This window comes from Lacerta agilis, chromosome 4, assembly GCF_009819535.1.
Source record: "Lacerta agilis isolate rLacAgi1 chromosome 4, rLacAgi1.pri, whole genome shotgun sequence".
Lineage (NCBI taxonomy): Eukaryota > Metazoa > Chordata > Lepidosauria > Squamata > Lacertidae > Lacerta > Lacerta agilis.
Genome location: NC_046315.1, coordinates 24,795,093 through 24,855,680, shown reverse-complemented (window position 1 = coordinate 24,855,680; position 60,588 = coordinate 24,795,093). Strand labels below are relative to the sequence as shown.

The window sequence follows — 60,588 nt, the reverse complement described above, 5'->3', positions numbered from 1 at the left end:
AGGCCTGGAAAAAACCGAGAAAAATTGGGGAGGGGGGGGGACAGGTTTTTTCCCCCCAAAGCCATTTTTCTGGAAAAATGGGGGGGGGGGAATGGGGGGGAAAAATGGGGGGAAAACTGGTGTCCCGCCCCACCTTTTCTGGGTTTTCCCCTAAGCCTTTCCATCTCTAATCTTATGGGAGTGATACAGCGACAGCCACTGACTTGGATGCCTGTAGAAGAGAATTAGGAAAATTCATGGAGGATGTGGTTTGCCGTGGTTGCTAGCCATTGTGGCTCTGCCCTACCTCTGCTCAGAGGAACAGTCGCTGGGAATCACAGGTGGGGAAAGTGCTGTTGTACTTGAGTCCTATTTGTAGGCTTCCCACAGGCATCTGGTTATTTTTTTTATTATTATTAGATTTCTATACCGCCCTTCATCCGAAGATCACAGGGCGGCTTGCATTATTACAGCCAAAGATTTCATGGCTCCAGTATTCTCGAAAGGCCGTTTGCCGACGGTAGCTTAGCCCTCTCTGACTGGCTAAGGTGCCCTGTGGCTTTCTGGTTTTTATAGCAGTGATTGGCCATGGTGAGAACAGAACAGGCAGCCGCCTGCTAGCCTGATCCAACAGGCTGCCCTTTTGTGGTTCCTCTTAGCCCATCTGCATGTCTGATGGGCGGAAGCCTACGTGTGTAGAGGTCTGCCTGCCTGTTCCCATAGATCCTGGAACTCTGCACAAACAGCCGTCCACTCGGGTCCAGGGTCTGCAAAAACCTATGTGTGTGCAGTTCCCCCACCTCAGCATCCGCACTAATTCTTTCAGATTTGTTCCAATGGATCAGTCAGTTCTTCTCTGTGCCTTTTTAAAAGGGTCATTCTTCTACTACATGCTGTCGTGGAACTTCTAGCTTATCTAATTAGGACATCCACAGTCCCATGTTACAGAAATCAGTGGCTTAGTTGCAGCCTGAGCCCAGGTCCCCAGTTATCAGTTGCTCCCCATTTGTCTGTTGCATACTCCCACATAGAAATCGCTTCTATTTAGGCTTTGTCCATGTTGAATTCCATTTCCTTGGTTCACCTTTGCCAACCTAGCACCTTCCAGATGTTTTGGACCACAACTTCCATCAGCTGCAGTTTGAGGGTGCCCGATTGGCGAAGACTGTTCTGTAGCCCCTTGGATCAGTTTGTAAAATGTGCCCTAATGTGAAGCTGCCCTTAGAACGCTCTGAAACTGTTCTCAAGGCTAACAGTCTGACTTTGCTGGAAGTTAGGTTTCTAGTTCAAATCAAGGTTCTGGTCACCATCTCTGAAGACCTATGTGACTGGGACCCCAACTTAACCTTAGGAGGCGTTTTCTCTCTAGCAAACTTCCCGCTTAGCCTTGCTGCATATTCCCCATGAGCTGGATATGAAGTTAGTACCTGTGGCTGGTACTGGGCCCTTAACTCTGGGAAGTGGCTTCCTGTGTTCTGAGCGCCAAAGTCTGTAGACATTGATAACAGTTCTAATGCAGCAAATTTTTAGCAGCAAACCTTTATGATCTAGCGTAGCTGTAGTTTTGTCATTCAGTAGCTTATTTTAGAACTGATTTTATGTATTTATTTCTCCGAACAGGAGGGAAAAACAGGGTAAACATCTCACAAAAGGAGCATTAAGTTTTGTACTGTATATGAGCAAATCGTGTGCGTGTCTAACATGGGATTCATGCAGATCCACCCACCCCAGGAAAATGATTAGAGGTCGGAATCCTGGTCATGCTTAAAGGAGCGCTGAGAATATGTGTGATGTCATATGCTACTTCCTTTAAAACAATAAAATTCAATTTTCTAGGCTAGTGGCTCTCCTCCTCATCTGCTTGCTTCAATTCAGGTGGTGGGATGCTGTTGGACTCCAACTCCCATCAACCCCAGCCAATGATGGGAATTGTGTACCTCCAGGTGTTGCAGGACTACAGATCCCCCACCCTTGTTCTCAGTAGTGCTGAAACTGGAACCAGGTAGGCTGCACTTGCATAAATACTGGCACTAGGTGAGCTTATTCTCTGTCCCTCTTCCTATGGTGTGTAACAGCTCAGAGAGGAGATGTAGTGCCTGGACAATTCCACCTATTCCTGTTTTACAATTTCACTAGTACCAACAGGGATCGCTAAATCTCTCTGCTGTGCTTACCCCTGTACTGTTGCCACTGCCAGGTCCTTGCATGGTTGAAGATGGGGTGTGTGTGTGTGTGTGTGTGTGTGTGTGTGTGTGTGTGCTCAGGACGTGGAATGTAAACTTCTGCTTATTGGTGTAGGATTTTGCCACTTGGGGTGGGGATGGAAGACTAGATAGGCTGTGTTGCCCTCACCCCTGAAGCCTAAATGTAAATACATGCAAAGCTTGAGTTTGGTGAAAACCTGATTGCTGCTGCTGCTGTAGGTTTGCTATTGTAAAGAACAGGCCAGCATTTACTGGAGCTCGTCTTTGTAAATAAGTGGGAAACTTTTTATTTTTATTATGTTTAAATAAGAAGGTGGTTTTGTATAGCTGCTGGGACACTTTGTTGTATATAAAGCCATATTCTGAAGCATTGCCTTCAGTGTTACGCTCAAAAGAAAAAGACCGAACAGGTATCTTACTTCGTATGAGGTCTTTCACTTCATTGCAGGAGGTTGGGCAAAATGACCCTCAGGGTCCCTTCCAACTCTACAATTCTGTATGGTTCTATAACAGAGGAGCCTGTCCAAAGTAGCCTCTTGAATCAGTGGAAGCCACCACCACTTCCTTCAGGAATTGTCTCATTTTCACTGTCTCCTTTAGATTATTTTTCTCCCTTAATAGCACAAGCCCAGTATGGAAGGGGACGTGTGTGCAAACCCTTAAGTCAGCAAGGGTGAATATGCCTAATGTGTACCCTGACCTGATGCATGTTTCACTTGGACGATGGTTTTAAGTGAGTTCAGCAGGACTTCCTTCTAGTTGGGTGTGCATAGAATTTGAAACCTTAGGCTAGGATCACACAGCTGGGAATTTGGTTAAATTCACCCATATAGAAGGAACTTTGGAAGAGCACGGCACTACGTTTAGACCTGTGGCTTCATTCCAGCTGTAAAAGGACAGTTCACATGGTGGTTACTCACAATGGGCAATGTCTCTCTCTCTGTCTCTCTCTCGCTCGGTGTCTCTCTCTCTCTCTCTCACCCATATACTGTATGTATAAACTAGTGGCCAGAATTGTGGAAACCTTTAGGAAAAAGTGTATTTCTGAGGTTTGATGGTTCATAACACCACTTTTTTATTAACACCATAAAATTATATATCAGTGGAAGGATAATTTAATGAAGAATGTAATGCAACAAAGTTTGTTCAGTTATCTGTATTCTATCAAAAGGTATAGCCAAACAACTAGAAAAAGAAGAGGAAGAGGAGTTTGGATTTGATATCCTGCTTTATCACTACCTGAAGGAATCTCAAAGTGGCTAACATTCTCCTTTCCCTTCCTCCCCTACAACAAACACTTTGTGAGGCTGAGAGACTTCAGAGAAGTGTGACTAGCCCAAGGTCACCCAGCAGCTGCATGTGGAGGAGCGGAGACGCAAACCTGGTTCACCAGATTACGAGTCTACCACTCTTAACCACTACACCACACTGGCTCTCGCAGTAGCTTTCCTTCATTTGAATGTAGCCAATGAGCACGAGTGTTTAGAGAGCTAGTCAGGTGTTATGAGCCATCAAACCTTGGAAATACACTTTTTCCAAAAGGTTTCCACAATTTTGGCCACTAGTTTATATAATGGTTGGGGGAGCGAGAGAGAGAGAGAGAGAGAGAGAGAGAGAGAGAGAGAGAGAAATTGCCCATTCCATAAATGATTGAAGCTGCAAAGGATCAGAAAAATGGGCAATTAGTGATTGTATGTAAAGCATGGTAACATGAATCTACCCAATGTCTATGTTTTTCTAATGTTGCTGATTATTTGGGGGGGGGAACCAACTTGCTGGGCAAAAGGTGATCAATTTACTGGAAAACCAACTTTCATTACTTTTGTTGGATCTTTGGTCTCCATGATCCTCTCATTCACAGCTTGATGTTCCTTGGCCTACAGCCTACATTGTAGTCCTAGCACCTGTTCAGTGTTGATTTGCCCTGCAGTCTTGTATCATTTCAGTGTTACATTTAAATTAAGAGGTGGTGACCTATGGTGAAGTGTTCTCAAGTACTTCAGCTGATGGGCTATGAGATGTGATGTCCAATCAAACCTAACATTTGTATAGCAGAGGCTCACAGTTTATAGACCTGAAACATCAGGGGTTCGTGTTACTAGATAAGTAAAATTGACACCGAGGAAGGGAGCTAAAAATTCTAGGAATTGTTGCCCATTGCAAGGTCTAATCCAGAGACTAGTGTGTATCATTGTGTTGTCTGCTGTTAGTAATATGTGGCAGTAACCCTTGCATAGTGGCCTTTAATAGTTGAGGTTGCACATTTCAATCTGTGCTGCAAGATGGAGGGAGGAAATGCATTCTTATCCAGATTATGCAATGCTCATCCATATTGCATTGGCAATATCAGATGTGGGTGTGCATCCAAATTCTATTCCAATCCACATCTGTTGCATATTGAATTCCTAATACATGCATTCCGCCAGGGTATCCATGCGTATAACACCCCATTGCATTTGTATAGATTGCACAAGAGAGCATGAGAAGGCTGACAATTTCTGTTTGAACATTTTACAAATCAACTTTAGTGTAACCTTGACCAGGCTCCACAAGGAGTTCTGGCAATAGCAAAGTGAATATTTTATGCTTTTTGAATGTAACCCAATTGCATGTTTGTTAGTTTCCGTTGAAGCCAATGGCATTCATGTGCATATCATTTGTACACACTTGAAGTTGCTGCATTTTGAACTGTCCTGTAAAAGTTTTACTATTCAGTGCTACTTTGGTGTTCGTTCTAAAAGGTTACGTTTTTTTAATTTGCAAATGTTGGGAAGAGTTACTTCTGTCTTTTAAGCGCAGAGGGTGCTAGAATACATGCAGGTTAGCATTTATGTGCTGATGCATCAAGTGTGAGGACTGGGCTGTATGTGGTATAGGCACATACTGCCCACCCCCTTGGGACTTTGGCACCATTATTTAGCTGTTTGCCCATATAACTTTGTTTTGACAACTTCACGAATCCATCTCAGAAGATGCTTCCATTGCAAAGGTTGCCTGGCATTTATTACATGCGTACATCTTTAACAGGTGCTTTCATGTGCTAGTCCTTGGTATGTTGTACTTCCAAAGCAAAGGCCAAATGTTGCAGGAACAACGCCTGTTAGTAACAATCCATATATTTCCTCAGGGTTTATTTCCTCCTGCTCTTGGCACAAGTCCCAATAAAAAAATGTTATGCTGAGATGATGAAACTCTAGACAGTGGCCTGGTTTTCACATAGCGTTAAGCTATGGTTTGTTTAGCTTAACTATGGTTTGTTTTTACATCCAAGCCCACCCCTGCCAACTAATTAGGGTTTGGGCTCAACAAATAAGATTATGAAACCATGGGTGGTATTCAACTAGGTTTTACTTAGAGTAGGTCTGTGGAAATTAAAGTAAAATTGAGTTTACCACTATATGGTTTGAAGCTGGCTTATATATTTCCCTTACATCTGAACCCAGAATCCTTGCTTCTTTCATGTAGAAAGAGGTAGAAAGCAAGAACTGTTGAAAAACGAAACTTGCATAAGGTGAAACAAGCCATGGTTACTACCTGCTGGTCTGTGAGACTGATACTGGTATCTTCAACAAACCATGTTTAAAGCAAACCCTGAGTTACCATTATGAATGCAGCCACTGAGGAATCTTACACAAATCGCATGCGGTCATGTCTATGTTTTCCAAATGATGGAAGGGTTATAACATGTGCGCCTGGTGACAAAGTGGAGGATTTCCTGTCTTTACGCTGTGCCTTTCAATGTACGTCTGGTCTCAGGAGCACAAAGAATGGGTGTGGCACCATTTTTGATTGTACACTACAAATCTAATGGAACGTGGGGTTTCTTCAGGAATACATCTCTTAATAACCAAGAAGCCATGAAAGAATCTGTGCATATTTTTATTGAGTAATATATAAATATATACTTTTTGGTTGGCTGTTCTATTTTTCTAATGATTTCCTCAGAATTTCTTACTGTTGTGATACAATTATTCGACCCCTGGTGCTGACTGTAATCCCCGTTGGGTTTTTCCCTGCTCCTGTTTCAGTGGAGTTTCTGGTTTGGTTCTTGATTTTGGCTCTGCTCTCTCCTCCCCTCCCCTCCTAAATATAAAACTTTGTTTTTTTAAATGCGAAACATTTATCTAGAGCACGACCTCTGCTTCCCAGATGTTTCTGCCAGGTGGCACTGTAAATAATGTCTCCCTCTTGATGTAGTTTTTGACTTTGGAGATCAGTTTGTTAATATGTGATACAGCATTAAATGTTTCCCAGAAATGCAAATAAATTATGTTAAGTTTCACCCTTCCTCTTCCAATGTATTTCTGTTCGTTCCAGCAGACCAGTTGCATGCAATTGCTCTTCGGTGAAAGAATCAAGCTTCTGGAAATGCACTTTTTGCTTTTCAGCATAGTGTTTCATGACAGCATGAACAGCACCACCTTATGAATAGCTGCTCAGCAATAATGCTGTGTGAGTTCAGCAGGACTTTCTAAGGCTGCAGTAAGTATTCTCTTTTAACAGTCTGATCTAACCAGTGTCCCCCTGCCTCTCACACACACACCCTACCTAACAGTATTCTCTTGCACTTAATTGAAAGGGATGCTTTTGAGCTTCCCATAGCCACTGGGAGAACAGGATTATGGATTAGATGGGCCAGTGGCCTGATCCAGCAGGCTTTTCTTATGATTCACTCATGACCCCTCAGCATGGTACTAGATGTTACCATAATTGCGTCCAAAAAAGATAGCCGTGTGTCTCTCTGTGCCTAGCAGCCTTCTCTACTGCGACATTCCTCAGATATTTTCAGCTCCATCTCCCATGAGACTAACTCTGCATGCCAGTGGCCAGAGGGGAGAAAAGGCTAGCCTAGTGCAAATGGTCTCTTATTCTGCTATCACTCTGTCTCTTGCCTTCAATGGCAGCAGGTCAACCATGATAGTAAGGGGTGCAGGAAAATGTGAAATGCAATAGTTTGCAGCACAGAAAAAGTTGCATTACACAGGGAAGGAAATTGACAATTGTTAGGAATGCTCCATTACTTGTCGTGCAGGCACATACAGGTTTGTAATAAAATGACCTGTTCATAGGGAGTTGGCACAATGACAGTTTATGGGGCAGGGTTTACATGCACATTTTGATCAAGGGCTTTAAATTTGATCAATCACCTTTAAATTTAAATAGCAAGTACTGAGCAAATTTTGAGAGAACAAAGATCCTGAGTGATTCCTTTATACACAAGTCTTCAGTTGTTTGCTTTACTTTTGTAAAACAACAACACCCATCTCTTGCTAAATCCTGTTACCTATAGACCCGTAAAGAAGCATCGTAGCACACAAAAGACTAAGGAGCATGTATTTATTATCATGAATATATTACATTCACCTGTACACTGTAACTCAAATAATACAAACTTTTATTTCCTGTAATTCAAACAGCCACGTAATTAAGTCAGACCACAAACTCCTGCTGTGTCGGGGAGGGGATGGTCTTTTAACATCCACCGTGTGTCCATGGGACACAAATGCAATCAGTACACAGACATAAAATACCTGATTTTGGTTATTCATATTTATTCCGAAGAAGATCTTTGCTGTTCATGTACCAGCTGATTTATTGGGGAGAAGTGTGATGTGTGCAAATGAGAGTTCTGAAAAATGTTTCAAAAGGCGCAAAGGGGGGAGTCTTAATCAGTCTCTTCTCCTGTTGGCTTCTCTAGCGAGTGGTTTTGTTGGTCCTTTGAGATTCCTAAGGTAGCAGGAGCCTGTGAATGGATTTCCCAGGAAGACTTTTGAGGGCTTCTGGGAAAGACAAGTATTTGGACAGGGAGGTGCAATTTACTCATTGTATCACACCTCTTTGGCATGTTGTCCAAAACCCAGAGTTGCATGGCGTCCCCAAACACATCATGGGGGCATGGAGGAGGCCGAGGAGGCGGATGCATCACTGGTCTTTGGACAAGACATGAAAGTGAAGTGAGAAGAAGTGTGAGAGCCTCATGTATCCACAACCAAAGCCCATCTCCAGAAGGTGTTTAAGGGATTTCCTAGATGATCAACTCCTTTCAACAATACTACTTTGGTAAGTTTTTTCTTGACTGTCATATTCCTCTGATGCTTTAGAAAGCAAGGGTGCCTTTGAATGCACATTCCTATTTGGGGCAGCAGGCAGTATTGTTACTACCCATTTGCTTAGCTCAGGCATAGCCCCATAGTGCCGCTCAGATGTGGGTGGACTACAACCTTCATGAGCCACAACTAGCATAGTCAATGGTGTCTGGGACAATGGGAGTTGTACCGGTAGTTCAAAACATCTGGAGGGCATCACACTGCTGTCTCTGACAGAATACAGGGTGGCTTTGGGTATGCCACAGAGGAGAAGTCACACATCTGCCCTGCTCTGGTAAGAGCCAATTGTGGGCTGCATCCATAGCTGGGCATGCAATCTCACTACAAAGTAGGAAAGATGCTAATTTTCTCACTCTGCACAGTCAGTGGGAAGTGCAAACGGAAGCAGTGCAAGTTGCTCTTGATTCCTCTCCTGCTTTATGTGTACAGTCCAAAGCTGCTGTGTTGGATGCATGCATGCTCTGCATGGAAGGAGAGGCATAGAAAGGAATTGGTATTCTACAGAATGGTGCCGTGGCTGTGCCATGTTATGATAGTAGGGTGGGCTGTGTTCCTGGACTTTCCTAGGGTTGGCATTTCAGCAGCTGAATCCTCCTTGAATCTTCCTCTGAACCTGCGTGGAATAATACGCAGCAGCAGGACAGATTGAGATGGCATTTCCCATCTTCTTCATAAGGGAATTTTGGCACAAGTTGCCCAATGTGTTGCCATCACCACAGTTAGTAAAGTGGGTAGATGGGAGGAAAGAACAATTTCCCTGCATGAGCTGACCTAACTTTTTTGGCCTTGGCTGCAAGTAAATAGGTAAAACAGGATTCACACCTGAAATTCGGACAATTAGAAAAATGCCTTCCACATTTTTCTTGTTTCCCTAGAATGCAAGTTGCACTTGGTAGCCACAGTTTGCTTGTTGGCTGCAACTAAGGCAGGGTGTTAAAACATTATTCAACACCCATGTTACTATTCCTTGCCAGGCCATCAGTTATAATGCTGCTACAATCTCTGGTTGCTTTCTACGTGATACTTAGCCAGCTTTGCCCCATCACCTGAGTGCTTTGCGTAATTGTCTAGTATGTAAGTGTGAACATGGTTATCCACAATTAGATTCACAGTCATTAAGTTCTGCTTTTGGGGGGGGATGAATTTTATGGCTTCACATACAAAAAGCAGCTGGCCTTCAAGGAGAGAAGCCCAAGGGATGCAGTGGTTGTAATGAAGCCTAGGCATGTTATGCACCTCCCCTGGCACTACACCAGTCCAATCTCCTCCTACTTGGGATCGTTTGTATACAGCAGGGCGGCCCAACTTTTCATACCAAGAGGACTTTGACATGGAACCTGTGGGCTGCATACTGCCTTGTTTTGTGGGCTTCCCAGAGCTGGCTATGTGAGGGGCTGGACTTTGGGAAAGAGGTGCAAGGCTCTGGCAGGGTCCTAGCTCAGTGGCTCACATATCTGGCTTTGGGAAGGCAGCGTAAGAGCTGTGTGTGTGTGTGTGTGTGTGTGTGTGTGTGTGTCAAATGTGGCCGAGGGCTGTAAAAAAATGATATACAGGAAACTGAACTGGGAGCGTTGCACAACTCCCAGATCTGCACATGCTTGCCTGCAGTACTAGAATAGCATGTTGCACTCTTTCCCCATATCTCATGTCTATCATCATAATTTTAGGAGTGATGGGGGAGCTGATGGCAGAGGCAGGAATGCAACTTTAGGAAAGTCAAAAGGTGTTGGGTGACCCAGTGAGATAGTTCCCTCCACCTTGTAGTAGTAGCCCTGTATGTGACATCAGAAACTGCTTTTAAAGGACCCCTTGGTTCCAGAACTGGCTTGCCAGATAGCGTGCTTAAGAAACCAAGTTACTTTTCAGATGCCAGCCATAGTTGGTTACCTAATGCAAAGTCATGAAAAAGCTCTTTTTCCTCTGTAGATGCCCTGTGGTTTTGAAGGGCTGAATAAGTGAAATGCTTCCAAGCAACTGAATGTTAGGTTAAAGTAGAGTAGCCCTAGGCTGCCATTTTGAAGGAGGAGGAAGACAGAATCCTACAACTTTCCCATCTGGATGCAGGGACAACTGATCTGTACAAAGTAAATGGAGGAGAGAGAACTGTAGTCTGATATTAGCATTGACTTGCTATCTTGTGTAGGCCAACAGAAGCCAAAATCTCAATCGTATTTGGAAGCATTCATTGAAAATGGAGGTGGCAGATGAACAGAGGAAGGAAGAAGCATAAACAGAGGAACTGACGGACAACCCAGACCCGCCCACCCACCCAGTGTGGCTTCGCTAGCTTATAAGTGGAGAGTAATACATAACTTAGAGAAATGCAAGGTAAATGCAAATTTATCAACTCTGTGGTATAACATTGCTCACATGAGCTTGACAGTACAAGGTTCGCGACATAGCAAGGAAACAGGTGCTGTCTGTGTCTCAAGCAAGTGTGGTAAGGAAACCGGCTAAAATTATATCAGTGGGTCATTGTTGCAACTATCCTACTCTTGAGTTTGCAAGTTGCCCATTATGCGAAATCTAGTCCTGTCGTTTGTGATAAGTTAACGAACGTGGCATGAGCTAATCTAAGAAGATGTACTTGGTATCACAGTATCATGCAAGGTAGCTACAAAAATAAATTTCTCTAAAAAAAGGAAAGAACTCAACCTTGTTACTCTATACATCATGGAATTGGGCCACAGATCTGTGGCTATTGGATGATGCTGGCTGTCTTGGCAAGCACAGCTGATGCCTAAGGCCTGCATCACAGGCAAGTCATCGACACAAGCACCAAGCAGACTTGCTGAACGAAGCACTTGTGTGGACATCAGGCAGACAGGCATTTGCCAGTCAGTGTACACAGCTCACCGAGGACCTCCCTAGCTCCCTCCCTCTCTTCTCCTCAGTGTCCTTTTGGCACTGAGCTGCCCTGCATTTAAACGATGCAGAGGGGGTTGTGCAAGCCTGGACTTTGCAAATGAGTTGAGCCCTGGGCCCTCCACTCGAGAACCAAAGTATCACATGGCTATCTAAAAACATTTCTTTGCTTCGATGATTCATGCTCCACATCTGTCCAACGCTACGTTCAACGCTTTCACAGTCTAAGTCTATAACAACTCTTTGACACACACGCTGGAACCCAACTCCTATCACACCAAAGACAAGAAGGGACACCGTCCTCTTTGTCTGTCTAGCTCATGTTTAGAAACCGTTTCAAGGTCTAATGCTACTGTGACTGCTATGCTACTCTCTAGGGAACCAGCCTACGTTCTAGCAGGCCTGACATCCAATATTGTGCTGCTACTAAATACACACTGGGTAGCAGGGTCGAGTTGGCTGGAAAGAAGGCAGAGAGATATAACAATCCAGCAGTTTGGCCAGTACCAAAACACATAAACATGCCATTGAGTGCTGATAAAATGCCAAGTGTGCAGTGTTGTTTGCTATTCTATGAACATGATGAGCCTGAGATGATGTGAGTTCTGGATCTGACAGATGCGCTCCTTGGATCCAAGGCAACGTGGCAGAGGATAGCAATAGCACACTCTTGGCCACATTGCTTGGGGGGGGGCAGCTCTCAGATTGCACACTCACTTAAAAATATTGCTGCCTCAAGCTGCTACTTGGGTCCACTGCACAGGTGAGTCACCCCTGTGTAGAAGAAAGAGCCCAATCCCATCATCCACAAGAGGGCAAACTGTGGGTGAAGAACAACAGAGACCGTCTGCCTACTGAGAATTGTGGGTTGGGGGAGCACTGTGGTACCCAGGTCCTTCCTACAAGCAACTGGTGCATCACTGTGATAACAGGATGCCGGACTAGATGGGCCTAATCCCACAGGGCTCTTTTTAGTTACTTAGCACACACATTTGCCCCTCTACTGAAGTACGCTAACTGAATTCACCCATTCACTCTATGCTTCTGTGGTCACTCCTCCACCCCTTCTTAAAAAGGAGTTGGGAGGCACAGGGTCTTGTACATTTAGCTTTGCTATTAATTCAGACTTTGAAAACATCGTGGAAAAGCACTTACTGCTGGGGTAAAATGGAGTCATCCTTATAAATAAACATAGGACTGCAACGATGGAGGCCTGCTTGCCTCTTCCGTATTTACAGCAGTGGTGAGTGTTCTGATTGTTACCTGGGAAGCGAGTGCCGTGTCTGGCAATGATTAGAAAAAACAATTGCTTTTGAAGGCAGTTAACTAGTTAAGAAATCAAGTCGCTGGTGTTTTGCTTTAGAAAACGTACCACTCAGTGGTCACTTGGAAGGTGCTTTATGTTTTTGTAACTTTCTTCTCGTTTGGGTAGAAATATTCCTGGGAAGCTTTGACCCAAAAAATGAAAAAAGAAGCATTTAATTTCAGTATAACTCTTAGGCACAAGTTAGAAAACTGCTGACTCATGAAAATATATCAGCACTTTTTGTAGAATCCATTAATATAAAAAAATGCATTTCGGAACAGCTTCAGCTACATACACAGGTGTATGTAGGTGTGCCTGACATGTGCCTCACATTATGGGCATGGATGCCTGAGGGCATCCACACGTATCAGCAGCCACTCAACACACAGAGCTATTCAAAACTCGAACTGGCAACTAACCTGAAATACTGCAGCGAAAAGTTCACTCGGGAGTGAACAATAAGAAGAGTTTTTCCCTTGCTTTGCCTCTCACCCTGGGATTCTGCTATTCTATGGCATCAGTGTAGCAAGTCCTAGGGACTCCTGATGCAGAAACCCACCAGAGTGCACTGCCTAGTCAAATACAGAGCATGTTGGTAGAGTCACGGATCCCAGGGATCTACTTCTACTGTGGTTAATACTTTCTTAGACGAGAACATTCGGTAGACTGGGACATTGTCAGGGACAAGTCATCTGATACAGCTGCACGGGGCTGTCATCTTGGCACGGTGCTGACTTTAGCTGGGGTAGGAGGTCCTGACGAAGACCGATAAATATGTGTGGGCGATGTTGGCGACAGCTTAACTGGGCTCATGGGGTCTGACGTCTGAAGCTTCCACAGCAGCTCTTCATTAGTCCTACTTAGCCTCTTCTTTTCCTTGGATTCTTTTTCAACGTATTCCTGGAGATTAGCATTTTCTTCAGATAACTGCCTGGAGAGGGAAACAAGGCACTGTCAAGTCAAAATCAAAATTTCAGAATTGCAGCAAGTCCTCGTTGGGTCCATTTTGTAAACGTAAGGATTGGGAACCTGGTGCTCTCCAGGTGTCACTGGGCTCCCATCAGCTCCAGCCAACATGGCCGTCAGACAAAAGGGCAATCAATGGAAGTTGGAGGCCAGCGGTGCCTGGAGGTCCACCAGTTTTCATCTATTCTGTAAACAGTTCTCACGTCTTGTTGAAAACTGTTTGCCTACATGATTTGGATACTTACCATCCCACTCCTTGGAAAGTGCAAAGAAAATAAATAAAGTCTGCTGTTGCATGGCCTAATATAAATGGGACCTTTAGTGAATGGAAAAGAACCCCACCACCCAGGAATCAAAGATTTCCCTCAATCTGTGCCACTTGTCTTTAGACTGGTTCATTCACACATGCCTGCCCCTTGAACGTTTCACCATCAAGTGAATGAGGGATGAATGATAAATCAAGTGAATGGGCCATCATGAATGGACCACTTTCAGACAAAATTTTCATCACTTAGTATTTCCTCAAGCACAATGGGTTGTATTCAGTTGCATCCTTTCATTCATGGAGGGTTCTTTGCTCCAGCAACGTATTCCATGGATGGAAAGGGGAGGGAGCGGATTTTTGCAAATTCCCCCGTTACCCTGCAGCCTGCTACACTACCTCCCATGCTGTTCTGAAGAGTTCCCCAACCATCGGGAGCAGATTTCTTGGGTGGAAGAGGGATATCAGGAAAAAATGCTGTTCCCTCTCCATTCATGGATGCTTCCATGGTTCCAATAGTCTTCCAGGCCACAATTGGATGCTGTCCAGTATTCCCCCCCCCCACAGAATTAGTTCACACATTCATCTGCCAATCAAGTGTGGAGAACTGGAGTCACAGTCATGCACTGGTGAACTAGCCCCGAGCGATTCTAGAAGACAAGCAGAAATGGGTTCAGAAGCACAGGTGCAGGGCAAAACTGGGCATTTCTTAACAGAAGGGGACATAGTTCATTGGTAGAGAACATGCTTTGTGTGCAAAAGGCCCCAGGTGCAATCCCCTGCGCAGCCACTTAAAAGGGTCTCTGGAGGCAGGAATGGGAAAAAACAACCCCGAGAGCCACTGCTAAACAGAGTAATGGACACGAGGATGAGGGATGCATTAACAGTGAAACACAGAGAAAGGCAACTTCCTATGGTCACCTCTCTTAAAAGCCAGAAAAGTCATTGCCACTAGTGACATGTGTGGGGACATCGAGACCCCAGAGCCTTTGCCTTCAGTGAGATAGAAAAGAGTTGCAAGGTGATGCTCTGTGATACAAGAGCCGGTCAGACAGCATCCCTGCTCCGGAGACAGTAAGCAACCGAGTTTGCTGGAGGAGGAGAACTGGGAGTTAACACAGCCAAGTGACAGTCTCTTCCAAGAGCCTTTTGAGCAGGGATGTGCCTTTGCTGACAAGTGTTTTTTACCCTTTCTCTTTTTTTATAACACCAATACCAGCATGTGCCCAAGGACAATTTGCTTTGGCAAGCAGAAGCAAAATTAAATAGCCCTCTGACTGTTACCCTGCCTCTCTCCCGCATACAGTGCTGGGATTGTCTTTTCGCTGCGTCATCCGAGGCTGACGCCAACAAAAGAAAGAAACGGTCAGGTTACAGCGGAGATGAGCTTTGAAACAAGGGGAGGGATAAGGCACAGGCCTCCCCCATCCCATGGGAGGGGGAACCAGCAGGTGCTGTGTTTTACTCAGGCACAGGACTGGCTCTCAGGGGACCAGTTCCTGCTGAGGCAGACAGGAAGCTGGACAAAGGCACATCCTCAGGGATCCTCAGATATCACCGAGTTCAGCAACTGCAGTGGGGCTTCAGAAAACACAACAGCAAATATAATGCCACACTGAAGCAATACTTCCTGTTGGGGGGCTGCAGCTGCCGTCACTATTGGGCAGCATAGATCCAGCGATTTCTGATACACGTGTTTGCACAACTGGTTGGTCTGGTTACTGTGCTATTCCTGAAGGGGGAGGTAGATAGGTAGGCCTCTCTCCTTTGTCTCTCCACCCCACATGATTACATTTTCTAACTGGAGAATCTAGCAAAGTGGAATTTAGCCTACGCAAGCTCATGCCCCAAACAACGCTGTGGCTCCTTCAGGTACTGCAGGAATCTGTTGTATTTTTGCTACAAATGTGGTGCTCCTGCATTTCTCCCGTCAGGTTCTCTGTAAATTTATGAATTCTGTGCAATGTCATGTGCTCTACACGCACTACCCTAAAAACAAGAATTCTGCATCGACATGCTGCAGGTTTGCACAAGAAACAGCAACAAAATGGACAAAAGCACCCATAAAATCAATGCGGTACGTGGTTGAAGACTGCATGATAAGCCAAGCTCAGCCCCTCAAACTGACGGGCGCCCACAGTGCTCTTAAGCGTGGCGTTCTGTGTACAGTGCTAATGTTTTGCAGAGAAAACCATTCCTTCTGCAAAGTGTCATAACTTGGAAGTGTACAGCTACAGGTTTCAGTATAACGGCTACTCCGATACCCAGAGGTTTTCAGCGTAGATGTTGAAGATCAACTGCTTGCAAACTAAACTTCTGAGTCAGCCCTGATCCACGGTAAAGGGGGAGCGTTGCCAACTCCTAAGGAGGAAAGCTTTGTTTATGGAGGACTCTGTGTATGAGGCAGAGGGTTAATAACAACACGCAATACTATTCAGCACAATCCTAAGCACGCTTACTCAGAAGCAAGTCCCACTGTGTAAAGTGGGGCCCACCCCCCCAAAAGTGTACATAGAATTGCATCTGTACTGTGTAGGAATCATTCCATATGGATTTTCTCAGGAATCCTTCTAGCAACCCTGTAAGGGAGACCGGTACCAGTATCAATGAGAGCCGAGCCTGAGAAACGGTGTTTCAGGAAGACCTCCTAGGATGCAGCCCTCTGCCCATTTGCTTGGTAGTAAGCCTTGCTGAATTCAGTTGGAGTTGCTTTACATAGGGCTGTACTCCCAGTGAGTCCAAGGCAGTTCTGATTTGAATCAGGCATTTCCTGGTTCACAGCTCAGTCTCCATCAATGCAATCCTGTGCATGTTTCTTTGGACGTTAAGTTCCACTGAGTTTAATGAGCCTTATTCTCAAATAAGTGTGTATAGCCTTCTGCTACTTCAGAAATAAATAACTTTAACAAGTTCCTTGCATTGCTATGATTCTACAAAGCAGCCTCCCCCCTTTTTTTGGACTACATTTCCCATCAGCCCCAGCTAGCATGGCTAATGGTCAGGGCTGATGGGAACTGTAGCCCAAAACATCTGAATGGTACCAGGCTGCTGCAAATAGACACCAACAAAGTGAGCACACACACACACACACACACACACACACACACAAAGATGTGAATTAAAAGCAGCTTGAAATGCCAAGCTCGGGAGCAAACATTAGACAGACCTTGTCACCACAGTGTTCTGATCAATCCTGACTCTGAGATCCTCATTTTGCTGCTGGAGCACTTGAATTTTTTCTTCTAATATTAAGTTCTTTTCAGCCTGCAATGATAGGAGGGACAGCTTTAAATATATGTAACAGTTGCAGCAGTAAAAATAATAGTAATTACAGTATTGTAAGCAATTCATTGCAGCAGAAGTGGCAGCACAGACTGGATGGTGCTGATGGGTTGTAAACACACAGGAGCTCACCTGTGTGATAACCAGCCTGATCCCAGAGGGTGTTGCTGTGTTTCTCACTTGGGAGAAACACACCTGGTTTTAATTAAGAGTGCCTAGCCTAGCCAGAGAGACAATCTATGCATGTATCTGCTTTAGCAAGGGTTTAGCTGCTAGTCTTCCTTCCCTACACTTTTGCCACCTCAGACCTTTTAGGCTAGCGTGGGGAAACTTTTTCTTGGTCAAAGGACTACATTCCCTCTGGGGCGATATGTCAGGGGCCACATGCTGGCAGCGGGTCAGGATGAAACTAGTGGGGGGGGGGGCAAAGCCCTAAAAAAGGCAATATCTCTCAAACAACCCAATGAGCATGCTCAGCAGGCAATAAATGCTGATTGACTGGTTGGGGGGAAAGAAATCTAGAATTACGGGTGGGTGGGATTGAATGGAGTATCCTGGGAGAGGTCACGGCTGGCTGGCTGGCTGGCTGCCCAAACAGAGCCATTCTACAGTGCAACATTTTGTTGCAAGCCCCGCTTGCGTGATTTGGAAATGGAAACTCTAGAATACGTGCAGGAATTAATTTAGTCCCCTAACTTGATGTTAACGTACTGTAATATTTACTGTAGCTACTGTCTCACACTGGGCTATCACATTATAAAATGGAGTTCCTGCCTCCCCAAATCGTACTCTTCTCTTAGCCAAGAGTGGCTTTGAACACAGGGAAAGGGGGTGAGGTGAAGTGGAGATTTAAAAAGTAAGATTCCTTCCCATTTCAAATATACCATATACTTAGGAACATCTTAATTTCTGTATTGCTTCTTAATTTTTATGGTGTGAACTGCCCTGAGATTATGGATGAAGGGTGGTATACAAAATAATAATAATAATAATAATAATAATAATAATAATAATAATAATAATAATACCTTCCCCCTTCCCAGTTTGCATCTCTAAAATGACTACATTCCAAACCAGAGTTGCCTGCTTAAACAGATTGTGCTAGCTTGCGATTCTAATGCAGGAACAGGGAACTTGCCCTCCAGAAGTTGCTGGATTACAACTCCCATCATCCCTGACCATTGGCCAAACTGGTTGAGGCTGATGGGACATGGAGTCCAACAACATTTGGAGAGCCACAGGTTCCCTTGTCCCTCCTCTAATGGACGCACAAGCTTTTGTGGCTTTCCCCTCCCTTCTGTATTGTTTTCTAAACAGAGACAAAAACCAAGGGCTCACCAGCCTCTCTAGCTCTATGATCCTCTTTTCCTGTTGATGAATGAGTAGATTCTTCATTTCCAAGATCTGCTTTAGGCTACTCATGTCTTCCTCTAAATGCTGAAATGGAGCCATTGCAATCTGAGGCAAAGGAGAACTGACAGTAAAGAAAAAGAAGCAGAGGACTTACCCAGGAGACTTGGAGGGCTCTCCTCATCCACTCTAGGAGGAAGGCTTTCTGGAGGCTTCTAGAACCTTCTGTATGAGGAGGAGCCCTCCCAGTTTTGGAGACCCCAACAGCTGAAGAACAAACTCAATCCCTCCCCCTTAATTTCAAAATCTAACCAAAGCAGGTTAAACAGAAAAGGAAGGTAAAACGACTGGGCCTAAAGTCACCCCTAGGCCAAGTTATTCCAGCTGTGTGAAAACCTCAGCCTTCCCTCATGGGGCTGAGCGCGAGGCAGTCAATGATGCGCCAGGATCTGCAGAACACTTTCTGAAGACATTTTCTGGAGGTAAGAGTAGTGATGAAAGGGGAACTCTTGTTCTTATGAGTCACACTAAGTTCCAGAAAAGCAAATCTCATGTTACCTCTAGTTGCTCTTCAGTGTTTTTCTTTAATGCCTCTTCAAATCGTCTTGCCTTGTCCTTCAGAGACTGGCTCTGAAAAGTGAGGGTGTCGACCTGGTCCTGTAATCAAGTGCAAACACAGTTGCCTGTGACGCTTTTACTCGATGGAAGACAAACCATTTAGGCTGTGGCCCTGATGCAGAGAAAGCCACTGAATTGGCGGGAATAAAATTAGCCACGACTAAGGCCACACCCACACTATACGTTTAAAGTGCACTTATCACTTTAACAGCCAGGGCTCCCCCCCAAAGAATAATGGGGGCTGTAGTTTGCTAAGCATGCTGAGAGTAGTTTGGAGACTCCTATCTCCCTCACAGAACTACAATTCTCAAAGAACCCTGGAAAGATGGATTGACCGTTAAAGTGGGAACTGCAGCTCTGCAAGGGGAATATGGGTCTCCTAACAACTCACAGTACCCTTAACAAACTACAGCTCCCAGGATTCTTTGGGAAAAGCCATGGCTGCTAAGGCAGATCCACGCCATACATTTACAGCACACCCCGATACACATTTGAAGCATGTGACTTCCCTCAAAGACTCCACAGAACTGTGGTTTGTTAAGGGTGCTGGGAATTGTAGCTCTGTAAGGGGGAAACTATACCTCCTAGGATTTGTTGAGGGGAAGTCATGTGTGTTGGGTGTGCTTTAAGTAGATCCTTCTGACAAATGGTAAGGTTTTGTATGTCGTAAGTGATACTAACCTGGAGTGACAGACGTAGCTTCTCAAAATTCTCTTCCAGTTCTCTCTTTTCCAGCTCATGTGTAGACTTTAGTTCTGGGAAGGAATTAAAAAATGCCACATTGAACCACTGTGACACATCCATTACTCACAATCCTTAGGCAGTAGTGGATGACATGGGTGGGGACACTGCCGCTTATCTGACTGCCACCCAATCGCGACACGGATGCTTATTGGGAGGTAGAGAGGGAGGGACAAGGCAGCATTGAGAACGGCATGGTGCAAACACAACGGCAAAGCCAATCTTACGCTCCCACTGGTGGGTTTGTGCCGCACTGACCTCACCGACACCTTGCTCCTCTACCTCCCAGTAAACAGTGGAAATGTGACCGACTGGAAATGAGGTCATTGGTGCTGCATCAACAAACCCAATGTCAGCTACAGTCCTTCAGTCTCAGCTAGGCTCAGCTTCAATCCAGTCCAACTGCCACATGCCTTGCTCAGCCCCGTGCGATGTCCAGGCCAAGTGTTGTCCAAACTTTTTTGGCATTTAAATACGAGACGGTGTGCTGTTCTAGTCTGAACTATAATGTGCACATACGGTCTCTCTTACTCTGTGAGTTGATGTGGCTTTGCCTCCAGGCTACTGATTTATTGTTTAGGCCACAACACACCATACATTTAAAGGACTTTAAAGAGCCATGGCTTCCCCCCATGGAATCTTGGGAGATACAGTTTGTTAAGGGTGCTGAGAGTTGTTATGAGACCCTTATATTCCCGTTACAGAGCTGCAATTCCCAGAGCTCCTTGTGAAGAGTGAGCGATTATCAAATCACTTTGAGAATGGTAGCTTTGTGAGGGAAATAGGACCCTCCTAACAACTCTCGGTACCCCTAACAAATTACGACTCCCAGAAATCTTTGGGGAGAAGCTCTGAGTGTTTAAAGTGGTATCACAGCACTTGGCATGTATGGTGTGGAAGATCCAGCAGAAAGGACTAGCACAGGGGTCTGCAACCTTTAAGACACAAAGAGCCACTTGGACCCGTTTCCAAAGGAAAAAAAAAAACCTGGGAGCCGCAAAACCATTGCGGCATTTAAAACAAATATAACGCTGCATATATTGTTTCTTACCTTAATGCAATAATAATAAATAACGTATAGGAGCCAATGCAAAGTATAATTAGTAAAAACAACAAGAATAAGTTCTTACTTTTTTGCATTGACTCAGGGGCGTACCCAGGATCAAAACTGGGGGGGGGGGCAAGCCATGGTCCTTCAGGTTGTGACATTTCAGCACGGAAAGGCGAATGAAACCAAAATTTTAGGGAAATTATATATAATTATAGCAGTGCTTTATTACAGTAGTTATTACAATTATTTGCTTGGTTTTTTAAAAATTTTATTCTAGTTACATGTCTTATACCAGGGGTGGCCAACTCCCAAGAAACTGTGATCTACTTTCAGCAGTGATCTACCCCCGTTTTTTGGGGTTCAGCTCAAAGTTGTTTTGGGGGGTGTGGTGGGTGGGAGAGAGGGCTTCCCCCTCTAAGATAGGTTGGCAAGCGAACTAAGAAAGAAAGAAAAAGGGGGGTGGGAATGGAAAAGTGGGGTGGAAAAATATAAATTGGGGGTGTGGTGGGTGGGAGAGAGGGCTTCCCCCTCTAAGATAGGTTGGCAAGCGAATTAATAAAGAAAGAAAAAGGGGGGTGGGAATGGAAAAGTGGGGTGGAAAAATATAAATTGGGGGTGGGGTGGGTGGGAGAGAGGGCTTCCCCCTCTAAGATAGGTTGGCAAGCGAATTAATAAAGAAAGAAAAAGGGGGGTGGGAATGGAAAAGTGGGGTGGAAAAATATAAATTGGGGGTGGGGTGGGGTGGGGAGAATATCTATTAAAAATATGTAGTAGTTTAAAAAATAAAAATAAAGGGGGGAAATCTTTTTCTTCTTTTTCCTTTTTTTGAAAACAAAAACAAAAGGGGAAGAGAAAAGAAAAAGGGGGGATAGAGGGAGAAAAGGGTAATAATAAAAATTCAAATAGAGTGGCTGCAGCAGCTGTGGGGGGTGTTTGTTTATTTTTCCTTTGTTTGTTTGTTTTAAAAATGGGATTTCTCCCCTTGGATTAAAAAAGGAGGGGAGGAAAAAAAAGAGAGGGGGGTGGGAGAGCAAGGCAAAAAGCCAAAAAGCAAAAAACAGGTTTTTTGGGGGGGGAATCGCGCCAGGCTCTGCAGCGCGCCGGCCTCGGGGCTCCGGGCCCCCGAGCCGCCCTTGGGGCCATCGTTGAGCATGTACACCGCCCGCAGCGAGCGCTGGCGAAGCACCGGTTGGCGGAGGTTTCAGAAGCAGCCCGGACGTTTTCGCCGCCGCCGCCCGGCCTTCCTGTTGCACAGCGGCGCAGGAAGGCTCCGAGTCCCGGCCGGGCCCCCGGGCGCCCCCCGGATCCCGCTGCCAAAGAGGCGCCGGACGGCGAGGCGGAGCAGCAAAGCCAGGCGGAGGCGGCAGCAGCACCATCCGGCGACCGACGCCGGGAAGGTCCCCCGCCCGCCCACCTCTCCGGGGAGCGGGGAAGGCGCAACGGAGCCAAGCCCCACAAGGACACCCCAGCCGCCCGCCGGGCCCGACACTCCAAGGAGGGAAGCGGGCAGGCGCGGCGGGTCAGGAGGATGGCGCGGCGGGCGCAGCCCAGGCGGGCCAGGAGCGCAGTGCAGTGCCCCCACCACTCCGCGCCACCTCCGCGCCCCAGGCAGCCGCCCCGGAGCCGAAGGAGGAGCGCCTGTTGCGCGCTCACAGTGGCGGGCCACGGCGGGGACGGCCCCGCTCCGCTCCGCCAACTGCGCTGCCGCCGTCGCACCAGGCCCTGCCCCCCGCGCCTCCCCCCGGCTGCCCCCTCCCTCCCTCTCTCTCTGCCCCCTGCAAACCGCCCCTCCATCGCGGGCAGGGCTGGCGCGTCTTCCCTCCGGCCGAGGAGTTCTCAGGCGCAGTGCCCCCACCACTCCGCGCCACCTCCGCGCCCCAGGCAGCCGCCCCGGAGCCGAAGGAGGAGCACCTGTTGCGCGCTCACAGTGGCGGGCCGCGGCGGGGACGGCTCCGCTCCGCTCCGCCAACTGCGCTGCCGCCGTCGCACCAGGCCCCGCCCCCCGCGCCTCCCCCCGGCTGCCCCCTCCCTCTCTCTCCCCCCTGCAAACCGCCCCTCCATCGTGGGCAGGGCTGGCGCGTCTTCCCTCCGGCCGAGGAGTTCTCAGGCGCAGTGCCCCCACCACTCCGCGCCACCTCCGCGCCCCAGGCAGCCGCCCCGGAGCCGCGGCAGGGCCGCGAAAGAGCCGCATGCGGCTCCAGAGCCGCAGGTTCCCTACCCCCGGACTAGCAGGAGAATCAGGCACTGGCTCTAGCAATAGAGTGACCAGATGTGGCGGGAATTACAGAAGACTATATATTTAAGATAGGGCTGGACAACCTCAGTCCCAAATGTCCCCCCCCCGGCCTTGCTCCCCACCCTCCATGACTGCTTTTGCCTGACTGGAATTTGCCCTTGAATGGGAAAGATGCCTCTTGCCTTCTTGGATAGGGGATGACAAGATGTGGATCCCTACTTTTTAAATAAAGCTATAGTAGTTACAGAAACAGCTCCTGTTTTGTATAGCTGCTCCCTGAACAACCCTCGATTCACACTAAATTTAGAAGTCTCTGTTGTGTGCCCATTCCAAAGGCTGCATGCCAGGGACTATGAGAAGCTCTTCCTCAACCAATTTTATTATGGATATGAAATTTTAGTTGACCCTGTAGTAATCTATGGTTTAATAGCCCAAGGAACTTGTATGGAGAGTGTGTTAAAACTTAATAGCCCAACTAATTGCTCTGAAACAGCGACTCCATAAATAAAACCTATTCACCAATCAGCTGTTTCAGTGACAATTTCATCCACGAGAGGGGGCCCTAGGCCAGCAAGGAGCTCTCACATGGTCCGAAAGCAGCATTTCAGGGGTTCCTTCACTGTAAAATATAACCCAAAATGTCTTACGACAAAGGGGCAGTGGGTGGGTGGGAATATAGAGATAATCCAAATCCATGATAGAGATCAACTGTAAAATGCCTGCAACACACATACATGCATAATTTTATTTGTTTGCCGCCTTTCCACGGTTCAAACCATGCTCAACGCGGCTCACAACATGAAAAATGTGCATAGCTGCAACGTAACAAAAGTTGTGATAAACAATAAACAAATCATTTAAAAATGCACGACCTAACTAAACAATTTCCACACAAATCACAAGATTTAAATAAAGATACAGGAAAAAAGCCAACAGCAACAACCCCCTGCCAACAAAACCACCTAAACAACCCCCAGCCCTAGTGGATTACCAATTGTAAAATGTTAATATAAACCGTGGCTATGCTGCCTGAATAATGGGAAGTTTGACAGATATTTAATAAGCAGGATTGCATTTTCTCAAATAGATGTGCACGTTACTCATGAACGCCAACTTCTGACTTTAAACCCCACCTTAAAAACTCCTGCTCTGGAGCTTCCTCTGCACCAGTTGTGATAGACTGAAGTTCCCTCCTCAGTTCCTTTCGTGGGACGTCTCCCCTGACTTTAACTCTGCCATGTCCACCTTAAGGAGATGGCAGGTCTACTGGGCAGGGAAGGAGGCTGTTGTCACAATAAACCAACTAGTCACAAAGGCGCCTTAGCAGATTGGCATCTTCCTTAGTCAGTGATAGTAGGGGCCATAGCTCAGTGGCAACACAGAAGCCTTGCATGCAGAAGATCACGGGTTCAATTTCTGGCACCAGCAATTTAAAGGGATCTGGAGAGGGGCTGTTGGGAGCGACTGCTACACATTTGGGCTGGTGGGGTGCTGAGCAATGCAGAATCAGGAATAACAAACCGACCACAACATAAGCAGCAAAAAATAAAATTAAACATTTAAACATCAGAGGGACTGCAGTGTTCTGACTGATAGGTTAGTACCGAAACCATTCAAAGTGTGACTTCAAAGCAGGGAGCTTGGGACCAGAGCAAGTAAGGAAGATAGTCCCATTGACTTCAATGGTGTTTACTCCAGGAAAGTGCATCTATAGAATCATAGCATAACTTTAATTGGGGGTGGAGGGCAGGGATATGCAATGTACAGGGGAGGGGAAACTGATCAAAATGAAGCTTACTGCAGTTAAGGTACAGTTACAGGTGGGTAGCCGTGTTGGTCTGCCATAGTCGAAACAAAATAGGAAACAAAATAGGAAATTCTTTCCAGTAGCACCTTAGAGACCAACTGAGTTTGTTCTTGGTATGAGCTTTCATGTGCATGCACACTTCTTCAGATACACTGAAATAAAATTCTGTTTCAGTGTATCTGAAGAAGTGTGCATGCACACGAAAGCTCATACCAAGAACAAACTCAGTTGGTCTCTAAGGTGCTACTGGAAAGAATTTCCTATTTTGTTTCCTATTTTGTTGCAGTTAAGGTACTTAAGAGGAAGTGAATTTTCAATTTTGTATTCAAAACAGATCAGAACTTACATTATGTTTGAAAGCAAGCAACAAAGTTATCTGAAAAGTTTGCAGCTGTTCAAATGCTTGTATTGAGGAACATATAGTGTCCTGCCCCAACCTCCACACAACTGCTCTGGCTGATAAGCAGCACTGACTCCACCGACAGGAGGTTGGCAGCACAGCCCCCCCCCCCCACCATAGCATGCTCCTTTATTTTATTTGTGCACTTTCTCTTATCAGATGTGACCCAAAGCAGTTTACAAATAAAACATAAAACTATAAAGCTGCAGGAAAACAAAGGATAGAATAAAGAAAATCCCCATCCCATAGGAAATATGCAATCTTGATAGCATAACAATGAGTAGATATCAGCAGAATCCAATCCAAATATAGCAGGATCAGATAAAGCCAAGGGCTTCCTGAAGAAGCCAAGTTATAACCTGAAATTGGACAGGATATAGTGGTGGGGCCTGGTTGACCCCCCTGGAGAGGTCATTTCATAGAATCAGGGTGCTGCCACTGAGAAGGCCCTGCTCCTACTAGATACTTGGCAAACTTCATTGAGTGATGGCACCTGGAGCAAGGAATCAGGTGTTGAAGGAATGCACAAGGAGGTATGTAAAGTATCAACATGGTCCTTAAGAACATATGATTATATGTATCCTGCTTTGCCCACCACTTGTGCCAAGCAGACTTCTTCATGAGTTCATATCTCTAAGTCCGGGAGAACGGAGTATTACCTTGAACTTTGCGCTCATATTCATCCTGAAGCACTGCAATAGCAACAGCTTGACTGTTTTCCATCTCCATCACCGCTGCTTCCTGAGTTGTTGTAATATCTTCCACCTGTTCAAAGAGCAAAGGAGTACAGATAAAGCTAGCGTAGATGGCTCCAAAAGGAGGTTAGACAAATTCATGGAGGGAAAGGCTACCAAGGTCTATGAGCCACGATGTCTATGTGCGATCTCTAGTTTCAGAGACAGTGTGACGGTGAATGAATACCAGATGCTGGGAAGCAACACTGGGGGAGAGCTCCTGCTTTGCCCCAGTGTGGAAGCATCTCAGGGGCACCTGAGTTTAGTTCAGAGATGGGGAACCTGTGGCTCTCCAGATGTTGTTTGACTACAACTCCCATCTTCCCTGACCACTGGCCATGCTCTCATCAGCCCCAGAACTACAACAACATCTGGAGGAGAACACATTCCCCATCCCTAGTTTAGTTTATATGCCACTTTCCCATGGTGGACCTTGCTCAAAACAGTTCTCAATAAATGTCAAAATTCAAATGCAGATTTCCCCAGTGCTATTCAGTGCCCCACCCACTTTTTCCTCTGGCCCAACCCAACACAGGAATGTGGCCCTCAGAAGTCTGCAGAGAAGGGAATTTGGCCCTCCAGCAGAAAAAGATTCCCCACTCCTGGTGTACATGATGGAGGGTGATGGCAGGAGGAAGGGAAGCCACTCTAAGGGAAACCAACTATCAAATCTGGGATGTGCATAGATTTGACTTTATCACACACCTGTAGTCAGTCACTGCCAAGAGGACATACAACTCCCAGAGCATGACTGACCTGCTCTTGGTGCTGGCTCTTGACCCTGATGAGCTGCGCCTTGTGATCCTCTTGCAATTGCTCTATTTCGGCACTGTACTGTAACTGCAGCCGCTCTTCGAGAGCACGGAGCTCCTCCTGCTGCTCCCAACCAAGCGTCCTCAACTTGCCCTCAAACTTCTTTTCCAGCTCCTCCTTCTCTTTTTGTAATTTCTCATATCTTGCTGCGTTGAGGGCTGCAGAGAGAAGGACCGTTCGCTGAGATGTGACAGAGAAGCTAGAGCGGAACCAACTTCCTGCATCTCCGCTACAGAAATTCTGCTTAGTCTGAAGAATTTCAGACCCACAACACTGAACCCGGCCCGTGGGCTAAGTATGGTGGATCACAAGGGTTAATAAATGCCCTGATTTTGCCAGCTGCCCTGGGATGGCAAGGAAGGGCCCCACACTGAATTCCAGGACCTTCCTGGAGGATAATCCTTGCTGAGAGGTGGGATTTTGAGGAGAAAGGGAGCATTGCATGTTGGCCATGCAGCTCAATGGGTCCTTGAGCAACATTCTTTCAGGTTAGTACACAGGGATGTGGTGATAGCTAAATGTGGTAGGAATTATAAAGCGCTTTTGTGCAGTGCAAAGTTTTAGTAAAGCAGCTGTATAAAGAAAAAGAGTCAACAGCCACATGCAAAGGCAAACAAAAGTTATTCTGTTTTGAAAAGATGCCCATGCTTTCACATAATGCAGCAAAAGAGAAACTAAGGCAAATGCAAGGTGGGGGGGGGGGATGAGCAGAGCAGGAAGCAAAGAGGTATGGGGAGAAAATTGAATAACCAATGAGTTTTGGATGTCTTGGGTCTTTAATCAGGGAGTTTCAAAGGCAGACGTTCAAGCTTTAGTTATATTTTCTGTTTTCTCTCGTCCCTCACATTCCCTCCAAATCTGCTCTGGGGTGGATTCTGAGGGTGCATGGAGGACTGAAGGGGACAGGAGAGGAAGCAGAAGCTCTGTTGCATGCACAGAAGTCTGTTGCACCAGCAAAACCCCATGCATTTTGTTGAATTAAATAGATGTTTTTAACTGTAGGGTTACTACTACTGAGATATGCCACTTAGCTGGATGGAGCCTACCTTTTAAAAAACAACAACAACAACAAAAACACCAGCCACCCTGATCTCTCAGGTTGAAACATCAACAGGAAATTTGAAGATGGGGAAAATATGAGAGAGGAAACAGCTGTGTTTCAATTGTATAGGAATGCTCCAGTCCCTCTTTATCTTGTAAAGGGAAGGAGAGAGGAGGAGAGACTACAGCACAGCAGAACAATGGGGAATGCTGTCAGGAAGTATGTGAATCATTGCAGAAAGATCTCTCCTATCATCCAGGGATGGTAACTAGGGTGAAAAACTAAAAGTTGCACAGGTAGGGTTTAACATGTTCTTAAAAAGCACAAATTTTCGTGCAGTGCAGAATTCATCATTCTGAGGATCTTTATCTATTGTTATGCATTTGTGTGTTTCTTGGTCCCCCTAAATTCCTGAGTCTAATTGGTGTCAGAGTTTAATCAATCCTTGGAGTATTAAGATGGGTTGCCAGATGCTGGATTTAGCAAAGTGTCAAAATACATGCCAAACAAGTTTTTCTGTGCCTAAGAAATTGCCCGGGAGAAGAAGGGACATTAGCAGGGGACAAAGACAGGGAGATGGGCTATTAGCAAAGCAAAGACTCTGTGCCTGCCAGCAAATGGGGGAAGCCCATCCTTGAGCCCTGAGATATTGTACAAAAGGAGAGCAGTTGGTTTAGGATTTCAGTTTGCTGTGGTGTGATTGAAGGAAAAAGGTGTCAGTCTGTTAAAGGCGGCAAGCTGGAGAGGGGCATTGTGGGCTGACAGTTTGAATCAGAGCCTGCAGTAATGGGAGAAACGGAACCCTCTGGGAGTGCTATGCTTTGAACCCCTCAATCGTAGGCTTGGGTTGTAAATATGTGTAAATAAAGCATATATCATAAAGACACCACAACCTTCATTGTTCTTCATTTCCAAAGGAAGCACAAACCCTGGGTAAGTGCCTGGGCCCTGGAATATCACACCGCTCAGGGTTTGGGGTGGCATGTAACAATATGTATAAAGGTAAAGGACCCCTGACCATTAGGTCCAGTCGTGTCCGACTCTGGGGTTGCGGCGCTCATCTCGCGTTACTGGCCGAGGGAGCCGGCGTACAGCTTCTGGGTCATGTGGCCAGCATGACAAAGCCGCTACTGGCAAACCAGAGCAGCGCACAGAAACGCCGTTTACCTTCCTGCCGGAGCGGTACCTATTTATCTACTTGCACTTTGACGTGCTTTCAAACTGCTAGGTTGGCAGGAGCTGGGACCGAGCAACGGGAGCTCACCCTGTGGCGGGGATTCAAACCGCCGACCTTCTGATCAGCAAGCCCTAGGCTCTGTGGTTTAACCCACAGCGCCACCTGCGTCACACACACACACACACACACATATCACCAGGGCTTTTTTGGTCATAGTATTGAGTGCTGGCATTTCCTTTTTCTGCTGTCCACAGCAGCCATTTTGTGCTTGACATGTGAGTACTAGCACCTCATTTTTTAAAAAAAGTCCAAAAAAGCATTTCATCTAACTGTTCACAGCCTAATGACCACTTTCCTTGGAATGGGGATATGAAGACTGGTTGCACTTGTTTGGCATCCTTTTCAATTTCGATCTGTCATTCTCATGGCTACTGACTTATGCAGTGATGTCAAGCAGGGAGACAGAGGTTCCCCCCTGCACCTTTTGAATTCTTTTGTAAAGCACCACTGCTCAGTAACTCTCCTGCTAAAATGCATTTGGTTCACTTGTGTTCTGTTTGCTCTCTCAAACTTTTTGCAGGCTCAGTGTCAAGATGGGGCATCCTAGTAGGGCAACCACCTACATATTGCTCAAAAAGGGGAAATGCATCACCAAAAAAAGGAGAGTTGCATCAAAATGACATATGCTAATTTATATGCAGAGATGCAAATTTAGAAGAAACTACAGTCGTACCTTGGAAGTCGAACTAAAGTGCGGCTTCTGATTGGCTGCAGGAAGCTGAGGAAGCCCCATTGGACGTTCGGGTTCCAAAAATAGTTCGCAAACCGGAACACTTACTTCCAGGTTGCGGCATTCAGGAGCCAAAATGTTCGACTCACAAGGTGTTCAAAAACCAAGGTACGACTGTACTGGAATTTAAACAGAATGCAATACCTCACCCCATGGCAGGGTAGATGTCAATCTGCGACCTGCTCAGACATAGTTGCCTGGACCCTTGTTTTAAACAGTTACTACTTCTGGGAGCTGCCACTGAAATTTCCCACAATGCCCCTGACATCATGTCACTCTGGGGCATTGTGGGAAATTAAAATAGTGACTCCTGGAATTGCTGCTGCTGAACCTAGAAGTGGCCCACCACAACAGCAATTGGGACACCTTCTTTCTAACTGTACTGTCATTTGCCAGGTATAAGCAAACAGAATGAATGTTGCTATCATGTCAACTGGTCTAGCACTGTCTTACTAGGTCACATCCACACCAGTGTTTTTTTCCACCTGGGTGTACAAAAGCACTGGTTAAAAATATGGCACTTACTGTAACAACTTCATGGTGAGTACCAATACCTTTCTTTCTAGAAGAAAAGCACTGATCCACACCATACATTTAAAGCACTCTTATACCACTCTAACAGTCATGGCTTCCCACAAAGAATGCCGGGAGCTGTAGTTTGTTAAGAATGCTGAGAATTGTAAGGAGTCCAATATTCCTCTCACAGAGCCTGTTCTTGCACAATACAGTATGTTCTAGATGTTTTAATTGTTTATGTGGCTCCTTTGGGAGGAAGGGTAGTTTATAAATTAACAAACAAACAAACAAACAAACAATCCTAGTGAACAATATGTGCAGATGAGAAATGGAAAGATCACCACATTTTATACATGTAATTCTAAACCATGGTTTTGTGTTCTGTTTTAACCAGGCCAGTGGCTTGCCTAATAAGCTTCATGGTTGAGTGGGGATTTGAATCAGGGTTCCTTCATTCTTAGTCAGACACTCTAAGTATTATACCACACAAATCTTGCCCATCAACGAGAACTAATAGTATCTGCTCTGCCTGGTCATTTCCTCAAGTTTCAAATTTTAACATTTGTTTTCAGTTTCCATACTCATTTTGAATTATTTTGTAATTTTGCTGCATGACCACTTGGTGCTACCTACTATATTGCCTTCTATTGTGGCACAGAACTATCCAAATCCAAGCAAAACCCAGCTCAAACTCAGAACTGGGGATTCATCATAATTGAAACCCACTCAAGCTTTAAATTGATCCTGTAATGAAACCTGTCTTTCAACTATCATTCTAATGAGACTGGCACATGGTAGGATGTGATAATCCAAAGATACTCACTGAAGTATGCAAACCAATGCCCAACACACATAGACTTGACAGAAAGAATAGATGCTACTATATTGCACATATATATATATTTGCCAGTTTCTGCAAAAGCATTTCTCATGTGCAAACCATACATCATCCTATGCATGAATAAGGATTTTAGTGGAGCCAAAATTGGACCATCCACATGGGGGGGGGGGTATCAACTGGCTCAGGAAAACCTCAAAGTTTGCAGAAGTGTCTTTTTTAAAAAAATGAATGAGGAGGAGCTTCAAAACAACCCATTGAGGAATGAGCATGAGCATGCCATGGATTGTTTACTTTCTAGGGAGAATGAAAAATGGAAGAAAGGAAATGGAGTGGAGCATCTTGGGAAATGGTCTGGCTGGAACTCTGAACAGAAACCTCATCCTTCAAAATATTGTTGCACGTCTCACAAAAAAAATTGCAAGGGAACTGTTGAACAGAAAGCTGACCAATTTTTTGCCATGCGCAGAGGTCTGGTATTTATTCCTAAATTAGCATGGGAGATCTGCATACAAACCAAAATTTGTTGCTTCTAAGACACCTTTGTGGTATGCAAGATACTTCTAGGACACTACATTTAACTGAAAAGACAAAGTGGGTATCCAGCCCCCATAAATGCAGACATAAAGCTGGACATGTGATTGTTCTGTGTCAAAAGAAGGAAACAAAGACTCATGTTGAAATGAAGCCCTTCCAACTCCTATCATTTAAATATCTGTGCATCGTGATTACCCAAGAGCCAGCTCATAGTTTTCACATTTAAGGTCACCAAATAAGTGCAGCATGCCTACCATCTGTAGTTCTGCATCTGCCACGTTCAAGAAAATAATATGCAAATGGTTATAAACATGAAATTAAGTATGCAAACAACCCCCTGGATTATGATATATGTTTGGTGTGCCTTTCATTATTGAACGAGATGCTTCATCACTACTTCACAGAATGGAAATGTAACTACAGCCACCAGCCTAGCAGTTGACTCTGCAATTTAAATATTTGCTAGCTGCCAATGCCAGACTGTTCAATATAACCCTGCTCAAGAGCTTAATGAAGTGGAGAGAATTAAAACTCTCAGCCAAGAACAAGTGCACGACTCCAAAAGCGCCCATGAAAAGCTCAACAGCTACAGGAAGCCCCACCAGTGACCAGCGCAGCTATCTAGAGAGTGCCAAGATATTATTTTATTTCCATGGAAGTTTCACTTTTAGCTTACAGGCTGGGTGTGATTTTCATAGGAAATGACATTTACTGGACTGAGAAGCGGCTGCAGGTTAAATTGCAGCACTTGCTGTCACAATGTTTTCCCAGCACTAAGCTGATGTTATTTCCCTTTGCGTCCGACCTATGGGTGAAGGCCAATCAAAGTGCATTTCTGTTTATAATGGGAGGAAAATAAAATGCCATCAGTGGAATGTCACTTCTGTCCCCATTGAATGGCAGAGAGGCAATGGAGAAGCCCAAATGGCAGGTGGGCTTCTGCATCCAAGCCCTTTCTCCTCAAAAGGAGCACTGGCTCTGCAACCACAGTGATTCTTCCAGTTTATCAGCCCAAGTGAAACTTCACTCAATCGTTTGACTCTGTAAGTGGGCTTGTTATGGGCCAGTTCTATCATTAGGCTGAGTGTAAAAATATTAGGTTGCAGTCAACTAACTTTACTCCGAGTAAATCCACTTAAATGAATGACCATGACTAACTTATGCCCATTAATTTCAATGGGCATACTTTGAGTAAAATGTAATTGTTGATGATGATTTTTTAAAATTAACTATCTGCCCTTCACCCCAGGGCAAGTGTATCCCATTTCGCCACTGCTGCCCACCCTGCTTGCCTCTATTGCTGGCAGAGAAGCAGGATCTCTCACACTCAAAGATCTCACAAGATTCCAGGACATCTCATTGTTGCCGGCGCCACTTCTCTGCTAGTGGTGGAGGCTGAGGGTGCCACCACAGGGGTTTCCACCACCTGAGGCAGTGGCTTCATTCTGCCTAATGGCTGGGTCAGGTCTGCTTTATCATAAGGTCCTAGGGCAGGTTATATGAGCTATTGCCTGACCATGCTGGGTAGTGTTTCTGGGCCTGACATGTTCCAAATTCCTAGGTAATGAAGCTTGTAAGTAACTACGCCATTTGTGACTCTTGTATCCTATCAATCTAAGGGTGACCTGAGCTTCATACCCAGTCTCTATGGCAGGCACAGAATGCAATTCAAAAGCAGGCAATGTAGATTTACAGGTTGCCATCTGCAAACAATAAAGATAATGCATGATGAGTTCCACTGTGTATAGTTATGAACCTGTCTCTGCAACAACAAAGAGGTGAAATTATTGTTCCCCTGACAAGCCATAAAAACCTGCGATGAGCTTAAGGCGATGCCTTATTAGATCCACAGAGATTGCCTAGCATCACAGGAAGAAGAAATAAACCATTTTACCAAACATCTGTAAGCAGAAAAGGACATTTTAAAGATTGCTTATTTAATGTCCTACTTACCAACTTCATCTTTGATGTTTGCAAGCTCCGCTGAGAGCTCTTTTTCTTTCACAAGGGCGCTTTCGTTCTGTTAAAACAAAGAGCAGAGCAAGAATGAACAAAGTTCCTACCTAAGAGTTTGCACACCTTTATTTACAAAACCTCATGCAGTGAACTGCTTAATTCTATTGTCAACGGTTACTGAAGGTGCTTTAAAAAACAGCATATGCACAACCATAATTTTGAACTGTAAATATTGCACCCACAAAGTTTTCTTTTGGACAGTGCGCTCAAAGGCTTATTTGTTATGACTTCCATGTAACGCCATCCTATGAATGTTTACTTGGAAGAATGTCAACTGTGTCCCTAGTGAATGAGTTTAGAACTGCAGCCGTAAGCATGGATTTTGCCCCCCTCTTTCCGGGCAGAGGGCCACACTTGAATGCTCTGCGCCCAAGCATTTGTTTGTTTGTTTGTTTGTTTTGCCTGGAGCTTTCCCTGCAAAAACCCGCTCATTAAAGCTGAATCAGAGCAAACGTCAATTCGGGTTTTTTCCCCCCAGATTGAAGCATTATGCCTAACTTAAATGACATTTCTGTAACTAAAAGATGTATAGGCTAGAAGAGACTGGTGTTATCATCTAATCCTCAAACTGGAGCATCTCCAAAATAGGAAAACTGGAGCCAGCAGCTCATTTTATTGTGCTTGAGTCCATCAAATCATTTGATTGTGCTCTACTCCACAAAATACAATATTCAGCATATACAAAACATAATTTGTTTGCATGTTGATTATGTCCCTAGCACACATAAATGACTTGCAATGCACACTTCATAGTAGTACAACTAGGCATCCATAAAATAATACACACATACTCAAAATTTTATTTGTTTGTTCTTTTCGCTATTTATTTTTTTCAGAACAGAGAACTTCAAATGACGGGAGAGATTAGACACATAAAACACATTTGTCCCGACCATACTGAAACATGCTTGTTAGAACGTAATGATTTTAGTGGGAGATGTTTCACAAGAGAGGTATGAATCAACAGAAGATGCTGAAAGAGAACCCACCAGAGTGTGATTTAGTATAATAGATACCAGGAGCACCACCACAAAAGAACATAGACCCACTTTTGTATATTGCACTGCTATTCCTTGTCTTGTGAAGGGTGGGAGAAAGAGCTGTACCATGCTGGCCGAGGTCACCACTTATTAGAAGAAGAAAAAGATCAGGAAGCTTTAAAGACAACTGTGGGTAAGAAAGCAGCAATGCCTTTTCAAGTTGTGACTAGAAGAAGCACAATAAAAAAGCAGTGAAAAGGAATCAGTCAATGAGTTGGCAATGCATAAAGAGAGGATGTTAGAATATTTGGAAATTTAGATGATGTTATGTCACATCCTTTTGGAAAATGTGGGGTTTGGTCATGGAAAGGATTTAGAAATACTGTGCTAGTTGCTGACATCTGGGAAATGATGGTGGCTGGTGATGACTCTGCATCCATTAGTCAAAGAGTGGCAGCATATTGCCAACTATGAACTATAGGAATGACTCAATGGCCAAGTTCTTAAGGAGGAATGAAAGCCTAATAACTCTGTCAGTGACAATATTTAGTTAATGAACATGTAATTAATGAGAAGTGTTTACTCAGAAGTAAGACTCACTCTGTTCAGTGGGCTTGCTCCCAAATAAGGGTGCTAAGGATTGCAGTCTTAGGGTCTTTCTCAATAGACTGTATAAAGGGAATTCAGAAGCAGTTTGGGTGGGTGGAGGGAGGCGGCGGCGGTGGAGGAGAAAAAGTTAAGATGGTCTTCCTTGCAGCAACATCACACTGGAGTCTGTGAGCTGCCTTAAGTGAAAAAAGAAAATGCTGACTGGGGTGGTGAAGGCACTAAAGCCACGTTTAGTTTGAAGCCCATTAAACTGGCAACAACCATTTTGGAAGACCCAAAATTCAGAAAACAGCATTCACCAATACAAAGTGATAAGCTATGATAAGCTATGAGATAAGCCATGAGAACGGCCTAACAGTACAGTTTAGTAGTATAAAACTGATAAGAAAATTAGAGTATTAAAGTATAAGATTACAAAAATAAGATAACAATTAAGTAGAAGTAGTAAATATTTAAAGAACCAGAAGGGGAAGTTGAGGGAAGTCATGGGGAGGGGGCGTTTTCTTTTATATGACAAATGTTATATTGTGTTGTTTGATTGAATATAAAACTGTAAAAAAATCCAATAAAATCTTTTTAAAAAAGAAATTAAGTCATCTTAATTCAGCCTTGTGTTCCAGAACTTGTTTACCTGGGATTGCTGACTCACTGATGTTATCTTGAATAAGCAATGCTACCCTTGACAGAGGCAAAGAATCTCAGACTGCTGTTAGTTTCACTCACTTTATCAGGCTCCTGTGTATCCCAGGAACAACCACACTTACTGTTATTCATACAGTTATGAAAACATTCATGTCAAAACTTTATTATACCTTGCTCAGGCCCTATGGTTAAAACCTGGTTATCTAAATCACCATTTGCCAACCTGGTGGCTTCCAGATGTTTTGGACTAGGGACATACTGGCTGGTGCTGATTGGAGTTGTAGTCTAAAACATCTGGACTGCACCAGGTTGGTGAAGGCAAAAAGAGTCAATCATTTCTTGCTAAGTGTCTGAACAAGGACTCGAAAGACTGTTTTTAACCTTGGCTCTATTTAGGGTGAATTAATAATGCATTCCCACTAAACATGGCTTGGCCGCCCAACAGCCCACACTGTTCTTTAAGAATACTGTAATAATATTAATAAAACCCTGAAAATACAGTTACTCCCAATTCTCCATCTCTATTTCCTCTCGATAACAATTCACTTGAGGCCATTTCCTTTGCTTATCTGAAAAAGGCCAAAGGATGTTGGGTGGAAAAGGGAGAAAGACACAAGGCATGCTCTGCTTCCCAGAGCAGTTCAGACTGCAGTGAAAGGTCAGAAGCAAGAATGAACATTTGTGAAGTACAACTGCATTCAGGTAAGTATGATCTACTACAGAGATAAATTCTCTTGGTAACTGCCCCTCTCAGAAAGTGGCCAAGCTTGAATATGGAAATGCCCATCTGAATAACAAACCAGAAGCAGAGATGGGAACCTAGGGTCTATCTGTACCCAAAACACAGTGCTAACCATTGTGGAAATGTCCTTCACAATTATTGGTAGGCTTCCCCCCCCCCACTTGCCACAAATATTTGTTTTCCAACTCTTCATAATGTTTTTTGACAAAGAGCTGATGATTAATAGGATTAGATGCCTGACCTTGCTTTCTCTGAAAAAGTGGATAGGTTCGGTGTCAGCTAATCTTCATATCAAACCTCAGGATACCTTAGAGGTGAAGCATATTACAATTCCCTGACATGTTCCATTATCTTATAAGTGTGGGCTGTAGATATATGTGATGCAAAGGCAAATGTTGTGCTGATATGAAATGAAAAAGCCTTCTTCATCATCATGGTGTTGTTTGTGGATTTCTGTCTCAGTAAATAAAACCCACAAATCAGAGATGTTGCTTTCATTTGAAAATGAGCACATGCCCTTGAATATTTCCTCCCATGAATGCAATGTTAATATACCTTTGACCTCACACATGATATTATAAAAGTCTCAAACAAAAAGGCCTGAGACTGTTAAAGTTACAGTTGTCATATACAGTAAGCTTTCATTAAAATGTATCGGCAAACAAAGAAACCACTTTCGTTCTGAGCCTTCACAACCCCAAAATGTCTTGATTCAAACAATATGCTCTGAACCATACAATACAGATTGGCTATTTTTTAAATCTTTTAATTTTTATGCTCACAGTCAGGTTGGCCAAAGAGCCATAAAATGTAAGATATCCCAGCCCATTTCTAAGTGCTAGTCTTGGCCTTAGAAGTTCCCAATTCAATGTGATGACTTTGATACATTGTTAGACAACAAGTCCCATCAGCTTCAGCCAACAGAGCCAACATGATGGGACTTGTAGTCCAAGATCTAGAAGGCTGTCTTAAATCTAGCAATGGGTATTCCCATCTCCTGGAGGGCTGTAATTACCCACAATAATGAGATAGTAGTATGGCCAGCTCAATACATTTTGCTTCCTAAGACAAAGGACAAGATGTTGGTCCTCCAATTCTAACAGACCAGATTGGCAAGTGGGTCTTACTTCAACATCCTCCACATCACCTGAGGCAGTAAGTTAGTTTAGGAAGTGCAGGACAGGAGGCATGGCTCTGTCTGCTCACCACCTTTCTGCATTTGCCACCTGAGGCAGTTGCCTCCTTCTGTGGCATGATAGGACCGGCCCTATCAATTACCCAGCTATCTGTTGTGGGGAAGCAGGGTTGGTGGCAGCAGCAATGATCCCTGCTTGAGGATGCTGGACATTCTCTTTCCAATCACACTTTCAGTCATGGTAGTCTAGTTTCACAAGTGGCGGTGATTGTGATAAAATTAACTGGTTTGTAAAAGGACTAGACAAATCACTGATTGCTACTTGCTAAATGCAGCCTCCATGAACAGGGGCAGTAAGTTTCCAAGTGGGTATAAACTGTTGGGAGCGGCCATCTCTTTGTGCCTTGCTTCAGAGGCATCAAAACAGAAGGGTAAAAAATGTCTGATCCAGCAAGACAACGCCAATGACTCTGGCATAAGGGCCCCAGGATGAGATTGTAACGAAGGACATTTTACCTCAATCAAGACCCTACTAATGGTGGATTCAGATGATGGAGAGCTAGTGTGTGGAAGCTCCTTGAAAGCTCCTCATGCAGTGCTATAATTACAAGAGGAAGTGGTCTCAATGGCTTTGAAGCCCACTTCTGGTCATCTGAACCTACCTGATGTTACCCTGTGATGCTCTATGCTCCAAATGACAAACATGTATCGAGCATGCCTGCAATGCCACATCCCCTCTCCAATTCTGAACTCTCTGCATTTATTACTGTTAATTATTCCACAAGCACTTTGCAGTGGTTTACAGTAATTATCCCTTTCAGCCCCACAACATCCCTATGGTCATTAATATGCACACATTACAAACGACGAAGCCTCCCAGAGAGTTCATGGCTGAACCCAGGTCTCCAAGTACATCATACTCTGTTTTGGCTCAAACATTATGTTCTGCCTTCTCTCTCCCTCTCTGACAAAATCTAATCAGGTTTGGGAGGGGATGTGCTGCTTAGTCATGGCTGCACTATTTGGAATGCCTCCGGAGCAAAGGCTTCCTTTTCTTAGCATGCTTCTTGATTTCCGTCCTTTAATAAATATTTCATCTAATTCTCCTGGAAGGCAATAGCCACATTTTATTGCATCTGGGATTAAAAATGATGTGCCATCTGTCCTTCCCATAAAACATCTTAAAAACTTCCCCTGCAGTAGATGGCCAGTCACCTTCTCCCCTGCCCCCACTGTTCTTTTTAGATTGAAGTTTACAAGCCTAACTTATCACCACCGTTTCCCCAAGAGTACACAGTTTGCTGAGTTCTTTATTAAGCCATACATTTTCCTTAACATGGATGGCAACACATCGCAAGCTATACTTTAACCCAATAATCAGATCAAGAAGAGGAAGCTTCAGTTTGTTCTTCAGTGGATTAGCAAGACCATCCCAGCCTCAAACAAAAATCTACCAATCTGGGTATTTCTGCCAATGTCTTTCCTATTAAGCAAATTAAAAGCTGGAGCACATTTCCCACCTGGTTCCATCTCTGAGCTCACAATGCCAAATTAAAGCTCACAGTGGTAAAGAATGACAAGCTGTGTGTTAGAAATAACTCAGATTCATTCAGCTACCTGTAGATACTGTTGTGAACTCAGTAGTGACAATCCATGACACATTTCAATTCAACACGCAAAAATTCAATTCCACCCCACATTCCCCTGACACAGGAGAAGAGTGCAGCACACAAAATAAAATTTAACAAATGAAAAGCAGAGGCTGCCAAGAGAAGACAGATATTTTCCATGCAAGCAAAACAACGAGGGGTAAAACACACACATCTCAAGCTGCAAGCTACAATCAAATCTGCATTCCACAGGTAACATTAACAGAACACAAAAACGAAACAACAAATCACATCAGCTCCAAAACCAGTAGGTCCCCAGTATGTTACTGCTTCATAAAAACGTAAGTGCTTCAGTTTTAGACTGCAGGGTGAAATGATGCAAGGCACTGCAGTCTTAGGTGAATCTGACGGTTTTGTTTGGTGCTAGCGAATGAGAAGTCAGCACATTATATTAAAAAAATGGACATCATCACAGTCCCTCTCCCCATTTCCCTCCCTCCTTCCTTCCCTCCCTCCCTCCTTCCTTCCCAGTCAGCTGCAGCTTGCAAAGCAACATTCTCAACATTAGCTAGAGGAAGAATAAGAGAGAACACAAGGCTAGCCGTCGCAGCCCTTTGGATTAAGGAGGAAAAAAGGAAGAGGCAGAGTACCGTCTTGTCCAGGCACTGGAGGCAGTAATAAAGCTTGCAGCAGCACTGGCCCATTCTGGCAGGCTGGCTGGAAAAGCGGCCAGCTTCATTCAGAATGTCAGGGTGTTTAATTCCTAAGCAGCAGGAAATGTCTTTTTAAAAAAAGGACGAGAAGGAAAGGAAGAAGATGGATTGCTGACAACTGACACAACTTGTGCGCCTGTGTGTGTGATTCCTCTCCAGCTACCTGGGTTTTCCTCTTATTAACTTCAGGAATGCAGGAGGAGGCGGAGCAAAGCAGAGAGCAGCATATCTGAATCCTGGCAGGGAAATGGGAGAGAGGGAGGGACGGGTTTTTTTGCCACTGGACGCCTCTGCAGAAGGAGGCAGATCAATAGAGAGAAGCCAACGGAATATTTGATCAGTTTCATCATCCTCTGAGGACACCCAGCTGCTCCTCCCTGCAAAAAGCAAGTGGTCACCACACGTCCCCCTGCCTAGCCCAGCCTACTCCTGCATCACTGCCCAATCTGCTGCCTTCATCCTTGCCTGCAGCAGGAGAACGTCAGCTGGCTGGGTGGCTGGAAGAGAACGGGCTGCAGCCGAGTGGTGGAGCATCTCCTTCACATGCAGAGGGTCCCAGGTTAAATCCTTAGCACCTTTGCGCAGGGCTGAGAATTCTCTCCCTGGCCCGGGGAAGCCGCCACCAGTCACTTGAGGCACTACTGACTTAGATGGACCAATGAACCAGCTCAGGGTAAGGCATTAGAGCTAGGTTTATTGAGAATGCAACGCAAAACAGAAAAGGAGGCTATGAACACAGGAGGCACAGCAGTACACATGAGAGGCCACCGTTACATGGTAGAGAACAAAGTCAAGTACAAAAGTTCTCCGGTTCGATCCCTGAAATCACCAGGTTTGCTGATAGCAGGGCTGGCGAAAACCTCTGAGCTCCCACAGTGCTGTTCCCAGAGCAGACGATACGGCTCTTTCTTCTTCTCCATGTTTCAACATAAATCGCTTGGAGACCTTTTAGGTAACAAGCGACTCTGCAGCTAATAACACTTAGTTTGATAGATCAATGGCCTCACTTTGATTACTGACCATTTAATGAATTATTTAATTTCTATACCGCTTAATTAATATATATATAAATATCTTGGAGCGGAGTACAGAAAACTGAAGCAGCAACAGACAACATACGCAAAACGTTACAAAAATACACAGTTACATATAAAAATATTGCACCAGGACAAATTTGCTAATAGATATGAATCTTCCTTCTGACACACCCTCCCTCTCAGCCTCCAGTTTCTTACCCAGGGTTCAAACAAACTCTTAGCTCACCCACAAAAGTCTCATGATGAGAAGAGTTACTGGAAACAGTGGACATCACCCTAGTCTCTCACTCTAGACTTGCTTTTGCAGATGGTACTGCCTCAGGCTTCCCACAGCTGTGTCCCATTCAGCTGTCCTCTCCATTCCCAGTGCCAGGTGCAGCAGGTTTGTTGAGTTTCCCAGGGGATCCAAAAGATAAGATAAAGGTCCCCCTCCCCTAGCAACAAGTTATTAAAATATTAACATAATATATTCAATAAATATATATTTTTTTAAAAGTAAGCAGAGCTGCTATCACACAGCAGTTTACGCTGTTTCCCCAATATTTCTATAACTTTTAATTTATGCATTATATTTCAGCTTTCACATGATGTAGAAGCTACTTCAGGAAATGCAACAGAATATAGTGCAAGTTTATCAATCTATTTCTATGTTATTTGCTTCCAGAAAGAAATCCATTTGCAGATAACATGGAAATGAGTGCTAAACTTTCACTAGAGTCTGCTGTATTTCCAGAAGTGGTTTTTATGTCATGTGACAGCTCAAACATTATGCAGAAATGAACAGTTAGGGAAAGTTGGGAAAACAGAATAAACTGCCATGAACGCAGCCTTCCATAAGCTGCAAAAGCTCTTAAGTTTTGCCTTACTCACTAATAGGGACTAGGAGAAAATTGACTCAGCCCATTGAACCTGGGACCTTCTGCAGTCCACTGAGCTACAGCCCATTCCCAGCCTTCACACTTTCCTGAATGTTGTAAATGCAGTAATTGATGGTTTTGGATGGGCCACAATACATATTTAGATATATGGGGGTGGGGGTGGGAATGAGCCATGATTGTTAAAAATTGGTAATGTGTCAAAGTTCTAAGAGCGAGAGAAGGGCCATGGGTCAGCGGTGGAACAAAGGTCCCAGATTCAATCTCTGGCACTTCTAGGTAGGACTGAGATTTTTCCCTGTCTGAAGCCCTGGAAAGCTGCTTCCAGTCAGTGTTAACAATATTGAAATAGATGGACCAGTGGTCAAACTCAGGACAAGCCAATCTTAAATTCAGTCCTCTGTTTTCCCATCAGTTTGTGGGTTTTTTCCTTTAAGTTCTTGTGAAAACTCATCAGCATTTTTTTTAAAAACAGACACATTTTTGTATGAAATTTTACCTGGTGCACACATTTCTGCACAACATTTCACTCATATGATGCCTTTTTGCATGCTGTTTTCATTAAAAATGCATTCTCATGGACATTACTGCAGTATATGCATTTTTTTGTACCGGACAGCAGCAGTGAAAAATTCAGAGAAGTGAGTGTTTCCAATGATGGCTGTGTGTTAGCGTGCAGTTTGGGGAAGAGTGAATTTTGTAGGCTTGCCTTCAAATGCAAACTGAGCGAAATTATGGCGCAACGGGTCAGTGTGTCTGGCCCACCCAGGAATGGCTGTGGGCAATATTATTGCATCACAGGGCATTGGACTAGATTAACCCACAGGGTCCCTCCCAATCCTACAATTTTGAGATTCTATTACTTCAAACCCTTTTTAAAAAGATCAGTGTCTTAATCACTTGATGGTCAGGACCTACTGGCACTTTTAGAAGACCTCATCTGGTGGCTTCAGAGGAGCAAAGGTGGTATTGGCACAAGGCTCTAAGAAGAGCTGAGGAAGCAGCCTGAAACCATGTTTTTCGTTTTTGTTTTTGTTTTATATATTAAAGTATTTTATTAAAGATTTCTTGATATACAAAAGTATGTCTCTCACACACATTTTTTCCATGTATCATTTTTACAAATCAGTTTCATTTGTTGAGACATTGGGAAGAAAAGGGGGAAAGAGGTGGACGGGGGGGGGGAGATGGGGGGTGGGTGACCATGTTTCTATTTTACTTAATATATGTAGGGTTTGATGTCAACGTGGCTTGTGCAGGTTCTCTTTTGTTTGCCTGTGTTTGGTGGTGAGAGAGGTTGGGGTTCACCTAGGGTGTGGTTGTTTATTTGTGATTGGCTGTGGTGGTATTTGTCTTCATGTGTGAGTGGGGTGGGTGGGTGTTTTGGATCAGGTTAGCCATATTGATTTGTATGCTGTTGGTAGATTTTTGTCATTGTCTTGTTGGGCTGTGTGTGTGATAAAGGGGAGTCATACCAGGGTGAAGGCGTCTTCTTCTATTTGTCCCCTTGTCATTTTCAGCTTATTGGTTAATTTTTCTAGTAAGGCTGTTTACCATAATATTTGGTACCATTGGTCCATGCTTACTCCTGACAGGTCTCTCCAGTGTCTGGTTATGATGTTTCTGGTCGCTGAATGTAGGTGGGTTATGAGTTCTTTGTGGTGTAAGTGGGCATTATTGTCTTGGAAGATGTTTAGTGCCTGGAACCATGTTAAGCAGGAAGCCTACGGGAGGCTCCCTTTCCAAGCTATCAGAAGGGACTGTGCAGGGCATCTCCTCCCTTCCCCCTCCAAAATAGTCTCTGCAATATTTTGTGTGGATTTCAACTAATTAGATTTTCGTTTTTTCATGTCTAGCTAGACATGCTTTATTTCTTTACAGCTACGTTAAATACATAATGGAGTCCATAACAGCTTATGAGCAGGTTGTGAAGCACATTAGCATGCAGGAATAATTAAAGCTTCGCTTGAAAAAGCTTGGCTTTGCAGCAATGTTATATGACACTGCAATGCAAATGATTAGGACTGCTCTTTAATTGCATCATTTCACCACAGATCCCCAGGGTTTGAGACATGCATGATGTACCCCCTCTGCTGATTTTGTTTCTTTCTCTAATACAAGACACTAAAGCCTCAGTTTTGGTCCACTTCTTCTAGTCATCAGATTGGCTTTGCTGCCTGTGTGTTTGACATCTCTGCTGAATCACTTGCTCCTTCTTTCCTCATTCTACTGTCAAATTTACCCTGACCGTATTTACCCTTCTATCTTTTTCTCCATTGTTTCAATTTTTGTCTCTACGGCCTGCTGTAGAGATAGCAGTGGCTCTCTGTAGCCTACAGTTTGGAAACTGGAACACAGACCCAGGAACACATGATCCTGTCTCCATTATTCTCCTTTTCCCTTTTTCTGGTTGGACTTGACCATGGTTTAGCATTAGATTGGTACCATCACTAACCATGGTTAACACCAACTGGGGATACCACTATAACTGTTGAAAGTTCAGATTGCAATCTAAGAATTGTTTTGCTGTTAATTGTGCAGGCACTAATTGCTTTGGCAAATCATTATCTTTTGGCACCACTATCTTTAATAGTAAGACAATAGCAACGACCTACCTGACAGAGTTGTTACTAAGCTTACTGAGATCATCCATGTAAATAAATGATTTACTCTAGCCACTAAGCATCAAAATTATTATTATCATTCCCTGCTCCACACACATGCTGACTTGTTTTCAGCCTACTCTTGAACTGATCTCATTTTATCCTATAGAACTTGCACATCTTATATAAAATTCTCAGTGAACTGTGTCTCGTAAGTCAAACTTTTAGACTGTGTTCTCTGCTGCCCTGAATCCCAAAATGGTCTGCCCTATCACTCAACCCAGTACAGTGGTACCTTGGGTTAAGAACTTAATTCGTTCTGGAGGTCCGTTCTTAACCTGAGGTACCACTTTAGCTAATGGGGCCTTCTGCCGCCGCCGCACGATTTCTGTTCTCATCCTGAGGTAAAGTTCTTAACCCGAGGTACTACTTCTAGGTTAGCGGAGTCTGTAACCTGAAGTGTCTGTAACCTGAAGCGTCTGTAACCCGAGGTACCACTGTACAGTTTATTTCCAAGCATCCATTCATAGGCTTATATTATTACTTACTCAACTCAGTGTGTATATATAATGCAATATATCAGCAGAGTGTAAACGAGAGGAAAACCTGTCCATGCAAATTGTCCATAACCACTGCTTTGGCAGAGCTGTGACCAGGTCAATCTTTCCTTAAGCAGCAGAAAATATTCATAATCAGCTTTGGTCCCCTAATCACACTTATGAACATGTCTACAAAACCCATAATCCCTGAATAACATTCAGAAAAAGAGGCCTTGTCCACCAAATACTCTGTACACTTTTTACGTGGTCCCTTTCACATGCACCTAAATGGAACGGAAGAAGCTCCTCTGCAGTGCAATTCCATACATCTAAAGGATGTATGGGAATTGTACAGCCACATGGTTTTCTGCCATGCAATTCTCTAGGTTTCTGGAAATGGATGACTAACAATCCTGATGCAATGTTCTCTGATGCAACAATGGCTTTTACCGATAGCACTGCTAAGACAAGTGGCAATTTAATGCACCATTTTCATACTGAGTCTCGTCGCCTCTGAACCCTCCTGCCCAGCTTGTGTTAAGCATCTGAGAATGAAAAACAGTGATATAAAAATCCTGACCATATGAACAAAGATAGAAGAAGAAGAAGAAGAAGAAGAAGAAGAAGAGGAGGAGGAGGAGGAGGAGTTTAGATTTGATATCCCACTTTATCACTACCCGAAGGAGTCTCAAAGTGGGTAACATTCTCCTTTCCCTTCCTCTTCCTCCCACAAAAGTTCATTTGTGGTTCTAAGGTCATAATGGGTGCCATTTTCTTAACTGTGCAATATAGTCTCAGGCTCTGAGTCATGAAAGGTTTATGTCTGCAGCGCAGGCAATACTGAAATTTCTTTATTTTTACAGTGAGAATAATAAGAATGTAGAGATGGATTATTAAAGCAATATTGTGAGTTGGCTATCTTGTGGATGGACAACTAACGAGCATCTGCAGTGTAATCGACTCAGAAACAAGTCACAATTCAATGGGATTTGCTCCCAGATAGGTGTGCATAGCAGACTTAACATTCTTTCATGATTTGGAACGCTTTCCTAATATATTGATCTCACTATCTAGCCATTGGAAGGTGACACCCTCTACCTAGTAAGAGGGCAGAGAAGTAGGTGGGGTTAGTTTTGCATGTTGAATGTAGCGAATGAAAGGCAGAAAACAGTTTATCTGGATTTTTGTAGCTTTGGGGGCTTCAACAATGGGAATGTTGGACCTGATGCCTAATTTTTAGGTGTTTATGTGAGTAAACAAAGCAAGTATTACAAAGATAATGTATATCTTCCTTTAGGGATGGACAAATATATAAATGTCTGTTTCCCTCTGTTTCATGTTTTTCCAGCCTTCAGTTTTTCCCATTTCTGCATCTGTCTGCAAACTTATTTTTAAGACATGAAAATTTCTGCACATTTTTGTGTGCATTTTCCCTAAAACAGGCAATTTTAAAAAGCATTTCCCCCAAATATAATGCATTTTAACAAAAGAACAAAAGAAGAGCCCACTGGATCAGGTCAATGGCCCCTCTGGTCTAGCATCTTTTTCTCAGTGTGGCCGACCAGATTCCTGTGGGAAACCCGCAAACGTGACCTGAGCACAAGAGCACTTTCCCCTCTCGCGGTTTCCAGCAACTGTCATTCAGAGCACAGCCATCATGGCTGGTAGCCATTGACAGCCTTTACCTGGATGAATTTGTCTACCCCTCTTTCAAGTCACCCAAATTGGTGGCCATCGCTGCCTTCTGTGGGAGCAAGTTCCATATGTGTGTGTGTGTGTGTGTGTGTGTGTGTGTGTGTACAGTCAAACCTCGGTTCTCGAACAGCTCCATCTCCGAACGTTTCGGTTCCTCAACGCCGAAAACCCGGAAGTAAATGCTCCGGTTTTCAAACGTTCCTGGGAACTCGAACGTCCAGCGTAGCTTCCGCGGGAGTGCAAGAAGCTCTTGCAACCAATCGGAAGCCACGCCGCCTTGGTTGTCAAACGTTTCAGAAGTTAAACAATCTTTTGGAATGGAATACGTTCAACAACTGAGCTTTGACTGTATATTTTGTAGGCGCTAAAGAGGCATCACAAAATTCAGAGAAGTGAGCATTTTTAATGATAGCTATGTTTTACTTTGCATATTGTGCAAATTATGCAGGTTTGCATTAAATGTGAACTGACAGGATTTCTCCCGTTCCTAATTTCTTTGATATGTGTGTTCTACCCCCCCCCCCAAGGAAACAAACCCCTTCAAGACCGACCCTGGTCTTATTCCTTTGTTCTGGGAAGTGGTGAGCATATAACCATATTTTTTCTTTGACCCAGACACGCTGGGCTCTCTCTTTGCTGTTACAAGGGGCAGTTCTACCACGAAGCACCATTTGATTAATTATGCTCTTGTATGAAAAGAATGGGAGGGCTCGTAATTGGAAAATATTTTTTGTTAGCTTTGCTATTCTTTTTATTATAACAATCAATTTCACTTTTTAATCTACAGGCTTGTCAGGCCTTGGAAATAAAAGAGTGCATGTATGGCACGTGGGAGATGTGGATTTCCAGCGAATTAGATTTCTTAGACTAGGCATTTTTGATTATTGGTTATGCACTGCCTGACATACTGCACACTGTAATGAAGTAAGGTAATGTATATATACAGCTGTTTTGAACTCCCTTCCTGCCCTCTGTCCATTACTCCTGTTCCCCTGGGCTATGCTGACACACCAGACACAGATATGCTCAACACAACAGTGCCATTTTCTTAAAATTAACAGTCTAAAACAACGTCACTCTTTTCACACTGCAGATGCAGAATTTAGTCTGTGGCACAAGCAATTTTTAAAAGGTCACTTACAGCTTCACAGGGTGAGCTATGAGCCCATGAGGCTGACATACAGGCTCTGTAGCAATCACAGCTTCATTGTGTGAAGACTATGGGGGAGACTGACACACTAATACAGATCTCACTCAATGAATGGGATTAGAACTGACCTGGAAGAGTTATGGGCCCTTTCATGAGGTATGCTCAGAATGCCTTTTTGACTCTTATATTTCTTTTGTTTTAGATTATGAGCATAGCTTATCTATCTGACACAGCACAGAAAACAGGTCCTTTTCATTCAGGTTACACTGCTTCAACGGCTTTATACAACATAGTAGCCTATAAATTTGTTTAATAAATGAATAATAAAACCCGGTGAATATATTTTATCCTGTTTCTGTGAAGAGGTTTGAGCTAAAAATCTGCTTTATAAACTTACTTTGTTGACCAGGCCTTTGGTAGAGAAGGATCATGAGAAGGTGAGGCCATGGTTGATTCATGACTGCAGCAATTGTTGTTGTTGTTTTTTGGTGTGTGTGTGTGTGTGTGTGTGTGTTATTGTATGATGTGAATTGCAATGTTTAAAGGTTTTAAATGTTAGACAAATAAACAAGCTGCAATCAGTCGGAATATGTAATCTAGAGAGAGTTTTAAAACTGAAATCTGAAGAGGCAAACGACTTTGTTAAGCCTGGGGTAATTTTGAATTGATTAAACTAACAAATTTATGGAGCAATCCAATGCATACCTCCTTAGAAATAAGTCCCATTGAGTTCAATGGGACCTCCTCCCAAGTACATAAATATAAGATTTCAGTCAATAATAATAATAATACTCACAATAATATAACGAAATTTTGGTTATGCGGATCCACATGGTTTGTTATCTCAAATATTCTCTTACTTCTTAGTTATGATTTGCAATAGTGAGATGTTATCATGCTTCATATTACAGTGGAACCTCAGGTTACGTACCATCCTCCTTACAAACGCTTTAGGTAACGAGCTCCGCTAACCCGGAAGTAGGTGCTCCTGGTAGCGAACTTTGCCCCGGGATGCGAGCAGAAATTGCATGCCGGCGGTAGGCCCCATTAGTGAAAGCGCGCCTCAGGTTAAGAACGGTATGAATTAAGTCCGTAACTAGAGGTACCACTGTAATTGATTGTACTATTATAACACTAAATTGGCACTATTATAACACTAAATCATTTTGGTAAAATGATGAGAGAACCAAGTCTTTGCAATAAAATAAGAAAGACAGACATGAAAAATATTTTTTTCTCTCCAGAAAAATAAGGAAGACTGACATGTATATGACCTGGTACATAACAGTTTACAATGAGTTAACTAAAAGCTGGTATATCAAGAGCCTTTCTGATATTCCCCACCCCCAACTCTCTTGGAAGTCTGTTTAAGACTGAACCTGGATAGCTTTTATGACATATTTTGTTGATGCAGGGACGGGGAAATGATGAGAGCTGCAGTCCAGCAACATCTGGGGGGGGGGGGCACAGGTTCCCCATCCCTGAGTTGGCTGGGGATCCAGAAAGTTATTTTTGCCTTGAGTGGGGGTGAATCTGCCACACCCCAACTCCCCTGGGAAAAAGACTCAAAATGGTTTTGCCCTGGGGAAGAGTTGGGGAATGGTCAGGTGGACCATCAGGCCAATCAGGATGGAGAGGAAGCCACACTTTGTAAGAAACTGGCTCCACCACCACCCACCCACCCACACCCCAACACTCCACTTTTCTTTGCAGCTTCTTCCTTTCTTCCTTATGGAATATGCGCTTTGCTTGTTGCCTGCTGAATAAGAATTTTGGATAGAGTGCCTGATTGGTCTTGGGACTCCAATTTTTTTTGCCTACTCCATACTGCTGGGAGTCCTGTCCTTGGGGGTGATGTTTTGTATTGGTTTAATTGGTTCTTAGTTTGGGCAGGAAAGAAAAGTTAAGATCTGGTGAGCTTAATACCAAAGTTGTTGTTGGGTTAAGGGTACTCTTTGTCACCCAATGCTGTTTCAGCATTGGATCCTTTTGGCTTGGTAGGGGCATTGGGTGAACCCCAACCTAGTGGGGCCACGGTGCGTTTGCCAGGTTCACTTACCCAAGGTCCTTTGCAGAAAGGAGGAAGAATTCAATTCCTTTACTGCAGGGCCACATGCCTCTAAACATGCCCAGGATTATACTTGTTTAATTAATAAGATTTTCTTTTTATGGATTATTATTGCTATTAGAAAAGTCTTTTTTATGCAGTGAGAAAGTCTGCTAGTAACCCTGAAGAATTAAAAGCTAAAGCTTTATCACATGCCCACAAATAATGAGGCCATTGTGGCAAAGGCCAGAATCTACTGGCACTGTAAGATACTGTGGGGGAAATCCACCAGCCACTTTGCATGTTGTAACTGTTTTCATTTTTCATTTAGTAAAACAAACAAAAACACAGATAGTTTAGATGCTCAGATGACAAAAACGTCTAGGCAACTGCAAAGCACTTTCCTAAAAAGCCATTCTGAAAGTGTCATCTATTTGAATATTGCAGGTGAACTCAATTTCCTCTCCAATAACAAAGGTATCATCTGTGACACCAGCTGCATGGGGGGCTCAGCTTATCAATTTATAAACTTGGCTTAATTCCTCGCCTGTCACAACCACTCTCCTGCAGTGGAAGAGACAAGCTTGTGTCAGAACCTTTTGTGATGCCGTAGCAAATGGGATCCTTATCCATAATAAGGGTCCTCATCCTTGGAAATATTTTGACAAAGACGACCTAATAATGAAATGCTAAAAAGGAGGGGAACAATGTAGAAAGAGAAAACCAGGCTTCCCACTCAGCCATGAAACTCACTGGGCGACCTTAGGCCAGCCATGGTCTCTTTGCCCTCCTTCCCTCCCTCCCTTGCAGGGTTGTTGTGGGGATTAAATGGGGGAGAACCATGTACACCACCCTTGATCTCCTGTGAGAAAACAAAGTGGGATAGCAATGTACCAAACAAATAATATAGTGTGTTCAGCAGACCTCACTGAACAACTACCTCTCAGCTGCACCAGTCACAGATAAAGGAAGTAAGAAATGGATGAATTCACCTAAGCCTACAGAGAACTCCTTGGTGGAAGGGGAGGGAGGCGTTTGCTCATTGAATGCTCTTCTGACGGGTGGAATCCAATGCACTTGCTCCATTAGTGCAAGGATTTTGGAACTTTCCCTCCTTTCCCTCCTGCTGTGCACACCCTGCACCCTTCCCAAATCTGCTCCAAAGGGTTGGGAGCAGGACAGGTTTAGGGGGAGATAAGCGGGTGGCGCTGTGGTCTAAACCACAGAGCCTAGGGCTTGTCGATCAGAAGGCTGGCGGTTCGAATCCCCACAACAGGGTGAGCTCCCGTTGCTTGTCCCTGTTCCTGCCAACCTAGCAGTTTGAAAGCACGTCAAAGTGCAAGTAGATAAATAGGTACCGCTCTGGCAGGAAGGTAAACGGCGTTTCCGTGCGCTGCTCTGGTTCACCAGAAGCGGCTTAGTCATGCTGGCCACATGACCCGGAAGCTGAACGCCGACTCCCTCGGCCAGTAAAGTGAGATGAGCGCCGCAACCCCAGAGTCGTTCCCGATTGGACCTAATGGTCAGGGGCAGTGGCGTAAGGGGCGCTGCGCCCCGGGTTCCAGGGGAGGGGGATGACACTCCCTGGCCCCTCCCCCGCCGTGCGGCACCCCTTCCGGACTGGGCAGCCCCACGAGCCGCCGCTCGTTCGCCAGCTCGCTGCAGGAGCAGCAGCGCTGGCCCAGATGCATCCGGACGGTGCTGCTGCTCTTGTGGCGAGCCGGCGAGCGAACGGCCGCTCGTGGGGCTGCCTGACCCACCGCTTGCTCTCCAGCTCGCAGCAGCGCCAGCCAGATCCACTATACATGCCTGGAAATTCTGGGCATGCGCAGTGCATCCGACGCATCATGGCGTCACGGTGCACACGCCGTGACCACCCACCCCCAGGGGAGTGCCTCCACGCCGCCGCCCCGAGTGACGAAAAGGCTTCCTACGCCGCTGGTCAGGGGTCCCTTTACCTTTACCTAAGGCCATATTTAGGGCCATAAGGGGGAGAGGAAGAAGGGAGGAGAGTTCTGTTGCCCAAGCACAAATCAAAATTATCGTCACCCAGTGCTACACTGGCTACAACCCTATGATCAATTTGTGACGTTTTAATCTACGTTTCAAAATTTGTATATTGTATCTTTCATTTTTTCCTGCAGCTGTGGCCATAAGGATTGGTAGGGCAGAAGGCAGGAAGACCGACAACAGGTGCCACCATAGTCAATAGCAAGCAGAGTCCTGATTCTGGTTTTGTCCCCATCTTCCTCCTTGCTGACTTCTACACCCAGGGAAACACTGTGATGAAGGCGGAGGCAGCTGATAATGAGTGCCACCTCCTGGGCTGCTTGTGAGTAGACAGGCAGGCAGGTGGGACTGGCTGACGTGGCTGGGACACTGCCCCATTTGCCTTAATGGACTAGCCATCATTCACCATAAGGCCACTGTGAGACACATAGTGGAAAGCAGAGCATTATATAAAGCAAAACAGGAGAGTGAGAAATAAAAAGGGGGCAGAGATGGTGAACATAGCCATTTTGTTCCTTTCTAAACTCAGTCTGAACCGGGGGGAAACAACAACTGAAATACAGTACAAAGTGTTCCATTCATTCCTGACTAAATCATGCCCTTAATGTAGAGGAAATTAGGCTTAAATCCTCTTGAAACCCACTGGACAAATTAACTGGTGACAATCAGAGAGGGGCAGCTGCAATGAGAGTGACCCTGGGACCCAGTCCTCATCTCCTTTCACTCTGATTGGCTCCAATCAGCACACAAAATGAGAAGACTTATTATCAGTGGTTAAAAAGCTTGCCTTTCATGCTGCTTGGGTGGCTCTTGGATGCTGGAGACAGGGACCCTGCTACTTAAATAGTAACAGGTCTTTGACACACACTCCAACCCTAGACCACTCAACCTTTGTTTGCAACTGAGCTATGTTGTCCCTGGCTTACATTTAGACTTGTTCCATTTGGAATGTTCCATCAGCAGGTTATCAGAATAGCCGCTGTGTCGTGCCTAACACGACTAGAGCTACAATGTCAGACCATAATCAAATTGCAAAGCAGGCAAACTCCAATTCCCTTCTCCCTGTAATTTAATTAAGCATGCTAATGTTAGTTCGGAGGAGTAAACTGCAATGGGAAATAAGACGGTAAGTAATGATGTTTCACATAACGCTAAATGACGTTATCTGCAGAGCAGAAGGAAACCAATCAAAGGGTTTGTGCGGATAACCTCTCGTTTTCTGTCATATCAGGGAAGATACAACCACGGAGTGATGCATTTACAGTGAATGAAAACTTCTGCATTTTTATTGAGCTTCGGTTCAAGATGTAGTTCATTTTGGAAACGAAAGGCAAGACCCGTCTCCTCCCATAGACACACCCTATCTCTCCTGTGTGAGATGGTAGAGCATGAGACTCTTAATCTCAAGGTCATGGGTTCAAGCCCCACATTGGGCCAAAGATTCCTGCATTGCAGGGGGTTGGACTAGATGACCCTTGTGGTCCCTTCCAGCTCTAGGATTCTATGAAATAATTGCTACCAAACTGGATTTACATCAATGCATAGGAAAGGGTGGTTTTGTTTTTTGTTATTTTGTTATTGATGCAGCCACACAAGTTTAAAAGGAACACATAACTTTAAATTTAAAACATGGCATTCACATGCATTTCAATGAAGTTAAACTATTTTATATTCTAACTGCATCTCCTGAAAACAGAAAGCTGCTTATTATGGCTTAAAAACTGCCAAGACGGTCAGGCAATCTGTACTGCAACAATATATTTTAGCAGAGCATTTGTGAATAGCACCATCAGATTATTTGTTTTTTAAAAAAGCATTGTTTCACCCTGAACCCAAGAGACAAACAAAAAATCAGCTTCCCATAAACAAAGGGCCAGGCTGAATAGCACCATTTCTGCAATATGTTACTTTAATGGTTTTAAGCTGATGTTTTGGAATGTCAGTTATGTAATTATTTATTGACAAAAAAACCTAATTAAAGGAAATAATATTTGCTGCAGGCACATTATTTTTCTGTCCCCAATCCTAGAAAAACAAAGGGAGGCAAGGGAAGTCTTCAGATGTTACACGTGTGTGATAATCACTGTGCACTGCAAACTATTGGCTGAGCAATGTTTGCTCAATATTTATGAAAACAGGTCCCTGTCATCTAAGCATTAATGAACAGAGTGCCTCTGAGTGCAGTCTGAAACCAGGATCCCCTCCCCCCGAACTGAGCTCACAGTCCTATCACACAAAAGTCCATTCCTGACCAGCTTTTTTTTCCATGGCAGCAGCCTAATTTAGGTTAGGTGGAATAAGTATTTTTTTTTGTTGTTGCTATTTTTTGTACATCAGATAGGGGGAAAAGCCATGTACCCACTGAACCCTGGATGTGCAGGAAACCAGCAGTCCATGCGAGCATGATAGGCCATAATTGCTACTCACCAGGGACAAAGGTAAGGAGTCCTTGTCAATCTACTGCAAATCACCCAGAGATTTCCCAGTAGGTTCCCATCTACATTTTGTCTGAAACTAGTCTATGGTTGCAATGTAACTGAATATCCACCCTATTAGATCCCATCTACATTATATGTTCAAATCATCTTCATCACATTTTAAACAGTCATGGCATCCCAGAATCCTGGGAACTGAGTTTGTTAAGGGTGCTGTGAGTTGTTCGGAGAGCCCTATCCCTCTCACGGGGCTACAGTTCTCAGAGTGGTTTAACAGCCAAACCCTCTACCCAGGGAACTCTGGGAACTGGAACTCAGGCAGAGGGGAATCGGGCTCTCCCAACAACCCTCAGCACCTATAACAAACTACAGTTTTCAGAACCCTTGGGGGGGGAGGCATGACTTTAAAGTGTTATGCTTTAAATCAGGCATCCCCAAACTCAGCCCTCCAGAAGTTTTGGGACTACAACTCCCATCATCCCTAGCTAACAGGACCAGTGGTCAGGGATGGTGGGAACTGTAGTCCCAAACAGGGCCACCTTAAAGGGATCAGCTGCCCTGGCGCGACGATGCCTCGGCGCCCCCGGCATGCCGCCTCTCCGCCCGCCTCCCTCCCGCGCTGGCCGCCCCTCAGGAGGGGGGGCGAGCGGGGGATGAGGGGCGTGGCGCTGGAGTGGCGCGGGGCTTTGCGCGCCCTTCCCAGCGCTCCAGCTGGGGCTCCGGAGGGCGGCCGGCTTGCAGCTCGCCCGTCAGCGCACGAGTGCCCGCCCGTCCGCCTGTGGGGGCGGGGGCGGGTTGGGGAGGGGGCGCCCGGTATGCCGGCGGGATCACGGGGGCGCCCCTGGGGGGCCCGGCGCCCTGGCGCACCGCGCCACCCAGCATCTATGACGAGACAGCCCTGGTCCCAAAAAATCTGGAGGGCCGTGTTTGGGGATGCCTGCTTTAAATGAAGAGCACAGAAGGGGCTTAATTGAGAAGAAATGGGGGAACCATTCTTTTACACATGTATTACATGATTTAGCACATGGAACAGCATTTTCCTGGAATCTGAAGCTAGCATTTCGCTCAGTGCAGAAACTGTGCAAGACCAGATGAGGAATACATATGATGACCAAATCCTAGCACCTGCTCCTCTGCTGCCATATTTGGATTGAATCAGCAAGTAAATTGCTTTGCAAAAAGTGTGTGTGTGTGCGTGCGTGCGTGCGTGCGTGCGTCCTTTCTCTGAGCCAGCAGGCGGGTGCCTCTGTTCAGCCTAATTGGACAAGTTAGCAGCTTCCACAGCTTGCAAGTTGAAAAGGTAAAAATGTAATCAGTGCTAATTAAGGGCTAATTATCTCCAATGTGGAATTGACCACCAGGTGTTCAGAGAGGTGGAGGAGAAAAAAAAGGATGCTGTGACATAGACATTGTATGGCTTAGGGTGTGTTAGCTCTCTTCCATCTTCCTTGCGGACCCATTTTGCATTCTGTGATGGTAAAAGGGTGTAATATTGACAGCCATCTGTCAGGAATGCTTTGATGGTGTTTCCTGCTTGGCAGGGGGTTGGACTGGATGGCCCTTGTGGTCTCTTCCAACTCTATGATTCTATGATTCTAATGTTTTCAGATTCCCATCTGTTTCAGAGCCCCAAGTGTTGTTGTTCAGTTGTTCAGTCGTGTCCGACTCTTCGTGACCCCATGGACCAGAGCACGCCAAGCACGCCTATCCTTCACTGCCTCTCGCAGTTTGGCCAAACACATGTTAGTAGCTTCGAGAACACTGTCCAACCATCTCATCCTCTGTCGTCCCCTTCTCCTTGTGCCCTCCATCTTTCCCAACATCAGGGTCTTTTCTAGGGAGTCTTCTCTTCTCATGAGGTGGCCAAAGTACTGGAGCCTCAGCTTCAGGATCTGTCCTTCTAGTGAGCAGTCAGGGCTGATTTCTTTGAGAATGGATAGGTTTGATCGTCTTGCAGTCCATGGGACTCTCAAGAGTCTCCTCCAGCACCATAATTCAAAAGCATCAATTCTTCGGCGATCAGCCTTCTTGATGGTCCAGCTCTCACTTCCGTACATTACTACCGGGAAGACCATAGCTTTAACTATACGGACCTTTGTCGGCAAGGTGATGTCTTTGCTTTTTAAGATGCTGTCTAGGTTTGTCATTGCTTTTCTCCCAAGAAGCAGGCGTCTTCTAATTTCGTGACTGCTGTCACCATCTGCAGTGATCATGGAACCCAAGAAAGTGAAATCTCTCACTGCCTCCATTTCTTCCCCTTCTATTTGCCAGGAGGTGATGGGACCAGTGGCCATGATCTTAGTTTTTTTGATGTTGAGCTTCAGACCATATCTTGCGCTTTCCTCTTTCACCCTCATTAAAAGGTTCTTTAATTCCTCCTCACTTTCTGCCATCAAGGTAGTATCATCAGCATATCTGAGGTTGTTGATATTTTTTCCGGCAATCTTAATTCCGGTTTGGGATTCATCCAGTCCAGCCTTTCGCATGATGAATTCTGCATATAAGTTAAATAAGCAGGGAGACAATATACAGCCTTGTCGTACTCCTTTCCCAATTTTGAACCAATCAGTTGTTCCATATCCAGTTCTAACTGTAGCTTCTTGTCCCCCATAGAGATTTCTCAGGAGACAAATGAGGTGATCCGGCACTCCCATTTCTTTAAGAACTTGCCATAGTTTGCTGTGGTCGACACAGTCAAATGCTTTTGCGTAGTCAATGAAGCAGAAGTAGATGTTTTTCTGGAACTCTCTAGCTTTCTCCATAATCCAGCGCATGTTTGCAATTTGGTCTCTGGTTCCTCTGCCCCTTCGAAATCCAGCTTGCACTTCTGGGAGTTCTCGGTCCACATACTGCTTAAGCCTGCCTTGTAGAATTTTAAGCATAACCTTGCTAGCGTGTGAAATGAGTGCAATTGTGCGGTAGTTGGAGCATTCTTTGAAACTGCCCTTCTTTGGGATTGGGATGTAGACTGATCGTCTCCAAGTATACACATGTAAACAAGCCTGTCTATGATTCCAGCCTGTCTTTGAACTGAATCCATCCATGCCTCTTATATAATGCCTGCTATGCCAGCAGCAGCAACTGCCTGTACACAGCAGGAGAAGGCCACAAGCATAGCTGTCAACTTTTCCCTTTTCTTGCAAGGAATCCTATTCGGAATAAGAGAATTTCCCTTAAAAAAGGGAAAAGTTGACAGCTATGGCCACAAGCCTACAGGTCAAATCTATACTTGCTGGCTTTCAAAACTCCAGAAATTTACAGTCAGGTCATATGTGTCCTTACCTGCATGGAAAAGTCCAGGACTGAAATTGGACACAACAAGGACCTGGATGGTGGGATGCTGGCGAGAAAAGGAATTATATTCACACACACTTAACACATACTAAGCATGACACTTCTGCTTTCGGGCCATACTGCTAACCCCATAATTAGAGCCAAGAAAACGTTTGTGTGTTTGTGTGATATTTTGATATTTCCATTCATTCAGATTGCATGCCTAAATGTATGCCAGTGTCAGGACTTCATCAGGACTCTGTGGGCAGCCATTTCTGAATCTAGGCCTGGAGGCAAAGGGAGAAGATGGAAAACTAAGAACCATGAAGAAGGAGTTTGAAGGCCAGTAGGTATTGCTCTTCTGATAAGGCCAAGGCAGGAGGTCCAAGTGCTAGCAATTTCACCTGGCCAGTCTAGATGTTTTTCTTTGCCTGCCAAACACAAGAGCAAATTCTACATTCTCCTTTCCCAATACTTAACCAGGCAAAGTTGTAGGATAATTACCAAGTTTATCCACACTCCTCCCCCAAACTTCCCCCGCGAAAACCCAATATTTAAAGCTGAATCAGAGCAAACACTGAACACTAAAGAATAGGTTTTTGTGGGGAAAGCTCCGGAGCAAAAAAAAAGGGGGGGCACTAAGACACCCAGCTTTAAATTGCAATCCATGCCAGGAAAGGATGGAGGAAAGGTAAGTGTGGATAAGCCCTCAGCTTCTGTATCTGCTCCTGGGTTTACTAGATCAAGCCCTTGGGCTCTTGAGAGGCAAAACATACATGGATTCATACTGTCATGCTCTAAGGCCGAACAATAGATTTAATGCTTTATTGCTCAACCATATTCATACTGAGCTTCTTTCAGGGCTGTGAGGTTCTGGCCTCCAACCCTTAGCTGAACTACTTGTCTATTTAATTAGTGCACATGACAATACAGCTAGAAATGTGTTATAAAATATTTTGTCTTGTTCAGGCAAGATCGAATATTGGAGAGAAAATATATTAATAATAAAGTTGCAGTCTTATTAGTATCTGTATTTCTTTTGGATGTATAACCTCCATTTTTAAGTGCAAAACTCAGATGGCTCATTTTTTGCTGTTTCAAGATACTCCCTAGCTACCAGAGCTTTAAATATGTGTTAGTTATGTATATTCACAACATTCTGTGTGTGTTTTGATGTAGTCTTTTTAGGTATATTGTTTATTTTGACAGAGCAGTTTGCAAAATTCTGAAGCCTGAAAAAAAAAATGAAAAAACTTGGACTATGTGAATGAATTATGAATTGAACTGAAAAAACCCCAAAAAACTTGGACTATGTGAATGAATTATGAATTGAACTGGAACGGAATTAATTCCTTTATAGAGGTGGTAAACTAGAACTAACTCCTTTTTTAAATCAACTTTCCAAGCACTATCATGTGCACACTCACAGGTGATGGCAATGACATTTGAATGATATTAAAAGGTTGGAAAGTGTTCTGTATAGTGGAAGTAAAAACCTGCAACAATAACCAGAATTGAAATTTTGAATCCATTGGATCTTACCTTTCATTTTGAAATAAAGAAAAGTCCTGTGAAGCTTGAAAGTTTCCTTTTATTCAACTCTCGTTAAAACCGATCAGTTAAATGCACCAAATTATTCTCTTAGAACCAATGTAGTAACAACCCTCTGCTTTACCTATCATGCTATTTTATGTTATTTCCCCAGCAGATGTCACTATTGCCCCTTGTAACACAGAGATTTCAGATTTAATTTTGTTGCTTGAAATTGGGCCAGAGTATTTCTTCATTGATTATTTGACTGGTATAACTTGCCCTAGGTTGGCAGTAACTGATATTAGAGATTTCTCAGTGTCTTGCTACATGAAATGACCAATTCATTTTAATGCTTGGGAGACAACCGTCCAGCCAGAGCCAGTGTTTTCAGCACCAAGGCCAGCGCACAAAGCAGTCTCCACTTTCCCATCAAATGCAATGTTCCCAACAATATGTCAATAGTTCCTACATATGCCTATCCAAGGTCAAAGTTTGACCCTTGCTCATTAGTTTGTTAATTAATAACTAATTAACAGGCAGCAGTCCATGAGCGTGGTAATCACTCACTGTATAAGTGACTAACTGCCTGTGCCAAACCACTGCTTTCATTCCCCCCCAGTTTCAATGCACAAGGTAATAGCAAGATCCCCGTTTGTATAATTTGTTATGTGGCTGGCCAAGGAATCTGCACATATAGATCACTCAGAATTTTAGCGCTTTGTTTCGTTTCACAGCCATTTCCTCTGCTTTCCTCTTTTGAAGTACTTACATCACTGCCATAAATCAAATGCAAACAATAAAGTTGGCATGCCGCTTATAAATGGATTCTAAAGGAAGTGACAAATTAAGACTATAATATGCACCACCCTAATTCTTCTGCTTTGTATGGGGATCCAGCTATGGAGCATTTGTTTACTTGACTGATCTCATTCCCTTTTAGCACAGTACATCACTGATGTATGTGTGGTTCAACGACTATGTATAGCCAGAATGAGCCAAACCATTCTGGTGTTTTTTAGATAAAACATTTAAGTCCCAGTTCCGTGGTAGGAAGTAGCTCTGGGGAAACCCAAGCCTGTTGCTGGCTTCTTTCCCATCTTACCTGGCCTTAGAGCAAGTGTGGGAAACATTTGGCCTTCCAGATGTTGCTGAACTACAACTCCCATCAATCCCAGCAAGCATGGTCAATGGCCAAGGATGACGGGAGCTGTAGTTCAGCAGCAACCAGAGCAACAAAGGTCCCACACCTGCCCTACAGCTTATTGATGTGGTCCTTCCCTTTCCCAATAACCCAAACTGGGATCTGGATATCTACGACCTCAG

General features: G+C 44.5%; 1 protein-coding gene across 2 annotated transcripts; it reads right to left on the bottom strand.

Annotated features, from left to right (window-relative positions):
- Positions 1–12,764: 12,764 nt before the first annotated feature.
- Positions 12,765–40,192, bottom strand: LOC117045417 (microtubule-associated tumor suppressor candidate 2-like). 2 transcript variants are annotated; one of them, XM_033146429.1, is made up of 9 exons: positions 40,006–40,192; positions 33,575–33,641; positions 26,665–26,879; positions 25,834–25,939; positions 19,621–19,694; positions 18,880–18,978; positions 18,310–18,429; positions 16,856–16,953; positions 12,765–13,392 (listed from the first exon to the last, which is right to left on the bottom strand). In XM_033146429.1, exons 1-9 carry the CDS (start codon positions 40,057–40,059, stop codon positions 13,176–13,178), a joined length of 1,050 nt encoding a protein of 349 aa, XP_033002320.1. In that variant the 5' UTR covers positions 40,060–40,192; the 3' UTR covers positions 12,765–13,175. The 2 variants fall into 2 exon arrangements, with proteins under 2 accessions (XP_033002320.1, XP_033002319.1); XM_033146428.1 differs by lacking the exon at positions 40,006–40,192 and adding an exon at positions 34,687–34,751.
- Between the last annotated feature and the right edge of the window lie 20,396 nt (positions 40,193–60,588).

Coding starts and splice junctions, on each gene's coding strand:
- LOC117045417 (XM_033146428.1), bottom strand. CDS start 34,746: ATGGTACAGCTCTTTCTCCCACCCTTCACAAGACAAGGAATAGCAGTG. Junction 19,695..25,833: donor ATATGAGCGCAAAGTTCAAG/GTAATACTCCGT, acceptor ATTCCTTCCCAG/AACTAAAGTCTACACATGAG. Junction 16,954..18,309: donor TCATAGAGCTAGAGAGGCTG/GTGAGCCCTTGG, acceptor CTATCATTGCAG/GCTGAAAAGAACTTAATATT.